The sequence below is a fragment of the Alligator mississippiensis genome, chromosome 2 (genome assembly GCF_030867095.1).
Source record: "Alligator mississippiensis isolate rAllMis1 chromosome 2, rAllMis1, whole genome shotgun sequence".
Taxonomy (NCBI): Eukaryota; Metazoa; Chordata; order Crocodylia; family Alligatoridae; genus Alligator; species Alligator mississippiensis.
In genome coordinates this window covers 131,953,281-132,025,369 of record NC_081825.1, presented here as the reverse complement: position 1 = coordinate 132,025,369, position 72,089 = coordinate 131,953,281, and the positions used below count along the sequence as shown (strand labels likewise).

The 72,089-nt window shown below is 41.3% G+C and overlaps 1 protein-coding gene across 5 annotated transcripts; it reads right to left on the bottom strand.

Annotated features, from left to right (window-relative positions):
• Positions 1-19,390: 19,390 nt before the first annotated feature.
• On the bottom strand, positions 19,391-51,852 carry CXXC4 (CXXC finger protein 4). Of its 5 annotated transcripts, none has more exons than XM_059722151.1 (5): positions 51,297-51,852; positions 51,063-51,138; positions 46,628-48,042; positions 43,182-43,202; positions 19,391-22,929 (listed from the first exon to the last, which is right to left on the bottom strand). In XM_059722151.1, exons 3-4 carry the CDS (start codon positions 47,848-47,850, stop codon positions 43,190-43,192), a joined length of 1,236 nt encoding a protein of 411 aa, XP_059578134.1. In that variant the 5' UTR covers positions 47,851-48,042; positions 51,063-51,138; positions 51,297-51,852; the 3' UTR covers positions 19,391-22,929; positions 43,182-43,189. The 5 variants fall into 5 exon arrangements, 4 of the variants coding, with proteins under 4 accessions (XP_059578134.1, XP_059578135.1, XP_059578133.1 ...); XM_059722152.1 differs by having other exon boundaries at positions 46,774-48,042; XR_009459877.1 differs by lacking the exon at positions 43,182-43,202 and having other exon boundaries at positions 43,536-48,042; positions 51,297-51,851.
• Between the last annotated feature and the right edge of the window lie 20,237 nt (positions 51,853-72,089).

The following is a 72,089-nucleotide window of genomic DNA, read 5'->3' as shown; positions in this document are numbered from 1 at the left end:
GTGCAAATGAACTGCTGTGGTATAAAGTATTATAAGGACACACAAAGCAGGAGCTATAGAAGTATACATGTCCCAAATTAATTTGACTTATTACTGACAGCCATTGATAGACTAACAGAAGCAACATACTACTAGGTGTAAACAATATCTAGTCAAACTTCACATCATTATTCACTGTATTTATTCCATTGCATCAAGAGAATTAGGAGGACAAACTCCTGAAATTGTATAATGATGTCTTGTCTCTCTTTTGCCAGGGCCTCTACTTAATGTCCCAGATTTTCAAGATAGGATTTGACAAGCAATGTCATCTCCACATACGGACATTTGCCGCACCCAGTCTACAGTTACACAGCTTACTTTAAACTGCATGATTGTAGATTGGGAGTAGTGTTTGCAGATGTTTGCTGGTGCAGGGAGATGTGCTGGGAACCCAGTGTAAGTAGCTCATGCTGGGGGAAGGAGTGGATGGGTTTTGTGGGGTGGAGCAGGTCTGTGGGCTGGGGTTGGCACATCGGGGGAGGGCATTGGCAGGACCCAGAGAGGGGGCGGTGGGTTTGCAGTGAGGGTGTCCATTCAGGGGTGAGAAGATCGGGGGGCTAAAAATAGCCTGGTCAGGGTGTGGGGGTTAGGAAAAGTGCAGCCACAGGGCTCAGGAGAGAGGTTGTGTTCTGAACACATGAAGACATTCACTAGATGTGCCTAATCCTTTCCCAATATAAACTAGTTCACCTCCTCTTGGGCCTGCCATTTTTTGCCCAATTTAACCTCCCCAAATGTCTGCACATTTAGATCAAAATATAACATCTGCATGTACCCAAAGCCTCTTCCCTTTGTAGGTTTCACCTACTAACATCACCGCACCTCACTGCTTTTCAGAGTGGGACCTCATTACAACTTCTAGTTATACTGGCTCCAATTTTTCATAATATTTGAAATATAGTTGACTTTGATGTGTTGGGCTTATGAAAGTGGGAACCAGAAGTCATAAAATCCAAGGTATCTATTAGTCCGCATTACTTGTACTGTGTGCCTGCAACTGCCATAAAAGTTTAGAGAGCAGATAAAAATTGTACTTGAATGGAAATGTACTTTTACAGCTTCTATGGCAATAAAATATTTTTAACAACATGGGCATTATAAAGAGACATTGTTATAAGACAAGGTAAAATGGGTGTAATGGAATTCTACCAGTGACGGTCATGGAACGAGTGCTAATGTAGACTAGTCACAGCATTTTAACCACCATGTCATCTCATCTTTCTAAGAGCAGCTCTTCATTACATGGTAGTTAAAACACCATTGCCAGATACCTTGTCTTTTCTAGCGGTACCACTGATGTAGATTCACCAGAGTAGACAGTAAGCCCTGGGAACTAGCTTTCCCAGCCCTTTGTCTGTCATTCAATAGTGGGTCAAATTTCCACTCTGCTATCCCAAATGAAGTTTTAATAAAAACCTCATGCCTATACAACTTGTGCTGCATACACCATAGGTCTCATCATCATCCACCTTGCAACTCCTGTGACAGTTTGGGAAATCAGCCTATGGAAAAATTTAAAATTCTCATTGATTTTATAAACACTATGTAGCATCACATTTTGATGTATATTGAATTATCAAATTTCTAACAGGGGCTCTGTCATATACTATGTAGACCCTATTAAGATAGCTGTTACAAGACATCAAAACTCCCTAATATTTGGAAAGGTCTATCTTTTCAACACAGTGAATTTGCTATAGGGCTGGCTGATCTGCAAGAAACTGATTTCTCAGTCTTGATTTCAGGCGGACAGGAACCAAGAATAGGATCACTTGACAAGAAAACCTTGTCACCTGATGTGGCTTTCAGATTGACCAGGTGAGACACATAACAGATGGTGCCTTAGGACAAGGTAGCTCTCTATCGAACCAAAACAAGATAAGCAAGACCAAACTAGATGGAGAAGACCCAAATGGTTTCTAGACTGGTCAGGACCCTTGAAGGAAAGGGGTTTTATTATACAGAGGTTTATTATTTTTGCATGGTTACATTCTGCCCAGCCCTAACAAATCGGGAACATGGTGAACTTCAGATCTGGCTTCAGTACAGCCGCTGCATGAGTACCCAGTATAGAAATCCTCAAAGAAGTTTTACAGTATTTTTCAGAAGAATATTAAAATACTGCAAGGTGGCATGAGGCAGATATCAGGCAAACACCTGAGTTGACTAAGAGGTATAGTCATGGGTCTCGAATACCAGTGAAGCAAGGCCAAGGATGATAATAGCTGCTCCCCATCAGGGCAATTAACTTCATGGCCCAGTATGCACATAACTTGGGGTCATTTAGCTTGCATACCACTGCTGAGAGCCAAGCCAAGGCACCTCTTAAGCAACAATGACATTTAATTCTCCCTTTCTTTGAAAGACATGCAGCCATTATTATTATAATATCAGATGGTGTTCTTCCCTAAACAACACTGACTGGGGTAGAAGCAGGGGTAGATTCACAGTCTTGTTCAGTTACTCACTACCAACCAGAAAGTCAGGAACAGCAATCTACTTTAGGTTAGAATTAATTTTTTCCCAAGTCTTTAGAAATCTACAGCAAAGTAGAAAGCTGGGTAGATTTATACCTTATAAATTAACCAAAGTCTATATATCTATATCTGTATCTATCTATATCTATGTATAGATAGCTATGTATATATATAGATAGATATAGCTATATATAGCACAAGCTTTCATGAGTGGAAGGTCACTCATCAGATGCTGTCAAAGGAAGTGCAGAAATCAGATTATAAGGAGGGAAAAATTAGAGTACACAAGACAATGGGAGGAGGCAGTCCTGGGAGAGGCAAACGAACAAGCAGTAACCCAGGTAAGGCGATAACAAATCATAGGCCCTTTTAAAACTATACTTAACATAGTTCAGTCTATGGACGATTACTTGTTCTGCAATTTCCCATTCAAATCAGTTTTTAAAAGTTTGTCATCTCAGAACAGCTACCCTCAGGCCAGCCATGGAGGTTAAAGCATTCTGCCACAGGCTTTTGTGTCTTTCTGAAGCTGATGTTAAAGTGGTGTTCATTCATTCTGTCATGTAGGGATTGCCCAGTCCACCCAATACAGACTGCAGTGGGGCACTGTAAGCAGGTGATGGCATATATGACATTGGTGGAATCACAAGTGAATGAACCTTGGATATTACAATCCATGGCCACATCCAGATGTTCAGGGGCATGCGCTTTCAGTGGCAAAAATAGCTGAAGCACAAATTTGTGCCGCTACTTTTTGTACTTTGGTGAAGGACAAATTGTCCTGCTTCTGGCAAACTGCCCTTGCCTGGCTCCTCCTGGTTCCTGGCATGCTGGAGAAGCCCACGCATAACTGCAGGAGTGGAGATGCTCTGGCCAGCCACCAGTGTGGCTTGAGGACTGACCCTCCATGTCTTCTGGTGCATGCTCCCATCATGTGCGTCAGGCCACGTTTTTCCCAGCGCTTTTTTTTTATCACTGGATTTCCTGGGAGAAAATTTTGGCCCCGTGCTGCAAATTTGCAGTGTGAGGCACATTTTAATGTTCCCCATGTGCAGTTTGCAGCACTACAAAGAGGTTTGTGGTGCCATAAACCACACATGCCTGCATGTCTGGATGTGTGCCATATGTCCAGTAAAACCAGTCTTCTGGTTTGGCAATGAAACTGAGACAATTCTAATGATGTTCACTGCATCTCTCTAGCTCTGCAGTATGTCTTTGTTATTATTCAAAAGAATAGCTTAGTATCTCTTCAGCATTGCTTTCCTAGGCCATTAAGACAGAGACTTCCTTCCCCTTGAAGAAACCCTCAGTAGAATTATTCTGTCCAGGCCTTTTTCAAAATGCCATAACTCAAGGTTTTTATCCTTTGTACTGCACAAGGCACAGCCCATTCTGAAAATGGAGGTTCAACACAAACCAGGTGTCTAACAGCAGGATCACAGTACTTGACTGATCTCCATTCCAAGAGGAGGAGAACAAGAGTTTAACTATTTTTTAACCTTCAGAAGAACTGGGGGGATGGAGGGGGGAGACAGTGACAAAATTTATGAAAGGGAAGTCAAGAAACAGAAGCTGAAAAAGGACAAACTAAACTGCTCTGTTGATTGTCAAAGAAAAATGTAAGGAAGAGAGGGAAGCTGTGGAATATCATGACAAGGAAAGGTTCCAGGAAATCACTCTTTGGAAAACACATGCAAAGCCAAAGGCACAATTTTTACCTTTTCAGACCTCTATGTACCACATCAAATATATAGGGAGGATGAAGAAGGCGCCAGGAAATGTGGGGTCCCTGCAAGATACGCTGGGCAATCTGGTGGTTGCACCAGAAGAGAAGGCAGACATCTTTAACAAATTCTTCACCTCCGTTTTCTTGGGCAGGGACTGGGACTCCCCCACTGTGATTCAAGACGGATTCAAGGGGAACGCCCCAAGACCTAAGGTTGAGGAGGACCGGGTTAGAGTGCTTCTGGAGGGACTGGACGTGTTCAAGTCAGCAGGTCCAGATGCTCTCCACCCCAGGGTGTGGAGGGAGATAGCAGGGGTTATTGCAGGGCCCTTGGCACGGCTTTACAAGTGCTCGTGGTGCTCGGGCCAGGTGCCAGATGACTGGAAGATAGCCAATGTGGTCCCCATCTTTAAGAAAGGGAGGAGGGAGAACCCGGGCAACTATAGGCCTGTCAGTCTTACCTCAATCCTGGGGAAACTCTTGGAGAAGATCATCAAGGAGCACATCTGTAATGGGCCGGCATCAGGGGTGATGCTGAGGGGCAACCAGCACGGTTTCATTAGGGGCAGGTCATGTCAGACCAACCTGATTGCCTTTTACGATCAGGTCACAAAAGCATTGGATGCAGGTGTCGCCGTGGATGTAGTCTTTCTGGACTTCAGCAAGGCCTTTGACACTGTCTCTCACCCCATCCTCGTTAAAAAACTAGATGACTGTGGCATCGATGCCTACACGGTCAGATGGATTGCTAATTGGCTGAAGGGTCGTACTCAGAGGGTGGTGGTGGACGGGTCATATTCGACCTCGGGGGAGGTGGGCAGCGGGGTCCCCCAGGGCTCGGTCCTTGGGCCCGCGCTGTTCAATTTCTTTATCAGTGATTTGGACAACAGGGTGAAAAGCAACCTGTTCAAATTCACTGATGATACCAAAATCTGGGGTGAGGTGGGCACGCTAGTAGGGAGGGAAAGACTGCAACAAGACCTGGATAGGTTGCAAGGGTGGGCTAACAAAAACAGGATGTGTTTCAATATGGACAAGTGCAGGGTGCTGCACTTGGGCAGTAGTAACCGGCAACACACTTATAAGATGGGAAACTCCCTTCTTGAGAGCATGGAGGCAGAAAGGGATCTTGGAGTCATCATTGACTCCAAGGTGAACATGGGCCGACAATGCGAGGTCATGGTCGGCAGGGCTAACCGGACCCTATCGTGCATCCACAGGTGCATTTCAAGTAGGGCCAAGGAGGTGATCCTCCCCCTCTACGCAACACTGGTCAGGCCACAGCTGGAATACTGTATCCAGTTCTGGGCGCCCCACTTCAAGAGGGATGTGGACAACATGAGAGGGTCCAGAGGAGGGCCACCCGCATGATCCGGGGACAGCAGGGCAGACCCTACAACGAGAGGCTACGGGACCTGAACCTGTTCAGCCTTCACAAGAGAAGGCTGAAGGGGGACCTTGTGACCGTCTATAAACTCACTAGGGGGGACCAGAAGGGTTTGGGGGAGACCTTGTTTCCCCCAGTGCCCCCCGGGATAACAAGAAATAACGGCCACAAGTTGTTGGAGAGTAGGTTCAGATTAGACATCCGTAGGAACTACTTCACAATTAGGGCAGCTAGGATCTGGAACCAACTTCCAAGGAAAGTGGTGCTGGCTCCTACCCTGGGGGTCTTTAAGAAGCGGCTCGATGCCTACATGGCTGGGGTCCCTTGAGCCCAGTTTCTCTCCTGCCCAGGCAAGGGGTTGGACTTGAAGATCTACAAGGTCCCTTCCAACCCTGCTTCTATGATTCTATGTTCTGGTCCCATGGGAAAGTAGCAACATTGTGTTATTCTCTCGTTTCCTTTTGGTCATTTTCATGGTTTGGCAACCATTTCTGTGATGTGGGAAAGGAGAAAGAGAACATATACAGAATGTATTTGCTGTACCTGAGAGTGATGTTTTGTGTAGTTATTTATTTTTAAGGCAATGACTAAAGCTGCCTTGCATTTTGGTGTTACATAAAGTTGTATTCCACCATTTTATCTCTTTGTTAAGGTATCATCATAGAAAGGTTTCCTTCCTCAATCAGAAGTTTTGCAATCACTGATGCTTAACTCAGGCCTGGGTCATACTACTTATCTGTGATCATGGTCTTGACCCAAAGCAGGTCTCCAACTGGTAAAATTATCCTTCAGGTAACTCATGTCACAGTGCTCATTTGTTTAGGGATGCAGGAAGACCGAACCCTAAATTCTATGTATGGCTGCACATATTGCTGTAACACTTTTCCCTACTCTTGGGCCTCCTGAGATGCTAGATAATTCATTTTCAGGCCCTCCAGCAGCAAATCATCTTTCTGACCAAAAAACGAGCTCTGGGCATTCAGTCTGAGAATATATTTTGGAAAATATTCTTGCTGTGATTCTAAGGACATTATGAGAGTTCAACCCCATCTCCCACAATTCCATTTTGCTGCCAGAAGACCTTTCCTGAGTTCCCACTGGTCACTGCTTCAAGGAGCAATAGCAAATAATGTGAAACTGGCAACCTGGCAAAACTTATTTAGAGTGTTGAACTGGGGCAGATTTGTACCCCACATAATCAATTAGTTCAATCAGCAATTTACAATGGTACTAGCAATTCTAATATTATAAAAGCCTAAGTCTATTTGTCTGTCTGTCCATAACGCTTTATTCGTGCTCTGATTGGCTGACAAACAGCTAATTAGAGTGCAAAGAAGCATTCCAACAGGAGTGGGGTCAGGATGCCGTGGGACGGGAGGTGAGGCCACTGGCTCTGGCCTTGGCCTGTCCCTCCCCCCTTCCATTGTCGTTGCCTGTGTGGGGGCCGAGGGGGAATCGAGGATTGGGAACCCTTGGGAATGCTAGCTGGGGTTGCGGCTGCGATCCTGTGACGGGTAGATGGGTACTCTCTATCACCGGAGCGGAATTAGGCACAGACGAGACACGTATCAATTGGAAAAACAGAGATGGCTTTACTTACACTGTAGAGTCATATACAGCGCAGGCAAGAAGTGACTTCACACTTCAATCGTGGTTGCAACAATTCTAATCTCTAGTCGCTAATCAAGGAGCTCTTGTAGACTGGGTAGCTCGGGTCTAACTCGGGCATCCAACACGGAGGATACGTCGTAAGGCTTCGTCGACGGGGAGTCGTTGGCAGGTGATCAAGCTGCCGGAGTTCCACTCCAGGGGGAATCGCGGAGTTCTCCAACCAGGGCGGAAATGCCCCTAACCTTTTATACGGCTAGCGAGCCAATTGCCAGCCGCCACGTGGGAATAATTTAACACCGGCCAATCGTGTTATGCAAATCTGCATTTCCTCGGCGGGAACTCTATCCCCGCTGGAACTCTTCACCATGCCGAGAATTCCCCTGCCTTACCGTGCCTTGTGCTGGAAAGTTCCACTGTGTTGAGGCACTGATCCAAATCAGCTCTGACAGCCTGCAGGGCCTAATGCAGCAGTGCTGGGAGGAATAGTGGCACGGGCCTGCTGCTGTCCCCTCCCCCCCCCACCCCTTGTGGCAGCCTCCCCAGCCACGGGCTCAGATCTCCCCAGCATCGGGCCCGGGCCTGCTCCTCCCCTCCCCCCGCCACTGTGGCGGGGAGGGGGAGAACGGGCCTGGACCCCAAGCAGCAGGAGGGAAGGGAGGACCAGTCCTGCATGGGGGGGCATCATTTTTGACGTGCAATTGGCTAGTGACCTAATAATAATAATAATAAAATTATACACAATATAGTGGCAAAAAATATCCAAGCCTTTTCTACATTAGCGCTTGTTCTCCTGCTGGAAACAGGTCCACTGTCTGTCTGGTGCTGGTGCTGGCAGATTTTAGCCCAGTGGAACTACTTGATAGGTAATTTAGAACATTTTTTGTGATAGCACTCATTATGGATTAGCTTTCTCCTTTGCCCTTTGCTCATGATCCTTTCTAGCTTTCTCCACAAAAAGGCAAATAGATATTGAACTAGTGCTCACACACACAATCAAAGGACAGATTTATTATACAACATACATTAAAAAATAGAATTAATGATAAAGCAAGACTGCTCTCCAATGTAGCCCTATTTCCTGATAATACTTTTTATGTGTGCAGCACATAAAGACAAATCACAGTGGGCAAGGTCACCGCTTCTTAGTTCAGCAATGGTGAAGGGTACAGGCACCTTTGGCCTATTCCTCAGGTCATGCTGTTGTGCTTAGTTCTGTCTCACATACTGGCACAGAATATTATAAACAAGAGAGCCTTTGAGTAAATTCTCTAAGGTTGCATCTCAATGATGCAAATGCATCAAATATCCCACAAGTGTGATTCGGTGAGACGTAAAACACACACCCAAGTCAAATCAAATAAAAAATAGAAACGACATTCTCAAAGACACATGTATCCCATTCTACTCTTTACCAAAAATGGGATATTGCCCTGGGCCTCTGGCTATTTTAGTCCAGGGTTAAATATGGCAATTGCTAAAGGAAGAGTCTTAAAAGAAGGAATATCTATCTATCTATCTATCTATCTATCTATAGATAGACATATATATATATATATATATATATATATATATATATATATATATATATATATATTCCCTGTCTCATGAAGCACAAAAACCATGCTCAAAATGTGAAAGCTTAGAAAGCATAACCGAGCAAGCATGGATCCAGTAGAACAATGTTGGATAACCATTAAACGCAGTTGTTGTAAGTACATTTCATGTAAGTGGATCAAATTCTGCTCACAGTTACATTGGGATAAATCTGGGTGATTTTAGTATTCAAGTCAATGCAAAATTTGGAAAATTATTTTAAAAGAACTTCAGTGCCAGTGAAACTGGACTGTTCTTTATGCAGTTTCCTTGCTGCTTCTGCAAGACAGGCTGAGGACTGTTAGAGCAGCTCAATCAGATTATGGCCTTCAGCAAACAGAGCTGTTGATCAATGGAAAATGTGAGGTCAGAGAAAGAAAAACAAAGCATTGCACATCAGTTTGCCATGAAGGGTATTTCTACTCTGCAATGGCAGATGTGATTGCAGCATGGGTAGCACTAGTAGTAAAGACATTGGCCTAAATCCAACTCCCCTTTTGCTGGGAAAGTAAGTAACACTTACATGGCTAACTACCACGTATGTAGCACTTTTGAGACACTCCGTACTGTGCAACTCACCAGGTCTTTCTGAGCATGCTCAGAATGACCTACTTTGGGCAGTTATGGTCCGATGAAATCTAATTTCACCTGGTTCAGTGCATAAACTCTATGTAAAGTTCTAGACATGGTAGTTACAGAAGGATGTCAACTAGGGACTTGGGGGTATGAGGAAGACCAGGATTCTTCCACGTTTTAGTCCAATAGCCTTGTGTTTGGATCAAGTGCCAAGGGTCTAGACCTGGACAGGATGGTTAAACCTATATCTCATACTTCTCAGCAAAATGCAGAAACTGTCAGACCATGGACTAGGCATTACTTAACAACAGCCTCCACCCTTCATTTTGTAGCTGGTCTATTGTGCAGCCAAAAGAAGAAGATATATGGGGCCTAAAGAAATGTAAACCACAAGGTATGTGGCTCAGTGAAATAACTACTACCCTGTAGGCAAGAAGGCTATGGATTCTGGTTCTAGCCCCTACCCTGTGCTCCTATTGCTGTGGGACAAAGCTGTCTCAGTGATATCTATCCAGTAGCTGTCAACTGTAAAATGCAGAAACACCACTGGGGGTGAAGCCAGGGGCCAGAGCCTCTTTCTTTCCAGGGCCACATCCATTCCATTAAGCCACATTCCCTTTAGCTTGTTTTCTACCTGGCTGTCTAGTAGACCAGCTGCAGCAGGATAAGCAGAGGGTGCTGTTAGCACTACCTTGCCAATGGCTGCTGATGAGGGTGTTTTACTGGGAAATAAGAGATATGAGTCCAAACTCTCTCTAGGGAGGGAGGACTAAACCTCTTTTTGGTGCTCACTGAGCAAGTGCCCTAACCATTGGGCTAAAAGCTGGGAGGAAGCTCATTCCTTGCATTTTTTGCTACTTAGACAGACTTCCGTGTCTCTCTAGTATGGGAATAGCATCTGAAACATGTGTAAAAGGCCCAAAATGCTACTTACCCATCTAAGGGCCCTGTCACATATTCAAATTAAAGCTGGATAGAAACTAGCTATAAAGTTGTTACACATTTTCAAGCACTAACTTTGTAGCTTTTCGGCTCCTTTTACAGCTGGATGGACATTTTTATGGAATGATGATTACTTTGCATGTGTGGCCGGTCTAAATTTATTGTGTGATTAACCAGTTAATTGTGTAATATATGTAACATGTAGCAGAGGCCTATATCACTCGTGTAAGTGCTACTACTTACCCATTTAAAGATGGAGTCAGTTTTGGGCCATGTTGTCAGAAACTTTAGTGACGCCTCTGTAAGAGCCTAGTTACGTCACTGGGTTGCTAGCCCATGCTGATGTTTGTGGAACTACGTCTTCATTTGTACAGGTTTGCCTCAATTTATGCTGTACATGCCCACTTTACAATGTAACACATAGGGATAGGTTCCCATGGCAGTGAGGGGCGGAGTGAGGCTAGGACTGGGGAAGGGGCGGGGGGAGGGGTGCCGCTCCCGGGGCTGCACAAGGCAGAAAAGCAGAGGGAACAGAGTGGCACTCACCCCAGCCCCGGCTGCAGTGGCCCTGCAAGAGGCTGAAGCCAGCTGCCTGCAGCTGCTGGGCTGCCCTGTGCTCTGCCTGTCCCCACTCACCTCTGCTCCTGGGCTGGGCTGTGCCATAGTACAGGCAGCTGGTGTTGGCTGCTCCTGGATCCACTGCAACCGGAGCTGGAGTGAGTGCTGCACCCCGTGCTGCTCGGGGCTCCACTTGTCCACACTCACCCCAGCCTGTGCTGGAGTGGCCCTGGGAGCAGCCAACACCAGCTACCTGCACCATGGCATGGTGCAGCCCAGGAGCTGGGGTGAGCCCAGGTGTGGGGGGACAGTTGGAGCATGGTGCAGCACAACAGCTACAGGCAGCTAGCACTGGCCACTCCTGGCTGAGCAGGGGCTGGGGTGAGTGGGGCCACAGCCCTTTCCCCTCCCCCCACAGACTCACCTGCTTGGGTGGGGGGGCATCTATCCTGTTCTCATAAGAGTGAATTTATCTTGCATATAACAAATTATGGGTCTAAATATGCTCATTGCATAAGAGCGAATTCACATATAAAAACCCGCATAAATTGAGGGAAACCTGTATTATTAGCCATGCTAATCAGATTAAAACTGGCATCGGTATGGGTGTACAATAATTATTCTGATTGCAGTTTAGATGTACCCTCAAATTGGTCACTCAGCTCGACACTTCTTTGGACTCACCTCATATTGCTGTTAGAAGGAATATGATGCAGAAAAGACATCCAGCAAGTCTAGCATCTATATAGAGCTCTTCATTAATTAGTTAGAGTCTTTTCAAATAATGAAAAGGCACCAGTTAACAGACAACAGGGAGGAAGACAGGAAATCATAATGTATCTGCATTATGTATAGTGTGGAAACACAGCCCAAAACAGACTTTCTGCCCATAATATCCTGCTTGCATTTAAAAGGATACGGTTGAAGAGACTGTGAGATGGAGTAGACTACGTATCACTAAAAAAGGACAAGAGAATAAACTGAGTTAGAGAGGGCATGAATGAAATCTATTGTGAAGCAAAAGACTTTCTATAGAAAGTCACCTTTACCTTCACTCTCCCCCTTACTTCCACCTCTCAAAAAATGACCTATCTAGTGCTGTCAGTCTGGTGACAATAGTAAAAGGTAATGTTAGTTATGCCCACAAGTAACAGCTTCAGTATTGAACAGCTGAGTCATCACTTGATACTCACATAGATGTATTTTCTCTAATGTATAACTTACAAATGCATCCCTGAACTTGATAAAGTGTATTTTGTTACTGTGTGATGCTGATTGTCCTGTTAGTTAACTAAAACAAAAGCCTATGAAAAATGTTAAAATAAAATTGAAATGCATTTCAAAAACAGCATTCAGGAAGTTGAATTTCCCCTGTGTCTTCCTTCCCTGGTGCAGCAGACTATATGCCATACCTTGCAAAATGGATATCTAAAAATGTATTTATTAGAGAGGTCAGCTACACTGCTGTGATACAGGTTAAGGTCTGAATTCAGAGTTTAGCTTAATCTGGTGTCATTTGCATCTAAATCGCCTTAATGCACATTAGGTAAATGTGCATTAAGTTTAGGCACCTGTAAAAGCATGTGTAGACATGCCCATTCTCTCTTCTTTAGTATGTAAATTACTCCAGTTTGAATTCAGTGAAACTAAGGTATTTCCTTCCAAAAGGTATTTCCTTTTGAAATACTTTGATTTCACATCCATGTATCCATGTTTAAAGTCTGACAACTTGTACATCATGTCTGAATGTGGCTTAGTAAGGTTATCTACATGCCAACAGAAGAGGAGTGAGAAGCAGCAAAGGCAGCTGACAGGAGGGTATAGAAAGGAGGAAGTTAAAGTAGAAACTGCATATCCTGGACTAAAATAAGGAGTTTGTCCAAGCAGACATGAACCATTTTCATTTTAAAAGGACAGTTTCCTGTCCATGGAAATTGCCCTTTGTTTTTAAAAAACAAAAACAAAATGGAGAAAAAATTAGATGAAAGAAAAAAATGCTCTTCATTTCCACTTATTTGAGGGAAAAAAACAACCCATCACCACTGGTAAAATTGTTTTTATACAGCTCTATATTTCAGGCCACACTGAAGTTTAGTGGATGTATTAAGGACCACTGAGGCTTGGCACAGCTTGGAACACTTCCAAATCATTGCAGCATGGGTTGAATAGAAACACTTATAAAGTAAAAAGTATATATATAAGAGTGGGCCAAATGCTGTCACAAAGTGGCTGATTCTTAATGCTGAAAACAACAGGAGTCTGGCCAGGGACTTCTATATGAGTAGGAATAGGCCCATTATTCCACAGTTTCTATAATGGCTGTAGAACATGATCATAGCTAACCCTTTTGGGTAAAAGTCAACTTGGACACATGAAGACAGTATGCATTTGAATTCCACCCTCCAAATGTGAATTATTTGCATGAATAGCAACAACCTGTACAAGCAAGGCACATTTAATACAGCAACATGCATTGTACTAATCCTTCCACACTGTGTTTCACTTGGCTTTCATGATGCCTATGGAAAGCAAAGGACAAGGTAGAGAACAATCCATTAAAAAGGATTAATGTATTATTATTAATAATGAAAAGAATCCTAGCCACATACAAATGAAACTTGCTTTCTGGAGTTTGTATCTATATAAAATATTGAAACCTGTTACTTGTTTTACTATTAAGAGAAGAGTAATGACTATTATGGAAGCCCTGATGTATTGGAAGAAGAGAGTGAAATATCAAATCAAAACATAGCAGAAGATCACATGTGAGTAGGGGGCCTGTGATGGGACCCAATGCAATTCATTGGTACCAATAGCAGGATTTTTCTTTAAACAACCCTCTTGAATGAGATCTGCCTCTTCTGTGTCCCACAAGGACATGAAAATAAAGGGTTGGGGTATTAGATAATTTAAAATTATTACGACATACTAACAAAAGTAAAAGAACAAATTAGTGTATTTGCAATGTGAACATCTTTGCTTTGTGCTTTGTGATACTTGTCTAAACAAACAGCACAACTTATGTTAGGAGGTGTAGCTACAAAATAAAGAGGTAGTTTAATTCTGCTCCATTCTTTAGGTTAGTTTCTATACTATTCTATTCAGGCCCTACAGGATCTTCAGCACCATATTACCTGAGTCCCTTGTATGCTAATGTACTTAAATTGGAGGAAGATGTGCTGGGTTATGATGCAAACCCAATCATTCTGATCTCGTGTCTTCCTTCCACTGACCAGTGCTAATACACTCCATATCCTTACTGTCAGGCAAGATTAGGTAAAACACTTTCCATTTTACAAGGTTACCTCGAGTCACTTCTGGCACGACTGGAAAAAGAATTCAGAGGTAATGTTGGTGTACAAAAAAGGATAAAGCTCAGGGTGGAGGGTCATGGTGGCTCATACGATACGTTTGTGTCTTCCAGATTCTGGGCTGTTTTGGAGGCCATACAGATTAGAACATTACAGAGGGAGTTTTGTACTCCCCGCCTGTGATTTTCTCTGATGCCTGCACACCACCCACTTTCCTTCAGTCCTGGACATGCCCACTTAGTATGTCTCTATACCAGGGCCTGGATGTGACATGTACCAGTTCTCTATGCTGCCTGTGTTAGAATTCTCCTGATGTATAAAGCCGGAGGAACAAAGAGGGTCTTTAGCAGAGACCAGATTCTAGCACCAGCAGTTTAATATGGCAGATACAAATCTCATCCCTGTCTTTCACAATGCATGTGCCAAATGTATGCACTTGGCTGTGCCACAGGAATATATTTTCTTGCAGAACTAGGGCTAGAATCAGAGAATCCTGATTCTCAGCATTCCTGCACTGACTAGTACAAATAGCTGTGTAAACCTCCACCAGTGTGAATGTCACATTCCTCCCTAGAGACAAGTTTGTAAAGCGATGCCAACAACCTAATACTGACAGTTACTGTTAAAATCAAATGTGAGAAATTTGGGCTGTAGATGGCAGGAGACCTGGGTTCAAACCCTGCTAATAAGTACTGTGGTGACCAAGGAGGAGTAAATATGTTTCTACACAATATTCCATATTTTCAATTTCCTTTCAAAATACTAGGGAATCAAAATAAAATATGCTAAATATTAGGTTGTAAACTCCCATGCTGTAAATTATAAAATGCCAGACTGAAAGTTGTTTCTTTATGTCTGCTGTCTAGTGCATATGCATTATGATACAGTCTTTAATTTCATGGGAATGTGCTATGTGTTCCACAAAACTTTGACTGCATTCAGTGGGCATGATGGACATGGAAGGCAGAAATCCACAAGAAGACAAAGGGCATTCTTTTTTGTTGAAAGCATGAAACTAAGACCCAGACAGCTGATTTCTATTTCTGGCTCTGCCACAAATTTCCCGTGTGATGTTTGGTAAGGCTATCATGTTGCATATGCTTAGTACCTGAATTAAGCTTCACTTCAGGTATTTCCCAACGCTTGAGTGGTTTACTTACAGTCTTTCAATACAATTTTTCAGGTATTTAAAAACAAACCAACACACCAGTTTGATGGATATAGAGAATTAAGACTTCAATTTAGCCACAGAAAATGAACAGTTAATGCATCACTGCTTTTTACCTGCTGTATTTCTTAAGAAAGGAGGTCTCCGAAACAGGAACTTGTTGAAAGAAAACTCCAAGCACTTTTCCCCCTCAGCCTCGCTATCTGAAAGTTTACAAAAGGTGAGGAACACATCTTTCTCTGGGTAAAATGCAAAATGACTTTGAAAATAAGGTTTTCCATTACAAGTACTATTTCTGAGTTCACTCATGATAGCATCTGTGGGACAATTACAGAAATCTGGTTAAATCGAGTTGGAGTTTTTGCCAGATTTATGTCCCTTATGTCTGTGTTTTTTAATAGCAGGAAAGAACTGACAAACAGAAACTTTTAATCCAGTTCATGTCCAAATTTATTAACCTGTAAAATTCTGTTTCCACAAGGTATTCATAAGAAATGAATAAATATAGCAATTTAGCTGTAGGTTGGAGTTAATGATAGCTCACAAAAATTAATCATCAGATCACATGACACACCATCAAAGAGGCAAATCAGTTCTATTAATTCAAACAATCAGCATAAAAGGCAAAACAAGTAGCAGAAGAATATCAGCAAGCAATAATTGAAATCACTTCCTAATGTGAGTGATAACTTTAAATCAGCTATTTACCTATTAATTCTCCAATAAAGGTTGGAAGCCACTTGTTTGTAACCATTTCTTAGAACACAGTTACAATATTAAACGATACATTTTGATTTAGCACTACAACTGGTTAGATTAACTGTTAATCAAATTCTGAGTGAGAGTAAAAATGAAGGCACCAATTATATTTAGTATCATGTATTTCTCATAAAGGCTGTTGGCTTCAGATATTCCTGGTTAGGACACTGGGGGTGTGTTTATATAAGAGATGCTGATCTGGGTTCCTGAGTTCATTATCTTACTTTACTTTGGAAAACAATACAATATCCGTTCTCTCCAGATGAAAGTCATCAAGTATTCTGCATGGTCATCAAGTTCTGTGAGGTGTCCCTGCATCTTCTGAATATCAGAAACTTAAATGTCCAGGTACCAAAAATAAAGTGTGTGTGTAGAAGGGGGAGGAGATTGGATGTATAACACTGGTGTCAAGCATAGTGCATGCCAAGAAGATGGGGGTGGGAATGTGTGCTGGTTCTTGTCTATTTCAGTGCTGGTCATCTTCTGGTTTCTGGATCCTCCAGCTGGGGACTAGTTTTCACTTACATGTTACATCTGGTGCAGAAAGAATTAATGTCAGGAGGTTTGGATAAATAACAGAAGTCTCCAACCTGGGATAATTCCTTTCTCTCTTTCTTTTGAACATAAATTATCTCCTCAACTAGCAAGCAAGAGTTGTATTTATCCCAATTGTGCTCCCTGGGAGAGGTGCAGACAGTTAGTGTAACTACCTGTTATTAGCTCTGTAAGGAGAGAAGAGTTAACAAAAAAAAGGAACAAGAGTGTAAGGTTCTCTCCTTGCACAGATTTTTCATGCATTACAAGTTTAAATAGGCAGACCCGCACTGAATAATTAATTGAGGCTCTGTTTTGCTTCATGACGTATGCACACTTTTGCACTGTTATTTTGAATTTCTTTCTCACAAAGTTCCCTAACAAATCAAGCAGACCATCTGAATCCCAGTGATACATCTTTTCCCACCATTGATGGAAAGGAACTGTGATGCTAGGTCAAGAACTAATTTTCAAAGTTTACTGGGAAATGAAACCCTTGCAGAAATGCACCAGAAATGCATTTTGGGAGGTGTGGGAGAAGTACACAGCTTACTTCTAGCCATCAAATGTAATGAAATGTCCATCCTGCTTTACTACTGATTTTACCTTCACAAAAGTAATGGGGATGTTTCATTTCTGAACATTACAGTTGTTTTACAAAGGTTAAACCAGTACTGAAAGTGGGTACAATTTTCTAGACAGGTTTCCCTCGCTGTGTTTCCAAAAAACATCACTTTGCAGAAAGACCAGCAAGTTAAGCATATTTATCATGGTCACCACCACCAGGCTATCTAAGCAAACAGAAGATCAAAACTAATTTAGAACCTGGTTTTACTACCTTTTTATGCTGAATAATACCTAATTGCACAAGTAATTCTATTGATCTCAATCTTTATTATATGTTCCAGAATTTATCAGTGAGATGTATCTCTTACCTGTTTAAATTTTGGGGCCGTATATCCATGCACACTACAATGCGTGGTAGTTCTGCAGCGTGTTGATGACAGCATGTACCTTCAGTTAACTTAAATAGCTATCAGCTCCTTGAAAGCAAAACTGAATTGCCTAAGTAGGGCTTAATCCAGCTATGTATCTAATAGTTTGTTGAGCATGCTTGGAACCTCACAAAAGGCACTTAGCACCTGCCATGATCAGGTTTGTAGACTTGTTCACTGGAGAAATAGCTCAGAAGCTGAGTTGGGCAGTGGTTAAAGCATATTAAAGCTGAACTCTTAATAGAAGAATGGAGTTTCCATGTAACAGGATATTCCTTTTCCCATCTTGGTTTATAAATGCTTGTCATGTCTTGTTCTGAAAAATTACTTAAAAATTAATAAATACACCTAGAAAAAGCAGAGGTAAATCTAAACAAGAAAAGTCAGATTTGAGGTCAAAATTCCCCAAGATGAGGAGTGTTTTATATCAGGTCCATCTCTAAGATAAAACCAGTGGGTTTTTTTCATTTTTTTAAAGTTAAAAGAAAACTATTAAACGAGATAAAGGGCAAGAACACAGAGACCTTTCCTGTATCCAAATCAACCATCTCAACAACTGAATATTATTCCCTAGCCAGCCAGAATACTATGCTTAATCCAGAGATCACTGCCTATTCTAAGTAAAATGCAGCTCTCTTACTGTATTTAGATTGTACTCACAATGCATGCTCTGTATTGTTTAATGAGAATTCTGAAGCTCACAAGAACATATATCCTTAAAGATTTCAATGAATGAAAGCTGGCTCAATGAAAATTCTACTTCTATTCCTTTCATTTTTCTTGCTTACGTTAAAAACTAACAAGAGATACATTGACTCCTTGACAAAAAATTGCTAGGTATTCAGAGAATCTCATAGACCAAATGATCTAAGTCTTCCTTCTGAACCTTCAACAATCAGTTTTTGATGCAGTAGCCTAGGTATTATGTTTATCAAGGGAATAGTAACAGAAAAGTATTATTCCAAATTTTATAAAAACTTGGTCATGTGTTGTCATTGTATTCTGTAGTCAATAACTTTTCAACATGTTTGAAGTTATTCCAAAGTCTGTAGGCACAGTAGAATTTACAACGTACAGGAACCTGTTTCTTCTTGTAGTTTACAAGGTGACTAAAGAGCAGAACTTTGCACTGAGAAGTAGCAAAAGGAGGGTAGAGCGCTACTGCCACTTTGTAATAAACCATGTTCATAGTCCAAACTTTTCCAATAACAAAGCTATAGTTTACTCTTGAGGATTATCATTGGTTAAAGCAGTATTATGGATGAAATGTCATCATTTCATGCTTTCTCCTTATATAATTCTGTAAGTATCAACCTCACAACTGTTTCTCCATTAGACAAATGAGTCTCCATATTAATGAACTGAAGCATTTTCCCTTAGTCCATTTTCTTTCTATTTGAGTATTTTTTTCATATTTTCAAAAGTCTAATATAACATTTTCCAATCCTTTAAAAAGTCTGTTTTGTGTTGTCATGAAAAAATCATTGTGCTGTGTTCCCTTCTGGTACACAACTTATGGAGTTTATGTCAACTGTCAACTAAAATCAGAAACTTTTTGCAGCTATCGTACCACAAGCATTCATTCAGAAATAAATGACTCAGTTCATCATTTGAACCAACTTGGTTATTTTGATCAGTAGCTTTCTAAGGATAACATTTTCATTGTTTATAATCCCACAAGCAAAAACCTGTTTATGGAAAAAGAGAGATCTTTTGAATACTAAAGTCCTTTATTCAACAACACAGAAATATCACAAAAACAACTTTACTGGGCAAATTGAATGTTTTATACAGTTTTGTACATGCCCCATAAGTGATTTTTTTTAATAAATACACTGTTTTCCAAAACTGCTTTTTTCATAATTGCACAAGCATACATACACCTTACACAAATATCTATTAGAAAATTTAATAGATAACTGCACAGTTCAGAAATAGGAGAACACTGTGAAAGGAGTACATTTCTGTGGCCCATGTTTCTGAAAAATCTCCTAGTTCCCTGCAATTGTGAAAATGGAATACTTTCTAACAGAGGCGCTGTCTTTTATTCACTAGGAATACAGTAGATCTCAGTGTGAAACTGCCAAATTTAATAAAAACAAAATCTGAAACATTTAGCTGTTACATGAGAACCAACTGTTTGATATCACTATGCATCTAACCATGATCAAAGACCCACTACTGCTTTATGCTGAATGTATTCGACCCTGAATGGTATGTTCATTTAACTGCTTTCTTTCTTCATTATTTGATTACAGATAGAGCCAGTTTAAAGACTTAATATTCTTTAGCATTAATTGTATGACTTACATACCAGGGGTTCTGAACAAAAGGGAGTATTTTCTTTCTCTTAGGGAGTATCTGCTATTAATTCACACACTGTGTATGTATATGTGCCTCCCTACCAGCCTTATAATTTAATAGATTTTTCTGGGGTAAGACAAAAAGAAATTATCTATTATGCACACTTAGAAGACTAAAGGTGTGTTCTGCATTTTTTGTGCTGTGGAAAAGAAAAAGAGGAATAAAAATGTTCTTTTTATGAAGTATTTTAGGATCTTATGAAAAGCACAATTTCAGTCATTAGAATTTGACAACAATCTGATTAACAAGTATTAATATACCTTGTATAGGAGAGAGAAAGAGAGAGGCCAGAAAAGAGATTTCCTTCTTCAAACATCAATAACGAAAAAAATCTCTATACATACATTATAGAAATATTGTTTTACCAAATTGTAAAATCTTGATGTTCAGGAACAATATCCAAAATCAAAAACGTAAGTGGGAATAATAAAAAAATCAACCCTTGTTCATTTTTAATAATCAACAGGTTTTTTTTTTAACAATTTTGAATTGACATGTAAAACACCACAATTACAATATACAGATCCATCAGTTTTTAAAAACAAAACAACAAAACAAAACAAAAAAAACCACATCAAGACATGCAACATTAGGGTATTAGACAGTAAGTACATTGCTATGAATATCTTTGTACACCTAATGTAGCCTGAACTGAATTTTTTTCTGTACTTCTGTAAGAGCAATCACAATTTTCAAAAAAGCAAGGCAAGTTAACCAGCCAGATGTGCAAATAAGGCTTCCATCGTTTTTTTTAATCAATTAGCAATTTGGTAAAGAAGATCTTACATAGCTCTTATTGGTCCAGCAGTAAATAACAGAGGCCCTGACCAGAAAGTCTAAAATGAAATAATAACCAGTACAAAGCTGCCAAGTAAACACATGTAAGCTTACACTATGGTCATTTAATTCATGGAGTTTTATAAAATATAAGAGAGGGGCATATACTAGAAACATTTCAAATATGACATTTTTTCCAGAAATTATATATATGATGTCATACAACACAATACCCAGGATACGTATGACAGTCCTACTGTTGAAAATGCATATGTAAACTCTTCCATCTCATAACATTCATCCTCTGATGCTCTTCTACTCTGGTCCCAGGAGACCTATGCTCTGCCAATCTTTGTTGCCTACACACACAAATTTAAGATACTGCTCTTCCTCCATCTCTGCTGGTCTTAGGTTTCTTGACCATTCTCAATGTTCCTCAGTCCTCGGACTGCAACCACTCCCCCCCACCCACAAGACTCCAACTCTCCCAGTCAGTGGATGACACACTCTGCTGCTCTCCCTACCATCCAGTGTTCCTCAAGCAAGTGTGTGTGAACACGTGCCAGTGGAAATAGTTAGCAGATAATGGAGAATGTGCTCATACAATACACTGTTTGAACATTCTCTGCATCATTAATCAATTACTTTCATAGTTGGTACCTGGTCTGTGAAGCTGCTAGTACTTTTAATCTTATTGTGTATATAAAATAATAAATATATATGGTACATGACATAACAGCATTCTCTTACTCTGATGGGATGGCCTTTTCAATCATAAGTGGTCTGACAAAGCCAGACTATAAATAAGTGATGAGGTAATCTTTATGAAGTGTCCATAAGTTCAGTGTCCTCCATAACAGGAGAAAGAATGGTGCAGCATTCCATCGAGGGCCTCAGGGACCAGTGATTCAGCAAGGCCGGGATAAGTGGACAAAGAAAGATGTGTGGGGATAAGTAGCCACTCTTTTAAAAAAAGGGTTAATTTTCATAATTTAAAAAATATCTAGGCTCTCACATCCTGCACAATTGCAGGAGAGACCCTACATTTGTAAACTTGTCTAACCACTATAAGTTGCACATGGAGCGAAAATATTTTTATATATTTTATAAAGTTATTATTCCATCTATCGAAAAACCTACATAACAATTCATAGTGGGAAGGTATATATTGCATCACAATTTTTTGAAGATATGGTACTTTTTTCATTATGTATCCTAGAACAAGTTTTATATATATAACGGGTTCTGTATGTCTATCTGTGCTGTGCACTTCACCGTACAGCTCGATCAAAAGCAAGTCCACTATGGTACATCACTTTGGAGGGACACCCTTCCGTAAAGCTCCTTTGGAAGCAATGCAAGTGCATAACCACTACTCTAATATAGTGCTCAAAAAGATTAATTTTAAATTTTGTCTTCCCCTCTTACAACAATACAACTGAAGGTAATTGCTAGATGCATCATAATTTTTTAATCTTGTAAAACTTGGCATCAAGTCTCTATGGAAGGATGCATGGCAAAACAGTGCTGCTGCTGCTACTAAACAACTGGCAAAATAATATTTAAAGCTAGAATTTATTGCTCCAGATTTAACTCGCAGAACCACACTGTTGTGTACAAACCGTTAATCTCCATAGATGCTCAGACATGATTGTCTCCTTGTGTCTAAACACACAAAATACAAGCTGCTATCTGTACAGTTTACAGTACTGAAACACATATATTTGAAAATGAAGTATAGTTATGTTACTTTTCAAAGATACATGACTTTATAGCAGGGGTTTACCCAAACTTTTTTTTTTTACAGCCACTTTAAAAATAGACAACAACTTCACTAGTATAGCTAAGTTACATCAAAGAAAGAATCAGTGTACTGAATGTGAATAAACTGGCCAATTCCCCAGGCTCCCAGATTTTTTATGTTTTGTTTTTGAGGAAACCCCTATACATAAATGAAAATAGTATCTGAGTATATTCTTCAATGGTGAACTAAGCAGTTTCTTAAAACAAGACTTTAGTTTGCCATTCACTTCGGACTGCCTTGAAAATAAGATATACTACTGCTTAAAAGAACCATCGGAATGCTTCAGCGCTGGGAACAGGTGTTCTCTATAAAAAAAAGCAAGAAAACAAGTTAAGCTTTCTTTCTGTGGCATTATAAAATTAGATCTCTTTTAGCTGTTTTTCCTTTACATTTTAGCCATAGTTTTAGTTATCTAAGTATAACATGATGCCTCACATACTTGACAATTAAAAGAAACATCTGTCTTCTAAAAATGTGCCATTTTAGGATTGATTATATATAAAATATATATTCAATGCATATATATAATATATATGTACACAGTGTGCTAACTACCTCTTTAGTTAAATAACATAGCCATGGAAATGTAAACATTAATATAAAAATTCTAGGACGTATATTCTCAAAATGGACAGCAGTCCTAGAATTACCACACAATTTTGGAAAGGTTTTCACTATCCACTGGCATACTGGGTGTATGATTGTGATAGGGTGGTTTCACAGGCTAGACACACTCTTTGGTAAGACACTTCTTTCACTGCTAGAATAATGAAGACATTAATCTATCCGTCAGTATATGCACTATAAGCTGATGTATCTGTGTTGACATCTAGAAAAGATATGACAATGTTTTCAAACATTGGGTTGACTGCCTCATTCTATATTTAAGCTCTGATATGGCAACACACTTAAGCATGATGCTTAGTTTAATTACGAGGCATCCAGCTAACTTAAGAGGATCGCTCACAGGCATCAACTGGACCACATGCTACATCTCAGCCCTAAACATAAGTGGTCTTATTTTCAATGTGGCTGAGCTCCCACTACTCCTGTTGCACGCAAGGGCTCTTAAAATGTTATGTCACTTGATTTAGGTGCCTTAGTATGCATTTGGGCAGACAGTTTTGAAAAACATAATGTACATGAGGGACTTCAGCCCTGATCTTGAAAGGTGCTGAGTGTTTACCATGAGGTACCAAGGCCATTCAAAGCTGATGGGGATTAAAGGTGCTTGGTATCAAAAAGGATTGGAACCACAGGATCCATTCCTACTCTCACCACAGTTAATTATTTTACATTGACAACAGTAAGGGCAGGATCAGGCCCTTACTATTGTCTAAACATCTAAATGACAGTTCATGTCAGGTATCCCCAACCAGCCATATGTGGTTCATTATGAACTGCCCACAAATACAAATGTAACATCTGAAGAAGTTTAACTTCTTGCAGGAAACTGCACATAAATATGTTTGTGTTAAAATAGTTTCAATAGATGATGCTGAAGCCATAATTAAAAAATGCCACTGAAAAGAAGCATAGTCTTTAATCTATAGTGTTTTTTGATGGGGGACTTTTAGATGTTTTCCACTGCTGCACTACATACAGCTAACATCATGCACTCAGAAAATATGTGGGTATTATGGTAGAGCCTTAATGCACCTCCAGTCATTCACATCAGTTTTAAGGCATATTTTCAAAATTCTACAGAACTGAGAAATACTATAGCAAACATTTTCTACTGTAAAGTTAGCCAGCTGTCATATTCAGGCTCAAACACTATACAGGTCTACATGATGAAATATTTAAATAGTTTAATAAATATAGCAAAGGAATAAAAAGGAAACAGGGTTCCTCTCATTGTACCTTTGTCATTCATGCACACACAAAAATATCAGAGAAGAAAGTATTTTTGCTGTGTCACCAGAATTCTAAACTATCCTATTCAATAACCTACTTCTCTCAATGAAACTACAGTGTAATCACTCATTTGAAAATTAGCTTCCAAAGACAATGAGCTTGCTTGTTGAATAAACATACTTGAAATATTACTTTTCTTTGTGCAAGTATGTTCCAAAATAGGAATTTATTATATTGCTCATAAACAATCCCTATTCTATTCTGTCACACATGCACAGTTCTAGAGCTGATAATGGGAAAGCAAAGCAAACCTTCCTCACAAGGTATACTGGGGTGAGTTAATATGATTGCCGGACCATCCACACAGTTCAGTGTTGTAAGATGGCTGCTGATAATAAATGAGGTGCACAGATTTATAATTTATAAAGAAGTTGACTATAAAAGAAGCTTGAGCTTAGAATAATAATAAGCAACTATAGGTCTAAGTCAATCTTAAAAGAATGATTGGTTAACCATGTATAAGTATTGCATTTATATATTGCTTTTGTTTAAAAAGGAAATTTAAACACTCTACTATGGATTCTACTTATTTTTATATCCCGGGGGCTGAAATGGCTTTTATTTACTTTCTTGAAGCATCAGGTTGAGTTACTCTGTCAGACATTATCATATCAGCTGGAAGTAAAGGTGCAATGTCTGATTAAAAGGTCAATCAGACATTTAAATACACAGAATAATATTTTTGAAGGGCAAAGCTATTCTTTAGTGCTTTTACTTCTGAAATTCTACAAGATTAGGCATTCTTGTCAGAATATGAAATTGTAATTTAAGATATTATATAATTAAATATTCATTGCACTAGTTCCTGATTTGGAAATCAGCTGATGACTACTTTCAGTTATTAAGCCACAGAAATACAAAAGCAAAAATCCCTCTGACTAGAGAGGTAGATCTAGTTAGTTAAAACCGAATTTATGAGATGAAATTTCTTGATTTTAGGACTGCAACAAACAGTTATATCTGGTAGAAAAGAGATGTTTCAGATGGTTTGGTGGCTCAGCTCACCAGTGTACAAGTTTAAGTGCAATGACCAGCTACTTTCCGGTTGTATAAATTCAAGAGTCCCAGCTGGGGAATCAAACTCTTGATGAGATTACAGCGAGTTTCTGGATCTCAGTTATGCTTGCAGGGAATCATTATCCTGAGTGACAGGAAAGACAGATTCCCCTGGAAGTTAGGGGGAGGGGTAGTAAGGAACAGAATTGGAGTTGATCAGCATTGTTTAAGGCAGCCTTCACTGCTCAGGCAGGTGCAAATACTGACAAACAGCAGCCTTGTTCCCATGAGGGAAGTAAAAAAACTGCAGCCCCAGCTTCTCCTAAAAGGTAATTCCATAAAGCATGGTGTTTGAGAGAATTTATCCCTACACAAACCTGATATGAAATGACCTTCAATCTTAAAACTTTCTATTTTGTTTTTCTTCTTGCCTACCTTAACCAAAAAAGGATGTTTACTACCAAGGTAAAAGATGTCACTCAGTCATTTGAAACTATATTTTAATTGCATTTTTTTAAAGTCAGCTTCAAATAAAGAGCCTAGGGAATTACATATTTGGCTTTGAGATGAGAAGAAAAACACAATGAATTTCCCTTAAATGAACAGGCATCAAAAACAATATTTTAAAACTGAAATATATATTTCATTATTATATTCATATGAAATATATGAATATATTTCATTAAATATAGGAACATATTAAATATATGTGCCTGTATCTCTTCCCATGGGCAAAATGTCCATTAACTCAAGTGGGACCAGGCCTTTTATATGTGTACGCATATACACACACACTTCCAATACATTAAAATAGCAAAATGTACTGCAATCACAGATTTTATCATTTTTACCCTATAGTTTATTTTAACTTTAACTTAGCTACAGTTTTACTGTAAGGAAATAGAACTGTTTTAAATGAATTCCGCATGCACTGTTGCTGGGATGCAACTAAGTACACTGTTGCAATTCATGATTTTGCAGATGCTAGATTATGTATTTTTATTACTATTTTATGTATGGCATCCGGGAAACAGTTCTGTAGGTATCTGCAACACATGGAAATAAATATTGGAAAATAAAAAATTGTAGAAGGGTACATTGTAATGACCTGTTAATCTGTAAATTTTAAATAAGGCTGCTCTATGGAAAAAAAATCATATATTACTATGAACAAAGAACCTCTGCTTGTAGTAGCAGCTTAGTTGTAACATATACACCAGGCTTGTCCAACATATGGCCCACAGGCCGCCATGTGGCCCGCCAAGCTATTTTATCTGGCCCAAGGAAGCGGTGCTGCTGCTGCCACGGCACTGCCGGCAGTGCCGCCGCCACCACCGCAGAGCTGCCACCGCTGCAGAGCACGGAGCCGCGGCAGCCGGGCAGCAGCGAGGCAAGGTGAGGCGGGGCGGGCAGGGCCGGCCTGCAGGCCCCAGCCGGCAGCGAGGGGAGGCGAGCTGCTTACCCCCGTGGTGCCGGGCTCATCAGTGAGCCAGGTCCTGCCACCGCTGCCCTGAGGAGAGACAGCGGTGATAGACTGCAAGGGTGGAAAGAAGCCATCAGTGAAAAATGAATAAGTAGGAGACAGGAAGAGAGCAAAGAGGGACACAGAAAGAGTGACAGGAAGTCATGGAAAAGAAAATAGGTTGAAATTAGAAAAAACAAAAGTAAAACAGGGAAGAGAGGGGGAGGAAAACAGAGGGAAAAAGGCCTAAGGGAAACAGGACAGTGATAATAATACAAGGTGAGAGAGGCTCTCAAACAAAAAGGATAAGGAGGAAATCAGGAAGACAAAAGGCAGAACAAATAGGGACGAGGGGAGGAAAGGTTAGGGAAAAAGAAGAACGTAAGAGGTGGGGTCAGGCAGGTGCCTGGTGATGAATCAGATGTCAGGTAGGTTGTAATGTGTCATAAATCCAATGGCTATGTTAAGTCCGTGAAATATTGAGTCTGTGAAAATAAAAATAAGCATTTTTGTCTGTATAGGTTTTATTTTTTTATTTATTCAAAACATACCACCAGGATGGGAAAAGAGGATGCAAATGTGGGAACCAGGGAGCCAATCTCCCCACCCCACGACTGCATTACAGGCAGTGATGCCAGCTCTGCTCTGCAGAGCCTGCAAGGGAAGACTTGCACTGGGGGGGAAGGGAAACCCCCACGAGACCACACATAGCTGTGGCAGGGTCCCAGGCAGGCTCGGGGGAGCAGGTAAAACCCTAAAGGCAGCAGGAATTCACCTGCAGCCCCCCCGCCCCAGCCCCAGCACTGCAGAGAGAGCTGACACTCTGGGTTAGGAGGGGTCATCCCAGAGACCCCCAAAAGTCCCACCCAGGGGCCCGTGCACACTGACAACACCCCCCCCCCCCCCCCCCAGCACACAGAGATCATACTGAGCGAGGGGGGAAACCCTCCATAAGACCTCCCAGAAGCCCCCCAGACCCTGGGCAGCATGTGGATTGCAGGGTGGGCACTGCCCCCCATATCTGCTCCAGCAGTGTGGCCCGTGCCACCGCCACTCTCCCAGCACCAGAGCTGGGGCTGGGGCTGCAGCTGGTACCCCTGCCAGCCCTGGAGACTCCCAGCAACCTCCATAGGTAGTTTTCTTGCTGCTTTCCACCTGACTACCTCTTATGGATTTCCTGCCCCTACCCCCTGCCATTTTTACTGGGGGGGTTGGGGGTGGAGGATCTCAATTATACAAGGTTGGGGTGGGGGAACTCTTGGGACACTCTTCCCTGCCTAGAAATTGTAGCTGAGAATGTGACAAGTTAGAAGACACTCAAGTGATTTCTCTCTCTCCCCCGCCAGAGTGAGGCTGTTCAGTATGGGTCGCCGGCCCACTGTGTGATAAAAAGTTCGTGATCCGGCCCACATTCAAAAAGGTTGGACACCCCTTATATACATAGTTGTTTGCAGGTCAGATTCTGAACCCCTTATTTGTGTCAAGTAATACTTATACAAGTTTCCCACTGCACTAATCAGATGAAACTATGAGAGACCATTATGGAGGTACACAGAGGTTTGGGTGCATGTAAGAGGTTATTTCTCTCACTGGCATAGCCTGTGCAATGGCCTGTCACTACTACAGGGCTCAGAGGAGAGAAGACTTTTCCTTCCATGTGCTCCAAAGATACATGGCAGTACAAATGGAGAGAGTATCTGCGGTCCCTGCTTCTCTCCCAAACTGAAGTCGAAGGAGAAGCTAAAGAGGGGAAAAGCAGGCTGAAGCATCCTGCCCTGTGCACTCAAGAACTCAGGAATGGAATGTCTCCTTGACAGACAGTCCCTCCCTGAGATTCCCAGATGGGAGGTAAAGTTTCAAGCATGGTCCCTGGCTAAACGCCATGTTTTGACCCAGTAAGTAAGACTTACTTTGTTCCTATAGAATTCTAGTTAGGGTTGGAGAATTTGGTGTTAAGGGAGTCAGAAGGTTAGAATCATAGAAAATTAGGGTTGGAAGGTCATCTAGCCCAACTCAAAGCAGGACCATCCCCAACTAGACCATCCCAGTCAAGGCTTTTTCTAGCTGGGTCTTAAAACCCCCCAAGGATGGAGCTTCCATCACTCTCTGGGTAACCTGTTCCAGTGCTTTACTATCCTCCTGGTGAGAGAGTTTTTCCTAATATCTATCCTAAACTTCCTGGCTGCAACTTGAGACCATTGTGCCTTGTTCTGTCATCTGCCACAGCTGAGAACAGTGTAGCTCCATCCTCTTTGGAACCACCTTTCATGTAGTTGAAGGCTGCTATTAAATCCCATCTTAGTCTTCACTTCTCCAGACTAAATAAGTCCAGTTCCCTCAGCCTCTCCTCATTAGTTACATACCTCAGCCCACTAACCATTTTTGTTGCCCTCTGCTGAACTCTCTCCAATTTGTCCACATCCCTTCTGTAGTGGGGGGCCCAAAACTGGACACTACTCCAAATGTGGCCTCACCAGTGCTGAATAGAGGGGAATAATCACTTCCCTCAATCTACTGGCAACAGTCCTACCAATGCAGCCCAGTATGCCGTTAGCCTTGGTAACAAGGGCATCCTATCTGCTCATATTCAGCTTAATGTCCACTGTAAACCCCAGGCCCTTTTCTGCAGAACTGCTGCCCAGCCAGTCAGCTCCCAGCCTGCACAAGAGACTGTTGCGTCCTAAGTGCAGGACTTTGTACTTGTCCTTATTCAACCTCATTAGATTTCTTTTAGTCCAATTCTCCAGTTTGTCTAGGTCTCTCTGAATCCTAGTCCTATCTTGACGCATATCGACTACTCTCCCCAGGTTGGTGTCATCTGCAAGCTTGCTGAGGGTGCATTCCATCCCATCTTCCAGGTCATTGATGAAGATACTAAACACAACTGGCCCCAGGACTGACCCCTGGGGCACTCCACTTGATACCGGCTGCCAACTAGACATCAAGCCATTGACTACTACCCTCTGAGTCCAATGATCCAGCCAGTTTTCTATCCACCTTACAGTCCATCATCCAAGCTGTACTTCCTTAGCTTGCCTGTGAGAATGTTGTGGGAGACCATATCAAAAGCCTTGCTAAAAGGAGAAAAGCTAGACTTACAAGGTGAAGTGAATTCACGGTTTCTGTATATGAATGTATTTTGCACCAAAGACCAGTCTAAAATCTGTGGCTAGCCACCAACACTGTTCCTGAGTAGGTTCTTTATGCTTTGGAGAGTACATGGACAGCAAAGAGTGACAGTAATTAAGAAACCAGTAAATGCCACAGAATCCACAAAGCTGTTTCAAAAAAACAGAATGTTGGTGGAGGCAAGGGAGATACGTTCAAGGATGTGGCATTCCCCATACCCACTCCACTAAGAGAAGCCTTTCATCTTCAAGGCTAGCAGGGGAAAACTTAATCCTGCCTGAAACTACTTTTAAGGTTAATAAGAAATGGTCTTTGCCAACATGTGTGCAGCCAAGTATCTGGTATAACTCAATTACCTCCTGACACTAACTGGCCCCCTTTCGAGTGCTACATTTACTGAAACAGATCCAAGAAAAGTAGGGACAAAGGTAAGCATGAACACATAGTGAAATTTGTCCCCAGGAAACTAGGAAAGGACTTGGAGGAAGAAATCTTTGCTTATTCCAGTCTGGGCGGGACTGGCGTGTATGTGTGTGTACACATGTTTACACACACGCCCCTATAAAGATATCTGAAGCTTCTTACCTAGAATGGGGCCCATAACATGTGTACATCTGTATGCACACCCTTCTTGCCCAGACACACCAGTGACTCCTCTAAAACACACCAATATGGAGTCAAATTGTACCATCAATATAGGAGATGAAGTCCCTGCACTTTCTCTGCGGTCATCAACACTCCAAGCAATGAAGCAGCCACTAATCCACTGCCCTGGCTCATCTACTCCTGTGTTGGCAGATGAGTTCCAGCCATGGAAAGCAAGCCTGTGAGGGACTTTCCATGGCTGCTCTGCTAGCCTGAAAATGTAGTCTGAATACAATTCCACTACTCACTCAGTTAAGCACTGCATAATCTTGTATTGGATTAGCCATAATTAGTATATTTATGTTTTGGTTTTTTCCTCCAGTGAATATACACAGACCTCAGGAATGGCTCTTCCAGATTCACCTGACAGAATTTCCTTAAAATTCTCCCTTCAGACTACAGAGGTAAGGAGACCCTGAAGGGCGAGGAAGAAAAATTAAGAGTCAGATAGGCTGCCTCTTCAAACTACTGCTCTGTCCTACCTCCCTGCTACCATGATAGTATGGATCCTGTTGAGGTATGCTGTCAGAGGAGGCCATCTGTGGTCACTCAAAGCCAAATTACTGATCCTGCAAACAATAGCAACCTAGGCATGAATATCCACTGGCTTGTGAGGGTGTGTTTTGTAAAGGAGTAATTCTTTCTCCTTCCATCCTGGAATCTCCTTACAAAACTCTAGTGCAAGGGTAGGCAACCCCTGGCATGGGTGCCAGAACGTGGCATGCAAAGGCATTTTGCTTGGCATGTGTACCCTGGGGTAGATGGTGGGGAAGGGGCTGGGGATGCAAGGCCCAACAAGGATCGGGTCCCTTGTGGCTCTCCCTCCATCTGCCCCTGGCATGCTAACACCTTACAAATCCAGGTTGTGGGTGTTTTTGGCACTGTGCCAAAAAAACACTGCTGACCCTTGCTCTAGCTCCACAGAAGAGATTTTGCGGGCTATGAACAAATGGTAGTAGGATATGGAGCTGTCATTCCTCACATCTATTAGGACACCCTGGTCTCTGCCTTCCACCTGGAGACCCTGGATGTCTACTTATTGTGAATATTATCATACTATAACAGACGTCCTTTAATAACCCACTTGTGTTTCCACTTACTAGTTAAAACAGGACAGGTATTTCAGGTCAGAAACTCAGTAGAAAGTTTGTTTTAAAGACCTGACTTAAAATAACTCTTACCATACTTGAGCACATTCCTGTCTTCCTTCATACCAGGGATGAGATTTAACATTTATTTTAAAAGTCAGTTTTATTTGCTCTGAAAGGACATGAATCTTTTCACTGGCAGTTATTTTTCCACTTGCACTGCATATCTTCCATGCTGTATTTGACACAAACCAGATTTAGAACAGACCAGATTACGAAACTCATTTGACTTTCTCTGCCACCAACTTCACAATGAAAAAAGGAAACTGCTACACTGGATATTACATAGAAATAAAATATATATTTTTTAAAAATTGCAAATCACTAATTGCAGGCCAGTTCTCTACTTTGAATACCTTACTTAACAAGCAGACTCAGAGATTTCATTGGGACTATTTGAGGTATAAAGTATAGCTCTAGAACTGGGCCCAGAGTCAGCAGGGAACTAAAGACTTATTATTAAAGGGACAGACTGCTGCTCTACGAATTGCCAGTAGTGGGTGGTAGGAAGTAGCTCTTATTGAAAGCAATACTGCTACTCAAGGACTAAAGTGCTTCCCAATAAGGGGTATGGATGAAAAGATGCAATCCTTATTAATAGTTGAAATTTGACATGATTTACTTTATATATTAATTTTCATTTACTTGAATGTAATTGAGGGTATCTTTAAAATGCATTAAATTAAATTTGTGGAAATGGGCAAATCATTTACCATTTAAATATAAATGTACAGTGTCAGGATGGAAAACAGCAGATATGGATCAATAACTGCATGGAGCCAGAATTTATGTTTGAAAAAATAATTGCAGCCAGAAGACATGGAGAATCAGATCATGGAGCCACTTCTCTTTGTGAGAACAGAGTCCTATGAATAATCTCACTGGGTTTCAATGACCCTATTCACATGAGTAAATCCCTGTGCTCCAATCTGGCCCTAAATCTCTCAGTCTAGATAGAGTTGTTAAGCACTGCCTTGTATTAAGGTTGGCACACATACATGCCACTCCAGGAAGCAGGAAGAGTGTTGGAAAGTGACAAATTTCCCCTTATTCTTCCTGAGTTTGGAATAATTTGCCACAATGCCTTTCCAACACACTCTCACCATCATTTTAGCTGGGAGGTGGTGCCAAGATTCCAACTGTCCCCACCATTAGTTCATGGAGGGGAGTAGCAGCTTTATGAAGCCTGTTTTCCCCATGTCCCTGATCCTAGAGCAGCTTCTAGGAAGGCTGGGCAAGACTGATGATGATCGTGTCTCCTCTTACATTACTGGGTAGCCATGTTAGGGCCAGCCAAGATACAACTCCAAACAAGAGCACTCAGCAAGCATACATCAGAAGAAATCAAAATCTAGATGTTTTAAAGTAATCAGAATCAGGTAGAGGTGATATTTTTTATTAGACCAACTAGATGTTTGCAACAAAAAATCCTTATTTGCAAGCGTTCAGGCACAGGCAACCTTCTTCAGGAAAAAAGATGTTTTAAATTGACATTCTTCTATCCAGGTGCATGTTGTTTTACGTTTTTAATTTGTGCTGACTCTACTCTACTCTGTAGCTGCTCAAACTCTCGATTTTAATTCCTGCTGATTGTCTTTTATACCTGCAGTTGAGGGCAGAACCAGTCAAATGACAGAGGCAGCTATAAAGATGCTGATGGAGTTTTCATTATTATATACATTCCTTGCACTACAGTGGGGTCCAAAGGCCTCAGACAGAGCTAAGGATTATTTTTATTGGCTTTGCATGGCCCCTGACAATCTGCCTTTTTTTTAAGGGGACAGAAAAGATATGTGTTAGCACCATAGTGGTATATATGCTCCTTAGCAGCTAGGAAAAAAGTTAACCAGCTCAGACAAGATATAAATTATTACCTTCGTAATCACAGTTCAGATTAATATATGGCAGCATCCAATTTACGTTAGATCCTCTGTTACCAAGAAAAGTTCAAAAAGAAATTCTAAGCACTGCATTTGTCACATCAACGTAATGTAAAGATCAAGAGGTTTTATAATAGAAGACACTAAAAATGAAATCCGTACCATCACCATCACCATTTCCAGCTCAATCCCTGTTGCTGCCTAAAATCTTCCTTATTATTTCTTCTTATTCTATTTTGTCAGAAGTTATAAATTACAAACTCAGTATCCCCAACCATGCACAGACACTGTCATTCTCATAATGTAATCCCTATGAAGACCTTCCCGCAGTCTCTATCATTTATCCCTCCACAAATTTACAAACAGAATTATTCTAGTTAACATTCATTCCATTAAGAAATCCCTCTTGGTACAACGTCCATTGGTATAAGACTCAGCCTTTAAGCTCTGAAAATTCTTTCCTGGCCTCAAGACTACTGCTCCAGGGTATGCTTCTCCTATGGAATTTCTGTTCCAAGACACAGGGTAAGTACAGCTGTCATCACCAAATCTAAAGTTACATTTCTTTTCTGTAGACCTAGATCTACTCTGTCTTTGAGAAATTCTTGTTCTTCCTTCCCCCCACAGTTGAACCTAAAATTAACAAATCAATAGGACATCAAGGCCAATTAACTTTATCCTGTGGGATTTTTCATGCAATACAACAATCAGAGCTAATAAAAAATGGCCAAAAAAACGAGGCTTTCTGCTTGTTTGTTTGTTTGTTTGTTTTTATGAAGATTTCAAAAAAAAGTTAACCAGCTGAACTAATTAGTACTGGCTTTTTCAATTTAGCGGTGATAGACAGTAATCACTGGGGTGATTACTAAGGGTGCCAGAGTGACTGTCCAGAAGCCTGGTGAACTTAGTACTGATCCAGAGATCAGGGAGAGTGAGAGGAGCGTCAACACAAATTTCCCTAGTGTATTATCAAAATTTCTCAAGTGAGAGAATCATTTCTAGAGATTAAAAGGTAACATATAGTTCCTAAACTTGTCCAATCCTTGCCAATCTTCTGAGACTTGAAAGGATCATAATTAGCACATACCTGGCCAAAGATTTTCGTAATGAGGCCACCTGCACCAGACTTAGGTCTCCAGAGCATTTTACATAGGTCTCCCTACAACCATCAGACTGTAACAACTTCTAGGCACTACCATCCAAGAGTGAGTTGAACAGGTGACTTACAGGGAACAGGCTCTATTCCATTATCAATCCTTTGTGACAACTAGCCCCTAGGTACTGGTGTATTGTCTTTTGATATCAGTGACCCCTCCAGACATTTTGCTTCTGACTTTTTGGCCCTCTCCAGTATCCTTGGCTTTTATTTTTTCACTGTCATCCACTCCAGAGGTCATATATTAACATAATCCACATTTCACTCATCTTCTTCCTCTCTTTCTTTCTGATACAGTATCAAGATTATCACTCCTTCAGGTAATTTGATTTTGCACTCCTCAAACCTTATAAATAACTGGCAGCTGCTGCGTCTTCAACTAAAATTCTCCTTCTCTTAGTCTGCTGGAGCCTACATCTGTTAACCTTCTATACACACCGCAATGACCAGCCTGCCGCTCACCAATCATGCAGGTGGTGGGCAGAGGGAAGGCAGACTGTTATTTGGTTTTGATTGTTGCAGTATAATGATTAAGTTTTCAGGCATTTCATTTGTGATGCTGGAACATTTGTGTGTACTGCATAAGTAGAGATCATTGTGAATTTCAGTATTCTGTAAGGGTGCCCTCTAATTCCCTAAAACACGTAAACCTCCATTTCCCTAAAATACACAGATTGAACAGTACTCAGTGAATCATCACTCTCAGTCCTTTGTTTGCTAACCTCATCTCTCCCCTCACACTTATCAGCTTGTCAGTACTTACAACTTTATCGTTTCCTTTGCGATTGAACAACTTGTTCCTCTGTGAGCTTTTATCTCCTCCCATTCCATCTGCTCACCTGGAAGTCAGATCATCCCCATAAACTCAAGCCAGTGCTTGGAAAAAAAGTTGAACAAACTCATTTTCGTCTGGGACGGGTGGAAAGCACAGCTTATGGTTTTAAAAATACTTCTCTAATAATGTACAAATCGTCACTCAACTGAGTCAATCAAGCGTGCATCCAAACTTTTGACCCCCACCACCTGAATGACGCTTTGTACTTTCATTCTCCACTGACCACTGCAGAGGTGTTTGCTACAGTATTTTTTTCTAGTACTATGATAGTATTACTACTCTTGGTCCTACTATCATCTCCTCTGTTCTCCTAGAGCCAGGTTCCTCTTCCATAATGCTCACGGCTGTCCCTGTCAGAACTACTACCTAATTATTAACAAATACCACAGCTCAGAGCACCTTGCCAGTATAATTTGTCACACCTTTTTATACTAGCATCATTAAGCACAGCCTCCATTCCTCTGAAAACTGCAGAGGAATACCCACCATCACCACACAAACTTAAAAAAGGTCTTGTCTGATCCTTCTTTATTCACTGCCTCTCTTTTTGTCTCAGCAAAGTTCTGGAGAAAGCAGTAACCCATCTCTTTAACCATCTTTTCTCAGCAACTTCTTGTCTGGCTTTTAAACTTTTCACCACCTCTGAAAATGCCCTTCTCTGGGTAGTTAAAGACACACTTCCTGCCCATAACCACAGTTCTTCTTTTTTATCCTCTTTGATATTGATGCAACTTTTATTACTATCAATCATTTTACCCTTTCTGAAACCACCATCATCTCCTGCACTTTCAGTGCCTCATTTAACTGTCACTCAGATGCCTGACTGCTACTTTCTCCATCACCCTTCCAGATGATAACCAGCTCTACATCTCTCTCAGTCCATTCTCTGGCTCTGTCAACTCCTGGCTGCACCACCACGCTCTCTTTCCAAACACATTCAATACAGAAATGTTCCTCCTGAAGGAAAAAGTCTGAACATTTATTTTCCTTATATCAGACCTGTATTATGCCCCAGTAGCAAGAGACCTTGGCAGTGACACAACATTCTCTTAATTTTAAGTGCATTTTGACTGGCCATGTTATTTCTACCACCCCCTTTGGAACATTACAGGAATTCCTCTGAATTCTTTATTCCTGCCTTTACCATTTCTTGCCCTGACTGCTGTCATTGTCTCCTTTATGATCCAAGCATAACAGACTATTATTTTTCTCTAAATGACAAAGCCATATTGCCTCCATCCTCTGCGAGTTTCTACTGATTCTGAATCCAAATCAAAACTGTTGATTGTGGAAACTGTAGACATTTCCCACCCTTCTCTATCCATGTATCCCAATTCTCTTAAATCTTACCCATCGTGAATTCCCCTCCGTGCACTACAATTCACAGTTGTCTTGAGTTCATTCTGCTGACCCCTACATTTGGAGTTGTCTCTCTTTCTCATTCTCCCCTACTCTTTGAACCACAGATAATTTCCTTCCTTTAAAATATCCTTGTTCTCTTTACCTTTAGAAATAACTCTCTTAGTAAAATTCCTAATGATCCTGAGTATTAAAGGTGCTACATAAAAAAATAAATTGTAACACACTGAAAGTAGACATGGAGCTGAAACATGAGCTGTTCCTGAGATAGCAAAGAAGAAAGGTTTCTAAAATGTTCATTATTCAATCATCTCAATAAAAACAACTCTCAATACAGCAGAGAAAAGAATGAAACTCAGCTGTGGCCAAGTAAGACGGTATTCCATGATTCGGCTATGCTTTAAGAACACAGCACACAGCATGACATGAACTGGTTCTATTCTATTCTATCTAAATTTCTATATTGCACTTTTCATTGCAGTATCTGAGCGCCTGGTTAAATATGGAGAAAGAGGGAAACTTCAGAAAATTGCAAAAATTCAATAGGCTTAATACATACCTGGCTGTGGATTTTTATGGTCTTAAAATAAATTAAGAGGATGCCTAGGCATTCCAGGGAAAAGAAAATATTTCCCATAATGTTTGAGAGTAGAAGTTAACAAGCCTGCTGGGATCTTTTTAGCCCCTGCAGAGCTAAGTCTTCAACATTATTAAATGGCTGTCGCATCTGAAGTATGGTGCAAGATAACTCAATAAACAACAGAATACATATGATACTGAACGGGGGAAGGCTTTAGATTACCCCGCAGAATAATTCAATGTTAGGACAAGTGTTTGCATATGATGAGATGACAGGGCTACAAAAATATAAAAGCGCCCAAGAAATAAGGGAAATAAAATAGAAAAGGACAGACAGACACTACAGCATAATAATGTCAAGTGAACTGTATGTTTTTAAGGTGTTACAATTCAGTGTGAACTCTAAAAGTAAAGTCTCAAAATAAAAAAAGAAAAGAAAAGAAAAGAAAAGAAAAGAAAAGAAAAGAAAGATTACAGCAACAAAAAGAATACTTTCTTAGGACAAAATTATTATTCCTGAAAATAATGAAAGGTATGGGTAACATTTTGAAAAGTACAAAGGCTACTAAAGAGCCCCATTTTCAAAACAGCCTAGGTCCCAAAGACTCACTTGTGAGGCTCCAAAATGCTTATGTCACTTTTGAAAACACCCTGCTTCGCTTGTATACTTTTAATCATTAATACCTTCACCACGAGCCATACACTCAAAGGCTATTTCAACTTGCAACCAGTAATTGTACCGATCCTATAATCTTTTGTTAAACTTGTAAGGTGAACACTCTAGGTTTGCCTGCATAAAAATATTTTAGTCAGTCAGACCTAAACTTCAAAACATGGGTAATAAACATCTACAAGACTACCAATTTTCCTTTCACTGATACATTTTTAGTTTATTTTGAAATGATTTGGTCTCAGTTTTGCAATCATACCAGTAATCTTTATTATAGAAAAAAACATTGAAGGGTATAGAGAAATTAATAATTGGCTTTTATCAATGACATTATTATATTTACTCACATACTACACATGCCTTTCCCCCAAAAATGAGCCCTCCAAAACTGGGGTGCCTGTCTTAAGCAGGGAAGCAGAGTGCTGCATCAGGATAGAAGCACTGGGCTTCCGTAACTGCTGCTAGGGCTCTACTCTCCATGGCCACAGAGAGGGAGGGGCAGAGTGCACTGTACGTTGTCACAATTTTAATGCTTTCAGATGCAGCCAAAAGCTGCTGCCAATTTGGCAACAACTGTGAGAGGGTTCAAACCGTAGGTTTTGGCTGAGCAGCATCAGTCAGAATGTAACTATGCAGTCAGGATCCCCTACAGTCAGGATTCAGCCATGACTCTAGAAAAATCTTTTTTTATCATTCTGCCTTCCCAAAACAAGGTTTTTGTGGTATTTGAGACCACATTTGGCATTGTGTGGTATGTGACAAAATACGGCATCAACCCTCTGGATTAATTTATTTAAAATATAAAAAATACATAATGCCATTACCAAGAAGTCACCAGCCAGAACGGACCAACCGCTGAAGGTCTAACTCATTCCACACTCAAGCAAAGTTTCCACTGACAGAGCTTTGGCTAACTAAATAACAGAACTGCATAGACATTTCAGGATTTGTCCCAGTAAAATAAATAGCTATATAAATACTTACAACCCACCTCAGCAAATTCTTGGAGTGAAACAAGGAGGTTGTAGTTCACATTATTTAGGAGTTTCTATGTTTGTTTATATTCTCATATAGTTTATCCATTCAAAGCACTGGACAAGCACGAAATTGGCTAATCTCTTCTAAAGTGGGATTTTATTTTTTTCTGGGTACCTAGATGACTAGATTTGGTAGTCTGCATGGACATCTAAGTACCCCAAATCTTGCTTATACACAAGGTGGCACTCTATTTTGGGGCATATATGTAGCCATTCACATGCACAGAGGTACACACAGAGGAATAATGTCCTGACCTGTATGTAAGGGCATTTTGGGGATTTAGACAACCAAATCTCTCCATCTAGGTATCCAGAAAAGAACAGAATGTCACACTTGCAAGTGACTTCGAAGCCTAAACTCCATTCATTCATAAGTGCCCATTACTTCTGAAACAGAGACTAAAACTCCTAATACACTAAAGTGCTTTGGAAAATTTTAGCCTTTATGATTATTTCTGCTAGAAAAATATCTGGCCTTATTCACCATACAAACTGTGAATAAAACAATTCACCTGACCAAATCAATATGCACAATTCACCTGACCAAATCAATATGCACAATTTCACAGGAGTCAATCTGTGTAAAACTGTGGCTATGCAGTAAAGGATCAGTTGCAACAGTGGGAAAAGTTCTGGCCCGCTGAAATCAATGGCAGAATTCCTACTGACTTGGCAAACATCCCATTGACTTCAGTGGGCCAGAAATTCACTCACTCTGTTTATACAGAGTAAAATATCACAAGATTACTGAGCCAAATTTAAGTTGTGACCTAAACCACGTGCAATCTCACTAAAATAAATGGGTTGCCAAGAATGTAATCCAAAATTGAACCTAATATTCCTGACTCATGAGTACTTAACCTACAATATTTTTTGTTTTAGAGATATACAAAGTAATATTCAGCGCATGCAGAATATAAAATAGTCATAACTGGTTGATCTCTCTAACTAGCCAGGTACCATCACTGGTTACAAAAGATGAAGAAATACACCCAGGACTAGTTAATACAATTTTTTTTAATGAGAGTAAAAAGCAGTTTGTAAAAATCATAAATTAAAACCAGGAATGCTTTTTGTCCAATTTCTTTAAAAATTGTCTCTCAGTGTAGTACTTAATTTTGGTGACATTAGATATCTTCATGGGCAACCACTTAATTTTCTTTCATTTTGCTATTATGTTCCTATCTCACAAAATACAACATTCTAGTGTACTATATCAAACAGTATTTTGCACATTTCCCCATCAAAACACCTGCAAAACAGGGATGTGGGTATAAAAAATGCATACATTTAATGGTAATCTAATGTTTTGGCCTGGTTTTGTTTGTATTAATTTGCAAACATTACATGAAGATATTAAGAAAATATGGAACTGTACCAAAGTAAATGTAATCCCTCTTCAAGAGCATACCAATTCCTTCAGGGTGCTAAAGATCAAGACCCATTAGAACTATAAAGAATCCACACCTGATAGTGCAAGGTGCTTAATAATGGGTCCTTATTTCCCATCCTGGGTCCTTATTTCCCTTCTCTCCCACAGATTTCTCTGACAGATAAAGACACTTTACACTTTGCAGGAGCTCTTCTCATGTGCAGAACTCCAAATGGCTTCAATAATATCTTTGAGTGACTGCAGGATCAGGCCATGTGACACCCAGAGTGAATGAGGATGCCTGCAGCTATTCCAGTCTGTGCCTTAAGGCAGCAGCAGGAGTCCTTGTGATGCATATTTTTATGGAATCTCAGATGGCCAAAAGGAACTAATTATTTAATTTATGTACATCCCACCCATCATTGGACTATTTGGGTAAAACCTACAAAAATCAATTCTAGCAACTATTGCAAACATTTGACAAAAATCAAACCTATTCCAGCCTCTGTATCCTCCACTCATTTGCAATATAATTGCCCGATTTAAGAAGGAAAACAATACAAAATCAATGCAAGCTCTATCTTCTCTTCCTAAAGAGCCAAAAAGCAGTAAGATCAAATCACCAGACCCTTAGTCAAATACACTGCAAACAAAAGTGAATTCCAGAGCTAAGGATCTTCTGCTAAGAATGAAACACTTCCCCTAGGAGTTCAATCCTGGAGACAGAAAAACAAGGTTTCTGCAAAAGTGCAACTGCCACAAACAAGGAAGAGATCAGAAAAATAATGTCTAGGGCAAGACAGGGCTTTTGGTTGATAATCATCATCTTGAATCTCCCCAGAAGAAACTGGCGCAATTACTTTGGGACACATACCATATTTGTGCTCTGTTTGTACAGAACCCAGCATAACAGAACCCTGGTCTATGAGTAGGGCAGTGAGGCGCTGTAACAATATAAATAATCTTGCAGTGGTTAATAATTCACTGTACAACAGCAAGACAGTGGGGTGACATTACAATTAGTCACTCTCATTACAATAGGTACCCATTCCCTCTCAGTTTTCCTGTTCCTTGTCACTCTGACTACCATACTATGGTCATTTAACTTAGAAAGACCAGGAGGCAAACTGCCTCCTCTGAAGCCCAGGCTAATTGACCTCTATCCACAGAACTCAGTAGTGTCGCCTTAATGATTTTCACATTTACCACCAAAACAAAGAGTGAAAGATGCAAGGTTTTCCATAGGCCCCTGTTTCCCCAGTGGCAATACCACACGCTGCTACATATTTAGGATATGGTGCTGTTTCCCTTTAAATCAATGGGCTCAATTCTGTTCCTAGTGAAGTCATCTCAAAGCAGTCACTGACATCAAAGGGAACAGTACTGGCTCCTTAATATTTAAAAGTTAATATGAAATGTTATTCTTGTATGGAAAAATACATACATTTTTTTTCAATTGGCTTGTAGTTGTCACAAAGCTAGCTGCACTGAATGCTACAACACTGTGCCCAACTTTGAAAAATACAGGTTCTCCTAGCCAACCACGGTTTTGCCAACCACGGTTTTGAATATCCACGCTTCAGAAAAGAGCGGGGATACAATCGGAAAACAACCCCCATGACCCCCTGGCCCTGCTCGTACCTCTGACTCCCCCCCCCCACCGGCCTTGCTGGTGCCCCTCACACCCCACCCACAGCCCCTGCTACCCCAGCCCTGCCAGTTATGCCAACCACAGTTTTGTCAACCACGGGAACTTTCAGGAACCCAACCCCCGTGGTTGGTGAGGGAAACCTTTACTTAATCTTGTAGTCAAACCCCTTTAGCTTTATTTGCCTGAGTATCATCCCCCTGGCCTGATTCTGACATCACAGCAGTATAAACTGGGGGTGATGTAACTGAAATCAAGGTAAGGCAAGAAAAATCTGAATCCAGCCTACAGTGTTCAAAGACAGGAGGCAAAGTAAGACCTGCTTTTAATCTTCCTAACATAAAGCAGAAGCTATATACCTGTATATTAATGGGAAGAAAACAAGTAATCTTTCTGAATAAATAATGATTATACCTCTTTGAGCTAACTGTAAATCTACACGAATGCAATCTATACATACACAAGTATGCAGAGTGCAACACAATGTCTATCTGTTCTTTATATAGTTATTACTGCTGTACATAAAATCACCTGGCGATAATAAAATTCTGTGAAAAATACTAGAGCACTTGAAAACTTTTTAGGTGAGTCTAACAAAGGAAAAACAAGGAAAAATAAAAGCAGTTTAAACAAAAATGCTAGAATGGAATCTTTTAATTAAAAATGCAGGGGTCAGAAATCTAAAAGCATTAATGCAAATCTGTCTTAAACTCAGTGTACTAACCTTGAGAGTTATATCATATGCCTTCATCGCACCAGGACAAGAATCGATTCAAGGGAAAAGAAGAGAAATGATTTCAGTGGATATTTCTTTTTAAGCTAGTTTCACTTGCATCTTTAATCATTTCCACACTGTGGCCAACTCTATTTGTGCTACTGAACTATCAACCACAATTTCATATATATATAATGTATGTATGAATGTATATGGAACTCAGACCGTGGAGTTACTGTAACTTCTCAGCAAGATGCCTATCTTGACCATAACGTATCACCCAAGAAAATTTGCTGATTTACAAAGCACATAAGACAAACTAGCTTGAGAAGCCAGTTCAGCAGGGAGACTATTCTCACCCACCTGCAACCACTGCTGCTGCTTCAGTTCAGTCATGTAGGCCCTGTCACTCTCTGACAAGCTTCCAGCTGGTTGCCTTACAACCAGAACAGTGTTGCTGCACATGTGCTTTTAGGCAGTCATGCTGTCATTCTTTATTATTTAATTAAAAAAAAAAAAAGAAAAAAGAAGAAATAAGAAAAATGACCAAAATAGAAAGTTATCCAATTTGGGAACTTTTCTTTTCCTACTGACAAATAAAATGCCTGTATAAATATAAGCCACATGCTGTGACATACTTTGTGACTGGATATGACCCACAGAGGAGTGAATGTCTGCTGATATCCGTACAGCTGGAGAGAGAAATATGCTTCCTTCCAGTGATGACAGAGTACTAGTGTGTGTGTGTGTGCGCGCGCATGTGTGTGTGCATGTGTATCTATGAGAGTGAATGAGAAAGAATGGAGAAAAGAAGTGAAAGCAGGTGGTTATGAGAGTACACAAGTGGCTAATAAAACCATGGTTTTTACTAGTCACAGTGGTTAAACAATTTTAACGGGCAGCGTTCTCATAACATGCCTGAACAATTCTTAAGGCTATAGAACACCTCTCTCAGGAGTGAGGAAGTTCATGAAATGTGCTTACAGATGCACCCAAACTCAGGCAAAGATCTGATAATATATAAATTAGTCTCTTCCAGAGATATCTCACATTCTGAACAAATTGATAATCTATCCATGTCTACCATTTACCATAAAAGCTAAATCACAATGGCATCCTAGTTTGCATGTCTAATGGGAAAGAAGTTTGCACCTCAAGGGGATTGCAAAGTTCTATGAGACTGAACTTAGTGCCACCAAAAAAAAGTAATATCCTCTTTTGAAACTGTGGTTCAGTGTGAAAAATCAGCATTAACTGTTCATTTACAGAGTGGGTTATTATATACACTCTTTCAAAATCTTCTGGAGAAAGGACTGAGGACTATATTGCTGACCGAAAAGGCTAGGTAAAACCAAAAGTTAATTGCTGATTTCTAGCACCTGAAAAATCCATGGAGGTTGTTGCATTTGTGTAATACTGGGTTACCACATAGTCACAAAAAGCAGCTAATGAAAATGCAATAAATATGGGCCAGTCATCAAACTTTTAACAAAAACAGTTCACTCTTGCAAGGGAGAATTAACAGAATATTTCAGTGAGGCTGACTCCAAAACAATAAATAGTGTTAGCCAAAGATTGATGTAAAAAACACCCCCAAATTTCCTTCAGTTAACGGGTAGTTATTCAGGTACTGAATAAACTGAAGGGGTGGGGGGGCACTGTTTTGTTTTTGTTGGGTTTTTTTTTCTTGAATATTGTTCTCCATCATTTCTTGGAGAGGACTCCTGCAAGCAATGATTTAAAAAGCAAAGTGCTACACAGACACACAGACACACAAACACACAGAGACACAGGGTTTGCAACTCTCATCTTTTAAACAACGTTGCTAAATTTCTGTGACTGCAAATCTGAATGTCACCCAGTATACACCGTTCTCCTCTGTGCTAAATCCATCATCCCCCTGACACCTTCAGACACATCTGATATGTGCATCTAACCAGCAACACTATAATTTTAATAATGACAAGGGATTAAATATTACTAGTCTTTCCTCTTGCTTGTTTTTCTTTGTCTAAAAATATCATCCAATAGCCATTTTGCTTATATGCTTGTATTTTTTTTTTCATTGTCTGTTGTACTCAATACACGAACTGAAATTTCCACAACATCATATCTGTCTGTCTTGTGTACGTCTAGCATTCTTGAAAACCTGTCTTTACAGCTCTACGATACTCAATACATTGTCAGTTTTGAGGACACGGTTGTAAAAATAAACGTATATACAGTTCAGTCAGAAATAATTTCAGGCATACCAGGGGCTTATTTTGTCAGCATGTTTTATACACCAGAAAGGGTTACTTTGTAGACTGTACTGCCCCAAAAGAAAACAAAAATGACTTTGGCATATTTCACCAAACTATTTGAATCCTGGGACCAAATTCCCTTCCTTGAATCAAAATGAACTTGAAAATGAATTGGCTTTTCCTGTGCTCTGAACTGCTGACTGTTGAAAGTCAGGTGTTTAGCTATTAGAGGTTTTTCCTGCTCTCCCCTGCCATCACCAAAAGAAAAAGAAAGAAAGGGAAAAAACTAAACAAAGAAAGGCATCCATCCGCCATACAGAAAACAGTGGGTCAAGCCAGCAAAGGTTTGTCTTATAATGGCCACAGGTAGGTTAGAAAAATATAAACACCTCATTTGCTTCCAGGTTTGAAAGGGTTCACTCTCCATCAATGTAAGGGAAACGTGTGTGTGTGTGTGTGTCCATCAATGTAAGGAAAACTGTGTCAATGTAAGGAAAACGTGTGTGCGTGTGTGTGCATGTGTGCACACCTCCATCAATGTAAGGAAAACTCCTTGTGTGTGTGCATGTGTCTCCACCCATGTAAGGAAAACTTTGTGTGTATGTGTGTCTCCATCAACGTAAGGAAAACAGTGTGTTAATGTAAAGAAAACTATTTTCTGTGGGGTGTGTCCATTAATATAAGGAAAATTGTGTCAATGGAAGGAAAACTTTTGTGTGTCTGTATGTCTCCATCAATGTAAGGAAAAGTGTGTGTGTGTGCGTGTGTCCACCAATATAGGGAAAACTGTGTGTCAGTGGAAGGAAAACTGTTGTATGTGTGTGTGTCTCCATCAATGTAAGGAAAACTCTTTGTGTGTGTGTATTATTTTTACAGGGCACCAAACAGAGCTCCTTCACAGAACAGACTCGCAGACTTTGTTCAAAGCAGTGTGTAAGATGGGCCGGGCCCAGCTCGTCCTGAAAGAACCGCCCTGGCCCGGGACCGATGGGTGCGCCGCACCTTAGCTACTAGGTGAAACTTTCTTCCCTACCAGCTTTTGTTTGTTTGTCTGTTGTGTTTTTGGTGGCTTTGCTTCTCCTGGGGCCCAGCCCATCGGGCGGCTTCCCCCAGCCCTGGCCGGGCGGGCAGGGCAGGGAGGGAGGAAGGGAGGGAGGGAGGGAGAGAGAAGGCAGAGCGCCACGTGTGCCCCCCGCCCCGCCCCCTCACAACCTGAAGGAGGCTTCGGAGAAGGGGTGATGCATCTTGAAGCTGGACAAGAAGCACTGCAGGGGCGGGGGCAGGGGGTTGAGGCCCGACGGGGGGAGGCTGCTGCTGCTGCTGCTGCTGGTGGGGAAAAAGAAATCATCTCCTCTGACCTCTAGCGAAGTGCCCGGTTTTTTCTTGAGCTCCTCGCATTTCCTAAACTTGCAGATCTGGTGTCCCGTTTTGCGGTTCCTGCAACTGCTGCACACGCCGCAGTTGATGAGCCTCTTGCAGGGCACGCACACCCCGCACCGTTTCCTCTTCTTCTTGGCCGGGTTGCCCGCCCCGCCGCCGCCGCCGCCCCCCGCGCCGCCGCCCCCCGCCGCGCCGCCGCCGCCGCCCAGCGAGGAGGCGGCGGAGGAGGCGGAGGAGGCGGCGGCGGCGGCGGCGTGGCTCTGCGGGCAGTCCGCCAGGTTGGCGATCTGGAAGGCGCTGTCTGTGACGGCGGCGGAGGCGGCGGCGGGGGAGTGCAGGGCCGTCATGACGATGACCCCGGGAGGTAGCGACAAGCCCCCTAGGGCCGGGATGGCCGAGAAGGTGCCCACGCGCTCGGGCAGGTTCATGATGTCCGCCTCGGCCGCGCCGCACTTGAGCTTGTTCATGCAGTCCCCGGCCAGCGGCCGGCAGTGCTCGGGGGCCAGCGGGGACAGGAAGTTGTTGTTGGCCATCTGCAGCGCGCCGGGCGCCTGCTCCTGCTCGCTGCAGCTCGGCTTGCCCAGGCGCGGCGCCTCCCCGCGCGGGGCCATGCCCCGGCCCGCCTGCAGCGCCGCCGCCGCCGCGCCGGACGGCGGGGAGCCCGAGGACGACGAGGCTTTGCGGGCGGCGCCTCCCGCGTTGCTGCCGCCGCCGCTGCCGCCGCCGCCGCCGCTGCTGCAGCTGCTGCCCCACAGCATGGCGGTGGCGGCGGCGGCCGTGGCCGAGTCGCAGTTCCAGGGGGACATGCCGATGCGGGCGGCGGCGGCGGCGGCGGCGCTGGGGAAGATGGGCGTGGTGATGCGGGCGATCTTGGCCGCCTGCGGGAAGGCGCCGCCGCCGCTCTTGTAGAAGGAGGTGGCGAAGGAGCGGTAGCGCTCCATCTCCGAGTTGTAATCCACCAGGCCGCCCAGCGCGCCGTCGGGCAGGTGGCTCTCCTTGGGCAGCCCCGGCGCCTCCGGGCTCGGCCCGCTCTCCACGCACACGTTGGTGTTCATGGTGCCCCGGGCGGCGAGGAGGGGGGAAGGGGCAGGGCAGGGCAGGGCAGGGCAGGGCGAGGGGGGTGGTTTGGGGAGGGGAGGGGGTGGGAGGGGGTTAATCCTCCGTGGGTGACGACGTGTGTGCAGCCGGGGAAGGGCCGGGCAGCCGCGGCTGCTGCATCCTCCTCAGGCGCGGGCGGCCGGAGGCAGCTGCAAGAGAGAGAGGCGTTTGCAGCGGCGGCCCGGGGTGAGGGCACGAGGCACGCACACGCACGGGGACACACAGGGAGACCCGGGCAGGCACGCAGACACACGGACACGCACACGGGGAGGCACAGCTACACACGGGGAGGGAGACACAGGGATACACAGACACACACGAACACACAGGGAGACATACAATACGGATACACAGATACACAGGGAGACACACACAGACCTACACATACACGCAGGGAGGCACAAGTACACACAGACACAGCTTGTACACAGGGAGATGCACAGACACGGAGATACAGATGCACAGGGACACACGGATACACACGCTCACAAAGCACAGATACACACAGAAGATACGCGCAGATACAGATACACGCAGACACAAGCACACACAGACGCACAACAGACAGTTACACACCGATCGAGAGACACACAATAGACACACGGACGCAGACACAGCTACACAGACACCCCCATAGGTACACACACACACGGAGCAGTCATGCCAGCTCGTTTCCATAACAAGCCACTAAAGCCGTGATCCCGCCACCGCTCGCCGCGGCCCCCCCGCAGAGGCGCTAATCGCCGGCAGTAGCTGGGGAGGGAAGGGGCCAAGCCTCGCGCTCGAGATGCTGCCAGCTGGGGGCGGGGGTGGGGGAAAGAGCCGTGGCAGCTCTAACCAGAGGGCATGGGAACCTTATGAAAGGTGTGAACAAGCGTTGTCAGGGCGTACAAATATTGCAAAGCAGAAAGCAGCACTGGGATGAAAGGAGAGGGGGAAAAAATGAACAGGAAATTAACAAATGAAGTCCTGCGAAAAAAGTCTACAGTGCATTAGAGTAGCAAACACAATGCAAACGGAGAGGGCTCGGAGCCTGCCCACATCCAATCTGAACTAAAGAGGCAGAAAAAAAATGAGAAAAGGGGACGAAAAAAAAGAACTACCAGCTGCCACAGCGTCCTTCTGTGTCTGACGGTCATTAGTTTCAATCCCAGCACAGCTGGCTCTGTTAGGGTCTTAATTCAATGTACCAAGGACAGGTCTCAATTGTACCAGCCTTGGAGGGGGAGGGAAGAGTGGCGTTGGTGCTTGTTGGGCTAAAGAAATAATAGTTAAAAAAATGCAAGGGGGACAAAAGGGCAAGATAAAAATATTTAAAGCCAGGCCATTTCACAGTTTTTGATTTAAGAGCCTGCAGCTCTACTAAAGACCCTACAAGCCCCAATCCCTCTGGAGGCTCCTTTCCATCGCCAAACCAAAGGGGGTGGGGGGGGCTGCACAAGACTGTTTAAAAATACATTTAAAAAAAGCACCTCTTACAGGAATATACATTAGGCTATTAAAAAAAAACAAACAACTCCACAAGGTATATGATTACCTGCCTAACTAACCAGCACCGGGATTAAGGGGTTGATTATGATGATGATGATGATTAGTTTCTCATTTTATTTGAGAAAAGTTTAAAGCAGGGATGAGGGGGAGGGGTTCTTTTGCTGTTCATTTTATTTCTCCTGGGCCATCCTTATCAGGTGGAGAATATTTGAGTTTTTATCCAGGAGAAAGGTACATTATAACAGCCTCCAGGAAGTAAAGCACAACATAAAACATAACTTTAAAAAAAACCCTAACACCCAACAATTATATCCATAGTAACTCCTTATCTCCCAGATCCTTCCAGATTCTTTACCGAAACAGTTATTTGAGGTATTTCTGGTGTAGTTCTCCATTTCTGTATATGAGAAACGTTTACTTCGGGCACACTCAATGGGGCCGAGTCTAGTTTCACACTCAGCTGTGGATAGCTCAAAATGGTTATCAATTATAGTCATTACGATCATAATTAGATTAATGAACCATTTAAAGCCAGACCTACCAAGTGCAAAAAACTTCACTGCCTAGCCACTGACGTTGCACACTAAAAAGCAGGGTTTATGTAAACAAATCCAGATTAGGGGAGAGGAAATCTGGGGAGAAACCTCACCCTGGGCTAGATTAAGAGCCAGCATGCATCTTTCAATCACAGAAAGACCCTCATCACACGGGAACCACTTCTGGATTTTCACATCGGGAAAAAAAAACAGCCCAGAGACTATTGCTCCCTTCAGGGGTCTGATGGCAATACAAAGGGTGCCCCCGAAAGCTCCGGGCTAAACACAGTCTTGTGGAGAAAAGCGAAAAATTTGCATCTAACAAAAAAACCAAAACAGAAAACCCTCCAGGTTGTATAAATGAAACTGTAACCGCCTGCCCATAATAACAACTACTCAATAAAACTAGTTTTGCCAACCATGTGTAGGAAATGCACGCATCTGGCAAGGAAAAGGTGGGTTTGAAAAAAAAAAATGCCTTTTATTTAAGATGGGAAACAGCACATGCATTTTATGCCCTTTTTTCATCGGATTATAGTGGCTTTTCTCCACCAAAGCTTTCTTTGCTTGCCTACCTATTCACCCCCCCTCCATCCCCTTCCAAGGTTTACTGCCACCAGAAACGAGAAAATGATGGTGCCCACCAACCAGGTCATTATTGTTTAATCGATGCGTCTCTGGAGCATGAAAAGGGTACCCAAGACGTAGTTATTGATTTTTTTCTTGCCTTAACTATATCCCACATTGGGGGGGGAAACAACAACAATAACAACAACCCCCCCAACCAAATCCAAGAAAGAAAGAAAAAAAACCCTCAGACTTCAGGATTTGGCTCCAGTGTGACTGTACATGCTCAATATTGCATGTCTGGTCTGCCAGAGACATAGAGATCAAAGGTCATATTTAACATTCAGGAGGAGGGGCGGGAGCAGATTAATTAATAAATTAATCCAGCGGCGCCTTTTATTGCCTAAGTCTTGCATGAATCTGCTCGGACGATCCCAGCGGCCAGGAACAAATGAGAGGGAGAAAAAAAAGAAAAAGAAAAAAAACCCAGAAGAAAAAAATAATGATAATAATGATGATGATGATGGTGGTGGTGATGAAGACGGAGAGAGAAAGAGAACCAAGCAATGACTTACCAGGCTCTTTATTTGGGGGGCTGGAAATTGCAGACGCTCCCAGCCTGCCTGCCTTTAATTAGTTGCACATCCCTCCCTAACACAAAGAAGAAGAAGAAGAAATATCCAGATGTGTCTTGGCAGCTCCTCAATTACAACTTTGATACTTGTAAACAAACTGCGAAGGGGGGGGGGGGTAGAAAAGGAGGAGGGGAGGTGGAAATAAATAAAGACGCCGATCCACTAAACAAATACCTGTAAGTGGCTTTTTTTTTTCTTGTTGCAGAGAGAGAGAGAGAGGGAGAAGGAGGTGGAGGAGGCAGGGGGAGGTGGGGGGGAGGAAAGAGCAGGCACTGAGTGAGTGAGTGAGTGAGTGAGTGTGTGTGTGTGTGTGTGTGCGTGTGCGAGCGCCCGGCGGTGTGTGCTCTGTGGGCTCCTCTCGCTGCGCCTTGCTCTCAGTCCGTCTCCAGTCGCTGTGTGCGAGGGAGGGAGGGAGGGAGCCGGGGAGTCTCTGTTTGTGTGTGTGTGCGCGTGTGTGCGCGCGGTGCGGGGGGAGGGGAGGGGAGGGGAGGGCTGCTAGGCGCGAGGTGAGGAGGATGCGGGGATGCGGACACCTCCTGATGATTGGCTGCAAATTACACCGGGAACAAGAGGCGCACACGGGCCACTGCTCCTCTTTGCAAACCCCCCCGCCCGCGCGGCGCTCCGCCGCCTCCCTGCCCTGCCCTGCCCGCCCCGCCTGGCCGGGAGCCTCCTTGGCAAGGCGCAAGCACTGCCCGTGGGCTCCCAGCTCCGTCTGTCCCCCGCGTGGGGCTGGCGTGTGCGGGGGGGGCAGGCAGAGGCGAGGCGCGCAATGAAGTGGGCAGGTCCCCGCTCGTTACAAGGATGCTTTTCATGCGCGCCCCGCCTCACTTCCCCGCTTCACCATTTGCAGGCGGCCGCCGGGAAGGAGCGGCTTCTCTCCAGCAGCTTGAGAGGCGGCAAGAAGTGGCTGCGCTGGAGTCTGGCTTTTTTTTTTTTTTCTTTTTTTTCCCAGTGGCCCTGCAAATGCGCAGAGCCTGAATCAGAAGTTCAAAGAGCTGGAGGTGGGGGAGGAAAACCTCCCTTAGCTCAGCCAGTTCAGCTCCCTGCCAGTGCAAACGCCCCTGAGCCTCCCCTGGGTGCTGCTGGGGGGGCGGGGGGGGGGTCATGTTTTGCCTCACTCTTTCACTGACTTATTAGTTTATTAGTTGGTCTCATCAAAGATTAGACCAACTGCAGGTGCTTCTTCAGCCTGACCAAGGGTATTTGTATGCGAAAGCTTGCAAAGAAGACTTTTTCCAACTATTTGAGTTGGTCTAATAAAAGAGATCAGATTTACCCAAAGGACCTTGTCTGCCTACATCCTTAGACCAACAAGGCTACAACCTATGCCTCTAAAAAAATATATTGCATTTACTCAAAGGACCTTGCCTGCCTATGTCCTTAGACCAACACGGCTACAACCTATACCTCTAATAAAAGATACTGCATTCACCCAAAGGACCTTGTTGGCCTATGTCCTTAGACCAGCAGTTCCCAATCTGCTACCGGTACCATTAGTGGTACACAGACAGCCTGTCAGTGGTTACACGTAAACAGATTTATTATAATGACTTTATATGACAAAAATTTGCTGGTGGTACTTAAGGTTGTATCGTTTTAAATTGGTGGTGCGCAATCTGTCAGAGTTTGGGAGCCACTGCCTTAGAGCAACTCGGCTACAACCTGTACTTATAATAAAAGAGATTGCATTTACCCAAAGAACTTTATCCTTAGACCCACAGCCACAAAACCTCTTTCACTGACTGACTTTTTTTTACCTATTAGGGATGTGGCTGGCTTTGCTCTTAAGTGAAAGAGCTTTAAAGATGCAGTGACTGGCCAGGCACGCCAGCCCCCATCTTTTGACCCTGTGAACTACCAATTTCTCCACAGGTTGTTGCTTCCCTTTCATTTACAACACTTTCCCCCACTCAGGGTGTCCCAGGACAGTTGTGCTACATGCCACTGTGTGACTCCTGTATGCCAGTGAGATTTTTATAGAGGTGCTGAGTACAAAGGGGCCCTGGGTTCTCTTGGGAAGAGGGATGTCACCTGAAATATGTAAAACTTTCCACATGTCCATCATTTTAGGCCCCGCCACCTGGCAAAAATAGAAGTGCCTATGGCCTCCTGTTTGGCACTGGGGGGGAAATACCACTGCTAATGTCTCCCAAGACACTCCAGTCTTGCAAAGGGATCATTTATGTCTTACATGCACACCTAGATCCCTCAGGGCCTAAATTAGATGCACTGCAGAAAAGGATGACAAAAAAGATGGAAGGAAGGATGAGGTCTACAAGGCTAAGTGATCAGAGGCATGTTTGCTAGGGAAGCATCAGTTCAGGGAATCACAGGACTCATTGCAGTAGTATTTTGATTCCTCCTGAGTTTACTATACAGCTAGTTTGGGGGGCTTTTTGTTGTTTTTAATTTATGACTAAAATGTAACCATAGCAGCATGGTGTGAGTCTGGGTTAGAAGAAATCTATGGGTTAGAAATCATATGGGTTAGAAGAAATCTTAAGCAAGACCTCAGAGTGCTTACCTCAATTTTACTTAGGACAGACTTCAGATTTTTATTTAAAGCTAGCAGAATTTGGCACTGCAAGTGCTACTGCCTGAACATGAGACTAGACATGGTAGCAAGTGCTATTCAAGGACCCAAATACATGAATAAAGCATTTGGTCTAAAAAAACATGTGTAGTGTATATCCAGGTTCTTTTGGTTTAACTATTTTTTTTTAAATAGTTGTTTTACATGAATATTATATATTACTGAAATGGTCAGCAAAATAGTGAATTTTAAGACAATGGTTCAGCAGTCATAGAGAGTGATTTACCTCCAATTTAAATTTGTAATCATGTAGCTTTCCATTACTAACCTGGTTCTGAGTGACAGTTGTCCAAACAGGCCAGATGCACAGACCATCTGACCCAGCGTCCTGTGAAAACAGCAAATTACAAATATGGAAAACTCAGTGTTCTCCACAAACAGCTCACAAGGAATCCATAAGAAGGTGAAATGTAGCTAAACATCATGTGTTTAATAGTTTTGAACACTGAACGCAACTGTGAAAAACAGCTTGTTTGTGGATTTTTTGCAAACACAAAAAGGACCATATTCTTGGAATAAATTATGCATCACAACTTATTCATTCAGCTCTTGCTGGTACATCTAACAGAGCATTGGCACTTAAAGGAACATTGCTGCAGTCTAATGCAGCAGAACAGAGAGACTAAGCAGTTAATGGACAGTCTCAGGTTGCAGGTAGAGTGTGATTATTTTTACAAATTAACAGAGAAATAATTTTAGTCCCTTGTAAATTTTAGGCAAGGAGGGAAAGGACTTAATACATTTGCTTTGTTGCACTCCTATGTGAAAATGAAGGGTTTTTTATGAGTTTTTTTAACACACTTGAAATCCTGCATATCCCTCAAAGACAAGGCTTGGGATATTTCAGAGGAAATACACACTACATTTAGAAAAGAAGCACAGGAACTTTTTTTCCAACCAAGATTTCATAAAGGATTTTAGCACATGGATTTAGTGGGGAGGAAGAGTAGCAGTGTCCAGGTTCCACCAATTGAGGAGGACTTGCACAGTAGATGAGTGTTTATGGTTGATCAGATAAATAATCTGAATTTTTAAAATCCTCCAAACTCATATTTACATTATACATCATCATATCTTATTTGGAGCCACTACCATCTATCAAGCCAATAATTAAAGCTTAACCCCCCCACCCCCCAAACACACAAACTGTGTTTTAAAATTTCTATAAATATATATCCACACAGTAGACCATAACAGTTCCAGAGTAGCCAGCATAGTGTGTCATGTTGACTTCTTTATATTTTTCAGTCTTTTTTGTTTCTTTGTTTTTGTTTTATGTTGCTACTTTTGTGGGGTGGGAGAGGAGAAGACTATAAATGAAGAAAGGTTATATTTTGTCACAAACAGACAAAAGTTTATTACAAATAGACAAAAATGAGGACATTTTGTGTTAAAGTTCATTTTCAGTCTTACCACTTTGTTCCAAGGTATTCCGAGGCTATCAAATCAATGTTGTGTGCCACACGCATTCTTCAAAGCATTCAGTACGGTTCAGACAAAATATCATCTTGAATGCTGAATTTACTTGCTTTTGTCACTTTGTCATCCCAACCTTAATCTCACTTAAATAGTGATTTTTTTTGTGTTAAATTATTACTTTGAATGAGTTACATTTTTAATAACCTCAAGTGGGTAAACAGAAAAACTCAGATAACCTTTTTCATGCATAAAGAAGAACTTTCCATTTATTTTATAATTGTCATGTGAATTAAATTACAACACAATATATAATTTTTTGTTCCTTTCATGAAAACACTTAAAGATTTTCATTATTTATTTCTAGTAATTGGAGTTCAGCTCTGACAGATGTTCTGTTATACTCTTTTAAATAGATTTTTTGTTTTGTTTTATTTTCTTATGACAATCTGCATCACCTATATATCTGCACACAGGTAGAGTAAGAATAGTCTTACTCTACATTCAGTGGGGGAATATTTGAACATTTACAAGAATCAACAGTAGGGAGGAGGAAAAAAATAAAAATCACAAGCATTGTTTTCCATTAAGAATCCTTTTTATCATTTCTAATGCAAGTAAAAAGACAGCCTTTACTTCAGTAATAATGAACATGGAAGCTGCCCTATCTTGTATCAATATAGTGCTGCTCTGAAAAAAAAATCTGCAGAAAGAACTTTTGTGAAATTTTATTTCTGGTCTGTGTTAAAATGTTATTGGTGGACTTTTCCTGGCTAGCTCTAGTGAATATGTAGGCACTGATCAATATTATAAGCTTTATAAGTAAATTGGAGAAAAGACGGAAGCACATGACCTCTTTGTATAAAAGTTTGAACTAGAACCCACAAACTTGGTCATTTTTCACACCATTATTGATTTGTTCTTGCATTCTCTTGGCTTCCCAAACCCAGTCTGTACTGTAGTCACTGCTGGACACTCACTAGAATGCCATGATTGAATCCTCTCATCCTGAATCCTTTGATATGGGAAAACTGCAATACTGGCTCTTTCCTTGATCTCTTTGACATGCTTCCTGGACACAGGCTGTTTGGTATGATTGCACAGAAATGGGACCTTGTGACCCAGCTGCTTGAGCTCTCAGGACCAGTCATGACCCCACTCTCCAAATAACTCAAGTGCAACCTTTTCCGGAGTTCAAATCTTTCGGGTACTTCAAGCTTACATTTCACTTTTTTTAATGTGATAAGTTGGAGCAGACAAACAGACACAATTTGTAAGGATCTCCTAAACCAATAGCTCTTTAATTTGTATAAAAAGAAACATGAAGATTTGGAGAACATATTAAAATCTATATGCATTTTCCTTTCCATTAGGCTTAGGATAGCATCCTGTAATGAATCCTCCAATCACCATACATAGCTTCTCCTCTGAATCATGACACATTTCTGGGCATGCATGTACCACTTCTCCCCTACTACTGAGAAAGTGGTTTATAAGCATGCCCTGCCCACCTACTCCTGCTCCACACACACCAAACACAAATGTGTGGCAATGACCCTCTCTGCTGTCACTTCTGAGACTTCTGTCTCTGGAGTGCTTGAGAGGTGTGTCATGGCAGTTTTGCTGTCTCAGTTTAGAGTTTGGTGTGTGCAGAGCAGGTAAGGAAGCATTCTCCAGAGCATAGCAGAAGCAATATGAGCATGCTTACTTTTTAAGTGAAACCTGCTTCCTTCTTCTTTGGTTGATCTCACACTTAAATTACATTTCACTGCTATGCAGCCACACTCCCCTATTCTCTTACCTGTCCAAGGTTCCTGTGTCTCTAGGAATCACCCTGAATTCTCCCCAAGCCTCTGGGGTTCTTTGGTTTTGAAGGCCCAACACTAATGTCTGATTTCTTTGTTCTGCTTCTGGAAAGATTCCAATGCTTTATACCCCATCCATCCAGACAAAATTACCAGAGCTGGTTTCCCTAAACATCAGCTATCTCCTGTTTTAAGGTGCTCCTTCTTCAATGGCTGCTATTCAAATTAAATGACTCCAGTAGCCTTTGTCTGAAAGATGGGTGTTGCCGCCGAGAACCGTGGCGCGGGGTTCGGGGCTTTAGGAGCCCCAGTCGGTGGGCGGGTACTTGTGACGCCTGGAGCGGAATCAGGCACTCAAGCATATTGATTTAACAAATAGATTGCTTTACTTACACTGCTCATACAGTGCAGGTCAGAAGCTTGCTTCAGTTACAGTTGCAGTCCGGCAGAAATTACAGCTTTGGTCGGTCTGCAAATGTGTCGGGGTGTTCGGGCCGGCAGTCGTCTTATGTCTCGGGTGGGGGTGTGCTAGGCCCCCTTGGGTCGGAGACAGGGAGTCCTTAGTGGTTGATCAGGCCACTAAGTTCGCTCTGAAACACGCGGAGTTTGCTAGGCTCCACAGTGTACTCAGAGTTCTCCAGGAGGTGTGTGTGGAATTCTCTAGCTTGGGCGGAAACTGCTTAAGCCTCTTATATGGCTAGCAAGCCAATCGCTAGTCGCCACGTGTGAATAATTTAGAACTGGCCAATTGCAGGACTCAGATTATAATACGAATGGCTGGAACTCTTTGCAACGAGCACTTCTCCTCTGCAGCAGAGAAATGCACCCTGCAAGGAAAGCTACAAATTTGGCGGGAATTCTCCTTTGCACCGGGGTTCTCCTCTGCAGCAGAAAACTCCACTGTGCAAAGAAGCTGCAATTTGGTGGGAACTTTTTCTAGGTACAGACTATGCCTTCTGTATCAAAGTATAGAATTCTCCACTGTACTATAGGCATATGAACAATGGGTTCTGACAATGGGCACTACAGCCTTGACAGCACATTGATGACTCCACACACACTGAGGCAGTTGTGAATCAGCAAATGTGTAAAACCCCATAAGCTGTATGCAATCATACTCCCCAAATCATCACAAGAAGTAGTGCAAATTCAGAGTGATAAGGATTGCTATACTATACTAAACATTATATTGATATTTGTAATTACCCACTACTGGAGTGATACATCTGAAACAAGACCCATTTAAGGGGGCACTAATACAGACAATTGTAAAGGTACACATTCTTCTGGCTTCAGGACTAGATCCACAGAGGGATGCCTCACGGACTCTTAGGGTACCTAAGCCTAAAATTTGGATCCTCAGAACCCCCTACTCACCTGATACCAAAGCCTGGATGCATTTCCAGTCTATAGACATCTAATATTCATCGTCGGGCAGGCACAGAACCATCTAGGTCTTGATAATGCCAAACAGCAAGGTGACTAGTTTATGCTTAAATTTAGTGGAATTCTTAATCCAAGCATTAGTGGACTAAGTGACAGTACATACCTGCCAAAAGACCAAAGGAAAAAGCCAGCAAAAAGAGACCAAACATCACCCTTTAAACAGCTTTCCTTATCACCAAATAACCCTTACTTCTGTTTGAAACAAACAACAAGCATCTGTGAATAAGTACTGATATGTTATATTACTCAGTCAAAGCAAATTTCGGAAGTGGCCCCTGTTTAAATGCCTCCACATTTTGAATGATTCTGACTTGATACTGTTTCAAGCGCAGTCACTTTATTGCTGCTTCCTAGGCAGAAGTCCAGTTTACTGACATAATTGGAGATCAAAGGGCTAAATCCTCAGCTGATGTAAATCAATGAAACTCCACTCACTTCAGTGGAACTATTGCCAGTATTTACAAGCTGAGGGTAGCTTTCAGAAATAGTACTCTGCACACCTCTAGCACAGCAACCCTCACCTGGCAATTTATAATATTAAAATATTAAAATGCATATTTAAAGTCATGGCTGTGAAAACACTCTGGGCAGGCTTAGTCAAACTAAGTATTCCAAGGTTTATCTTTCTCTATGATCCATGGTGCATCAAAAACTTGCCTCCAACACAGTTCCATTTCTTAAGGTATGTCTACACTCCATCTGGCAGTGGAGCAGAGAGATAGCTCATTTAGAACTAGGTTTAGTCTAGCTACTGTAACAAAGCTTATTTTACCCTCTGGGATACAAAAGGAATAACAGTGATGTTGTATCAAGAAAAGCAACAAATAAGAAGGGCTGTGATGAAGTACTCCCTTGTTAGATAGAAGTTTACTGTACAAACTTACTCAAGCAGTTACCTGACTTTTTGGTGCCAAGGGGATTAACATTTCTTTTTTAGCCATCTGCATCGCAACAGCCCTCCTCCTGGATAGGCTGGCTTCTTGCTCAGAAAGCAGGGCTAGCCCACAATTTTTTGGGCCCCCCGCAAGATACAATTTTGGGGCCCCCTGATCCATCAAAAAATCAAAATTGCAGTTAATTGCAGTATAAACTCACTGAAATAAAAGGCCTTGAGGCACACGGGATGAGGGCCGCACATGCTGGGGATGCCTGGGTTCCCTCCCCAGGGCCAGGGCTGGGGCTAAGGCAGGAGCGGAGCTGAGAACTCCTCCCCTGCTCAGTCGGGAAGGGGCTCCCTGCATGCATCAAACCTTTTAAACATGGCGCAGGCTGTGGGGGGTGAGCAGGGCACAGCCCCTTGGCTGCAGGGCTCTGTGCGGCCACAGGTTCCACAGGTTAGCATGGGCCAACCTGGTCAGAAAGTATACTTGTTCTTCCACAGCTTACATGCCCTATAAGATTATATGATAGAAAGAACCGAGAGTGCTGCCTATAGCGCTGCCTGACCTTTCCCTTTGTGTAAGGCCACTGTTTTCAGATGCTTCTAAATTTGCCTAGCTGTAACTGCTTGTGCAGAAATTTCCCATGTTAAGTGTCTACTATAAACTTTTTTTTTTTTAATGTGCATTTTCAGCTAAAACAGTTCAGCTTATTCTTAGAATAAGGTATAGGAAATGCATTGTTTTGCCCCATTAAAAAAAAAAAATCATAGATCATTTTGTTGAAAAATTCAAGTGCCTTCAACAGAAACCTGAAGTCTGGTAGGAAGAGATTTCCCACAGTTCAGGAATGAGTCTCTTCTGAAAACTTACCTGAATTTGGGCAAGTTATGAGCCTCTGAAGCATCTTGGATCAGACATAATTGATGCAAACTTATTAAAGTATAGCAGCTAAACCCTCAGAAAATTCTGTAGCAATTGGGCAACTGTAGTCCAGTATTCCACAGAAAGTTCCCCTTATGTTTATTCCCCTCCATACTTGTTCTGGTAGTTATAATATAATTTTATATAACCCATAGGTTATGAGAGAACAATTAATGCTTAGCGTTAAAAACATCAGAAATATTAGGAGTTCATTGAAAATTCAGTTTCGTACCTTCAACAACTAAATGTGTAAATTAGTTAAATATGAACAATATTCATTTTGGGCAAGATTCTTAGCTAATATAAAGTGAATAATTGAAAAGTTTTTTTCTTTTTAAATTTTATTAATGCATCCAAACCATAAAATAACAAATGTAACAAACAGAAATATATTTAATTCCCCAAAATATACACAGACAGACATAAATCTCTTATCAACCCAAATCATTGTTCACAGTAGTCTTGTATTCCCTTCATCTCCTCCCCATCCAGTCTCCAACAGTTCAACTGAAAGGTTTTACCAAATGAGGATTTATAATTCACACCAACATTTTGTTTGGCCACTGAATTTGGCCCAGGAATTTCCAGAATAGCTGCATCAACTTACTCCAGGCTGAGCTGGACAATAAAAGATCTTCATAAGTGCTACTGAAATTCATAGTAGCAAGTAAAGACAGTTTTTTCAATGTCACATTAAAATAAAAGAAAACAATACTCTCTTCAAGTAAATCATATAGAAAGAAAATATAGATTAGATTTTTCCTTCAACAAATATATACCTTCTGCAGCTATACAGTCACATAGCATTGGCCATCTTCTTACAGAAACATCCAGAGATGTTGCTATCACCCTATCAATTTTCACAGGCACCATGACAAAGGTATACATAATTTACTATTGAACTTAGTAAATGCCTTCATTTGTTGCCATATTTTCACTGTTAAAATATGGGTTAGGCTGGAATAAACTTATGCTTTTCAAATGCTTGATTTCACACATTAGTATTATTTATGGATAGGATTTACTGCCAAGAATTACAATTAATCTTATGGTTCAAATATGCCAGAAATACTTGCACCCTTTTAAAGGCCATCTTTCTGAATTGCAACAAGCAAGAGAACAGAGAGGATGGTCATTTCACTTACTGTTCCCTGAAGTCATGTTAATCAGCCTTTGGCATCTCAGTTAGAAGACATAAGATGGGACTTGCAACATGCTGCATGTGCAGAACTGGCTGACGAACTGAGGATCAAGTAGAAATACTGTAGACTGTGTATTCATCAACATAAAGATCTTAAGGGGATCATTCCCCTTAAGATGGAATAAGGGGGCATTCAAGGGTTTTGATAAACTAATGATACTGTGGAGGCCAAGTGCCCATGCAGTTCATCAGGCAGTCTAATATGTTCAGATACAGATATTGAGATTGTAGTACCTAATAGTTATATGGTTTCTGTGTAAGAAGCAACTCCTACCTGGGGTCATGAGAAAGTATATAGCCATTCCATCTAAGATAAAACTAATTCCCATCATGCCTACTTTTGGCACAGCAGGTCTTTGAATATCTTTCAGTATCCAATTGGTCCTGTCACAGCACCAAAATAGTAAAGGTCCAACGATGAGCTGGTCTGAAGAGTAAATAACACAGCCAAAATAAAATCCACCAGCTTCTTATAAATGGTCGGCAGAACTTATTATATTCTAGGAGTACAGTCAAAAGAAAGGTATTGGGTTTGGAAAGGAAATCAGGAATGTATATATGTGGAGAAGCTGAGAAAAGCTGAAAAGGAGATTTAGGCAAACCACTTTCTGAAGAATTTAACAGGGATATCAAAGAAAGACAAACACACAAGGGAAAGGCACAGTTAAGTATTAGTAAACTTTATTTTTCAATAGGATATCCTGCTTCTCACAAATGCACACTCCATGGTCATAGCTATCCTAAATGTACAGTCAGCCAAATAATTTAGCCTGTTCTGCTACCATTTTATTTCCTGAAATACTGATAACACTTAATGCCATTCATTGTTACAGCATCCATTGCTATACCATTAAGCAGTGCCCACAGAGGATGTCCTTCTACTTGCTCACTCAAATGCTATGCAGCCTCCTGCATAACTTGCTACATGCACCAGCTGAAGATTGAATTCCAGTCAGCACTTAAACCCTTTCTTGGTGTAACTTTACCCGACTATGGCAGATATATACCTACTCTACACTACATCTGCTGAATGGCAGAGACAATGACTCAGCTACAGGGATCTTGTTAAAACACCCTATAGACAGGCCAGCAGATAGTATCAGCCAATTGAGCAAGTGCTGAGATACTTAATTTCTTGAAATCCTCTCTTGTAGTTACCCCTGTTTTGCTGGAGCCACATGATGCAAGGTTGCAGAGGTGTCATCTTAAGCAGGGTTATACAAGCATACACTGTTAATTAATCAGACTTAGCAATGTTGTGTGTTATCCTAAATACTCTGTAGTCCACAAGTTTTCAGCTGACAACTAACATAAAATAATACATTAATTTCTGCTGCAGCTTCCTATTTATAAGCATAATAAAAAAAGTGGTATGCAACATTTTCTGGTAGCATTCCTTAATATACATCCTTGCAGCAAATATTGAAACCTGCTATTTTACAAAGGCAGTATTCCAACTAATAATAGATTGCCATGGTGGAAAAAATGTTAATGTATTTAAGTAATTAAGCTAGAACAATATTTTAAAAAATTAATATATGTCATGTGTTGCAATGATGGGTTTCTTGAGACTTAAAATGAAAGTGATACAGCCGCTATCTGATTACTGTAATATATACCACACAATAGAGAAGTTTTTTGTTAATGATTATTTTTGTTGTATGGGCATGTCTGTTTTGGTGAGTTTTGCCATTGCCTTTGCTTATATGAGTTCTAATATGGTTGTAACATTTAGGGACACTGATATGAAACTTATTTTTATTTCTTGGACCTAATCACAAGACATGGGTCTGACTAACAAGACATCTGAAATATTTAATATAAAACTGGGTCAGTTACAACAGTCCCAAGTATAGCAAAAGTCCAAAGGCAGCTTAAATCCATTTTCTCCTCTCATGTCCAATCCTCAGCTGTGTTAAACCAAGTTCTGGGCCCTGGTGCATGCAATTAAAATGCTGACCCTGTTCTTCGGCAGCAAAAATATGGATAAAAAATGGGTGCATATGGTATATGGCAGCTATTTTCTGACATTATTATAGCAAACCATACTCTTTGTTGTTATTTCGCTGCTGGCTGGTGTTAATAATTTGCTCTGTGTTTTTAAAGAATAGACCCCCAAAGAAATTTGCCAGCATCTGTCTCAATCAAAATGCAAAAAGTCATAATAAGAGAACAGTCTTTGAAAGAAGTGAGGACTATGTTCTCTGAATGTAGATTTTTTTTAATGACTTTGAATTTTGCAGATTGTAGTCATTATACAGCTATTTATGAGGGAATTGTTACTGTTGTCAACAAAAAAACCCCAAAGAATAGTGCCTGTCACCTAAAATTTAGTATTACATCCAAAGAAACTTATATCTTAATATTTTCATAGATAAAATTTTCACAGGATTATCAGACAAAATAAATACCACTATCAGTGCAAATTAATAATTGTTTGATAGTGCTACCTATGAAAGGATATTGTTTTTACAGTTGTCAAACACCTCAGGCATTGACAGTATTGTTTAAGAACACATTATATTAGTCAAATACTTCTAGACATATTACAAATTTTCCTTTATTTTACTTCAGTATCTGTTTTATTGTAAGGCACCTCTAAATGAACATATAAACTGTTGCCTAAAAGTATGTGCACTGACTATATAGCTTTAAAACCAGTAACAGGATCAGCAAAAATTTACGGTGTAGATGAACTGTGCATCAGCAGTGTAGATGCACAATATAAATGCATATACCTACCATTCAATTTATGTCATTATTTTGAAATAAGATATTTGAAGATTTCCAAGTTTTTTCTTTCAAGAATAGGATAATTTAAGGGCTGATTTTATTGAAAATCAAATTTTGCTTATACAAAAATATTAGCGAATGTGGCTTATTTTATGAGAAATCCAACCATCTGTCTGGAACTGGAGTCAGTGGGAGCTATCGGTCTCCAGCAGCCCTGAAAGAAAAAGGTTGGGCCTTTACTTATGGAAGCATAAAAAATGAAGGGGACGTTTTTCCCTTTGTGAAGGGCTCAAACAAAGCTTGTGGGTTTCTTAAATTTCACTCATTGATGAAGGTAGGCCTATTCTTGACCAAATGTAAACTCAATCTTACGGAACCTTTCCAAGACTTAAGTTTTGATCACAGGGGCCTTTTCAGACTTTGTGATGTAAGTATATTTGTCATATTAAACATTAGATTTATGATGCTTTCCTAGTTCTATTTGTTCAGCATTGAGAACCCCAGCTACTCCAAAGCCACTAAAATGAAGTTCACAGTAGATTAAGTCAGACAGTTACAGATAAAAAGGAAAATTCTACGCAAAGAAGAATAGGCAAACTTCCTGTTTCCTGACTAGAAAAGAACTGGATTCATACTAGACCTATGAAGAACATAAAAGGAGTGGAACTCTATATGTTTTCAGTACTGAATATTAAATAGGAAGGAGCAAATTTACACATGATTTCATTGTTGTTTTCACTGGTCCTATATAAAATTCATATTATTCCTTTTCACTTCCTGCTGCATCTCATACAAAAGGTCCTTTTGGATTACTTCTGGGAAACTCATGTTACATTTCTATTTTTATTAAATCTACATTTCTATTTTTTATTAAATCTATATCTTAACATTCATTGGGTTCCTGCAGTCTCAGACCTGGTGCTCCTGAACTTCTTTCGAAGAGCCTCTTCAATTAATGCATCCAAAATTCTTCTCGAGCCCCAGTACATGCTTTGCTTGTAGCTCCTTCTCTCTCACTTCAGTCCAAACCAATCATTTTCAGAAACCTCAGTCTAATAGGACATTCATTTGTTCCCCTTTCATTTATCATTGTTGTTTTCACTTTTTTCTTTGGAAAATATCCAAACAACTTCTGCACTAAATTAAAATGTTTTTGTTTTTGTGTTTTTGTTTCTATTTTATGTACTTCCTCTTTATAAATAAAACCATCTGTCCTGAATTGCCATTTATACTAGACATCATTAGTTGGATAATGTTTTAAAGCATTATAGTAGAAATAGGTAGTGAAAAGGAATTGAAAAAAGATCCAGTAAATGGATCAGATCAGGCTCTGGAGGTGCAAAAGGAATTTTTAGAAGAAGGAAAGGACAGACAGTGGAAGTGACATGTCTCAATGAACTTCACCCCACCTGATAGGCCTATAACTAGCTAGTCAATTTATTTTCAATTTGTCATTCCTCACTCTTCTCCGGCTGTGTGAAGAAGCTCTGTGTAAATGCTAGCAACCTTACTATGACCAGCTCATCCCTAAGAGTCTCGAGTATTTAAGTTGTCTTCTTTTTTCCAACAGTATCTTGCCTCTAATTCTAGGAGCTCTACACTCATAATAAACGAAATATTACAAAAAAAAAAAAAAAATTGTTCCTATTCACCCAGTCTGCACACCATTTTTCAGAGATGATATACCAACCTCCAACACCCGTCAGGTAAAATCACAACTATCATGTGATATGGAGCACTTAAAAAAAAGGAATACGCTGAAACTTATGCTGGTGAGAGGAAGCAGAGCCAACTCCTGGAAAGATATCCAGAAGTACCATTTTCTATTTTTTAACAGCTAACTTTTTGTCTTTTTGAATAGTTTATTCTCTCTTTGCTATTTCCCCAGTAGTTTTTTAATACAATTCATTAATATATCATACAACCTATCATATTACATTATCAATAATATATGTATCAAGTCAGCATTTTCTGTATTACATCTCCAACATTTGTTTACCTCTGATACACACTTCTGTTTCAATTTTTTGGATTATAAAGAAATATTGTGAATCAAAAAATAATGTTGCACTTTAAATTTTGCATATGCTATTTGTGAATTCTCTCATTTTTCCAGTGTAATTGGAGTCCCCAGCTATTTCCCATATTGCTTATATGGTTCTGTTTACCCATTATTCCAATAATTTCATTATAAACATAAGTAACAAATATCAGGTATTCATGAAATACTGTGGCTTAAATTCTATCGTATATTTCTTGGTTCTGAGATGTTTTTATATTGTTTTTATCTGGAGAAACCAAAATAGGCTATTTCAGTCATTCAGTTCTAATTACATTTTGTTTAATAAGGAAGTAAAATTTCTCATCAATTTTATAAGAAATATTTGTTACTAAGACTTTAAAGAAGAGATGACAAATCTGTGCTTTCCCCTCAGCCATGTTGTCATCAGTATTAAAACACCATGTTTCTCATTTTCCTTTATTGACTTCTACTGTATATAAGCTGGAGTGTCTGTGTGTGATAATTGATCCAATAAGTATGGTATCATCTGAGTATGCTGTAATATTGTTCATCTCTCTGGCATGTGTGTAGGAAATGGCTTCTTTATCCATTCATCCAAAAGTCTTTTTATCCTAGTGTTTCACATGTACTTGAAATGTTTTGGATAAATGGAGTTGTGCGATATTAATCATGCCTTTATCTGTGATGTTTAGCCTGACCATAGAAAATAATTAGACAAATACAATTGTCATTTTAGATATTTAAATATCACATTATGGTTATATCACCTAGTCTGAGTCTATCTCATTTACAGTATTTTTGTACCAGGGTAACAATTAAACTGATTTCAGTTAAATTTGTACTGATACATGCTGGTGCAAGATCCAAATGAAGTCTTGCATATGTTGCAAATAGCATAGAGCTCTTTGTGCAAAGTGTAATACCCAACTCTTACAACTATACCTAAAAAAAATCGTGAATTCTGTATACTAGATATCCCTGGCCAAGTACTTCAAAATATGGACAGACTTTGCACAAGTAGCTGAATTAATGTCTGCTTGTATTATGTAGCCATAAAACTTCAGATTTTTGAAGTTTCACTCATCATCAGGCTGATGTCCTATTGGCCTACATCCTCAAGCTGTAGTTCGCAATCATGAAAATGTTTTTCCTCTAGTTCATACATCTCTCTATATGTGTGGGTACTGCCACAGAAAATGCTTGATCACTTTGCAAATTCTCACTTTGAAAATGTTGATTGCTGATAATTTACCATGGATCCATAGCTCTTTGAGTTTCATTCTAAATCTGGTATTCTTCCTATGCTACTGCAAGGTATTTTCCACTCCGGTAAGAGTTGTCATATCATTTGTGTAGGTTTTATTTTATTTTTTTTTTAAATAGCTTTCCTTTTGCCTTCTCTTTCAACCATTATTATTGCTCTGAGAACCAGCAAAGATAAGGAGTAGGAGGTGAGGGACAGCTGTGCAACTCAAGTAGTAATGTGAAGGGATACATCATGCTTCCTTCAGACATAAGCTGAAATCTAGATTCCTCGAAAGGCAATGCCAAAACTCTCACTGACTTTAGCACAGCTGGGATTTCACCCATAGGTTCCAATTTACTAGGACAGACAACTAATATGTAGTTCAAACCTCAGTGGGGGGCATCAGGAGCAAACATTGAATAACCCATCACAGTGCTCACACAACCTTGGATTGTCTGTGCACAGGGCTTATTCTTTTGCATAAGAATAGCTATTAAGGATTAAGCTGTGCTTGTAATTATGCCAGTTGCTAACAGTCCCAAGGGACCACTAAGGCAGAGAGAGAAGATATGGTAGTAGGCAAATAAGTATCCAGACCCAACATTTTGGCTTTAGCATTCAGCAGGCACATCTACACAAGAAGCTTACGGCACATTAGCCTAATAACACTGAGCATTAGTGTGCCATGGCAAAAATCATGCTAATAGCCTACTGTGCAGTATTATTAAGGTAGTGCACAGTAAGCATCACTAAATAACCATGTGCTGGGGCAACTGCACAGTAACCTTAGGTACTACACATTTAGTTAGTACTTTATTAAGGAAGCACTAAACTAAATGCACAGTATATAAGGTGGGGTTTTTGTTGAAGCTGTGTTGGCCTAAGGACATAGGCAGGCAAGGTTCTTTGAGTAGATATGATATCTTTTATTAGACTAACTGAGTAGTTGGAAAAAAGTTCTTGGCAAGCTGAAAAAGAGTGGCTGTGCCTGAATGCTTGCCAAAAACTTTTTTCCAACTACTCAATTGGTCTAATAAAAAATATCATATCTACTCAAAGAACCTTTCCTGCCAGTATCTAAGGCTCATTAATGAACATATAGACATGCCCAGCAAGTCCCAAGTACTGTATTCACATATTAAAAGGTACAGCAATTATGAAAAGTGATAAGGACTGTCACTCAGTTCTCTTCCTTCTTTGGCAGGCTCAAGGTGGGGTTCTCAAACCTTCTAGGTCTCCTGCTACAAAACCAGAGGTAAAGCCCCAGGTAGAACAGGGACTCCCAGAGTTTGAATCCTCTCAACTTTGCAGGAGAGAGCCTAGAAGCCCTAGGATCCTCTACTCTCAGGCAGTCAGCATGCTGGACTTACTCTTGAGTCCCAGGCCCTGGAAGCCTGTGCCCTCCTGCAGCCCACCTGGTATACTAGCAGGAAACTAGTCAGTGCTCTGTCAACAACTAATCAAAACAGAAGTTTCATTAAATATTTTCATTCTTGGGACAATTGCACGTGTGCAGCAGAAAGCTAGTGCTGAGGCAAACCCATCATCAAGACTGAACTGCTTTTACATTTCAGTCCAACACTGCCTTGGCAGTGGGGAGACTGGTATGGGAACTAATGGTATTACCTTTTATTATAATTGTTGAAGTCAATGCACCTAAGGTCCTTTCACCTTCTAATTTCTGGATGGCATAGTAAACAAAGACTCTGTTACCCAAGATGTGCCAATTTTTATGGACTAGGGAGAGCCTGAGAGCACTGAGGAGCCTAGTGCTTTGAGCACATACAATCCTTGTCTCCAAGCTCTTGGTATATAGACCATGGTGCCACATGACAATAGAGGACTGATACTCCACAGCAAGCTGTAGTGGAGTCCACTACAGTATTACTTATGTTGGCAACTCATGTTATCCAAGAGAAAATGGTATATTTAGCTCATCCTATTTATTTCCATTCCATTAAAACTTAATTCCTATTAAGTAGAACATTTTCTCCTTCAACAGTAATTTGACCGTCTTGAATTTTTTCTTTTCCACTTTTTCCAATTGCAAACCTTTGCTGTGTCTGCTAGGCCATATAAACTATGCCATGTGCATTATACCTCAGGGTAGATCATTAATTCCTACCACTTTGATTTAGCTGCAGCCTCAGTCAGATCCCTGTATCATTTTATCTCCCTCAATTTTTTTCTGCCAGTTTGAAACTCAACTTTGGTTCTGCCCCCTTAAACATTAGAAGAAAATACATTTCTTTTACTTTGACCTTATTTCTTCACCTGACAACACTTAGCTTTCTATTGATGTCTCCCCAAATCATCATTTTGCCATTTAGTACAGTGTTTCCATGTTTCAGCTAAGCTATTCAGGTTTCTATCATTTCCAGGTTCACTCCACACTTGTGTCTTTGCAATATGGAGCTCATAGTTGCTGCCAAAATAATTTGGAAATTTCTGTAGGGACAAAAATTCTTTCTTCTACAGTGACAGGTACAGGATGCAGTTCAATTCTCCATTCATGTATATGTTTTTGGGTCCTTCAAGCTAGATCATTATTTGTCATTAATTTCTAGTTAAGGATGTTTACCTGCAAGGGTACATTAATCAAATAGCTGACTACATTTACTTTAATTACCAAAAATTCAGATAACTGGCACCTTAGGGATTAACTGATTCAGAGGCATGAGCTTTCATTGGCAACAACCTGCTTGAGCTGATGTAGGCATGAAAGCTCCTCAGTTAGTCTCTATGGTGCCACCCTGCCCTAATTTCTGCCTGACTTCAGACTAACATGGCTAACCACTGCTCTGGTAACAGGGATGAACAGGTAATTTGTCTACAAATGCAGCATAGTCAGCTGCCACATGCATTTCCTCCCTATTTACTTTTGTAACAATCCTGAATGTGATGCAGGGTTCTTCCTGATATGAACTTCAAATGTGATAAAGTTCAGAAGGGACTGTCACTCAAGAATTGGGCTCAGCAGCCACACTTGCAGATGTTCAGCAAGCTGATGTCTCACTTGGCACAATTCTGTTGTCTTGCAAGACAGACAGATGCCTACTACTACTACTACTACTTTTGTAGTGTATGCCCCAACCCAGATTTATAAGGGTCATCTCTATAATGGAAAGGATAGTTCAATCTGTCTTGGCCATTCAGTTTCTATGGAGACTTGAAGCCAGATGCCAATTAGTGCCGATTGTGATCGTGATCTATTAGTTTTGGACCAAGGCCCATCTACTCTTTACACACAGTCCTCCAAATGTTAGTCAGATGTTATCATTCCCCAGTTTCTACCAAATGGAGCCATATTCAAACTAGTATCAGTTACCAATCTTGTGCACTCCAACAGGAAACTTATTTTTGAATAAATACACAGAACGGGTGTAGGTTGTAGCCGTGTTGGTCTAAGGACATAGGCAGACAAGGTTCCTTGGGTGAATCTGACATCTTTTATTAGACCAACCCAAATAGTTGGAGAATAGTTATTAAGCAAGCTTTCAGGTTCAAAACCCTTTGTCAGGCTAAGGAAGTTTCAGCAGTTGGTATGTGCTCTTCCTGGATGGAATGAAAAGTAAAGAAGCCAGAGGCTGGGCTGGGGAGTCAACCACCAAATAGTAATAAAACCAGCAGATAAAGGAGGAGCCCTAGTCATTCTAAACCGTGAAGATTACATAAAGGAAGCCAAGAGACAGCTCTCTGACACCACCTACTACAAAGAACTACAAGAAGATCCTACTCCCCTTTTCACCAAAAAACTCAACAATACTGTCAAATCATTTCCATCAAAACTACAAGAAAAACTACAGACCTTGATCCCCCCACTACCTAACCCAGGGACTTTTTACATGCTCCCTAAAATCCACAAACAAGGGAACCCTGGCAGACCTATCATATCCAACCATGGTGTCATAACCCAGTGAGTTTGGTGCCTCGGCACTATGGAATTTTCTTGTCGCCTGAGAGCCTCTTGCACAGCGAGGGTTTTGCTGCATAGAGAACCCACATGCAGGAGAGAGTTCCCACCACTTTGCAGCTGTCTTTGCAGGATGCATTTTCTCTTTGCAGCACAGAAATGCACGGTGCAAAGAGTTCCCGCCATTCGGATGCAAATTCGTGCCCCGCAATTGGCTAGTGCTAAATTATTCACACGTGGCGGCCAGTAATTGGCTTGCTGGCCGTTTAAAAACTAGCGCAACTTCCGCCCAAGTTGAAGAGCTTTGAGCACGCTGCAGAGTGCCTCGAAAGAGATCCGACTTGCGGCTAGCTGGTCGATAGACTGATCACCTATCGATCCCTCTTCCCGTCGCCGAACGCAGTCCAAGACATACCCTTTTCCCGCCGGCTTGAATGATGGATGGATTTACTGGCATTGGCCTCGCCAGCTGGAGCAACTCACATTGTTGTCCAGACGACCGAACCGTTTCCGTCGCAGCCACCCACGACGTAAGTAAAGTTTTTTACAACCATTAAACCTTGTCAGCCTCTCCATTCACCAGCCCGCCCCGACGAACGAGTAATTTCTGAATCACCTCGAGTCGGCTCAGCCCGGCCGAGACATGGCGACGAGGATGGGATTAAAGGGCACGGTGATGGAGAAGAACTCAATTGGGTGCTGCCCCTGGCGCACCGGGAACCACCACATAGAGAACGCTAACGATCTATGGTCGCATATCGCTTACCACCAGGCGGTAGAAGGGGA

Excerpts from the sequence above, each read along its gene's own strand:
- CXXC4 (XM_059722150.1), bottom strand. The coding sequence starts at position 47,850 with ATGAACACCAACGTGTGCGTGGAGAGCGGGCCGAGCCCGGAGGCGCCG. Across the intron at positions 22,930-46,627 it reads TTCTCCGAAGCCTCCTTCAG|AGAACACCTGTTCCCAGCGC; the intron begins GTTGTGAGGGGG and ends TTTTTTTTATAG.